The sequence below is a fragment of the Dendrobates tinctorius genome, unplaced genomic scaffold, assembly GCF_039654945.1.
Source record: "Dendrobates tinctorius isolate UK_male_01 unplaced genomic scaffold, ASM3965494v1 ptg000119l, whole genome shotgun sequence".
Lineage (NCBI taxonomy): Eukaryota > Metazoa > Chordata > Amphibia > Anura > Dendrobatidae > Dendrobates > Dendrobates tinctorius.
Window position 1 is genome coordinate 825064 of NW_027361787.1, and position 62470 is coordinate 887533.

A 62470-nucleotide genomic window follows, 5' to 3' on the forward strand; every position below is an offset into this window, starting at 1 on the left:
AGTGATCTTCTAACTTGTCATCACATTCTACGTACGCCGTCATTTGGCTTTATAGTTACAGATCTGGACAGGTAACATCAGCATTTTAAAGTAGATGGATCCTCCAGGTTGTAAGTTCTATAGAAAAGGGCTTTCAATGCCCAAAGTCATTTGAACAGTTTTGGGTGGAGGAGAATGTTGTGGTCTAGAGGCAAAATGGTGATCATGGTAATACGGCCGGACTACACCACCGATAAAGCAGCCACAGCCGGTGACTGAGAGGAATCTGTGACTTCTCTGCATTCAGTGGTTACTACTCACCTGGGTAGTCATATGTGGGAATCTCCTCTTTACACCACTCATCACCCCTCACATATGTCTCTGTAGTATTAATATGGGTCAGATTTTCACCCTGAAACAAATATTGTAAAAGTCACAGACAGATGGAGAAGTCCCATCTATGATCAGCTCTAATCCTGCCATCTCCATCGTTCTCATTAAACAAGTTGTTGAAATATGTTTGGTACAAAAACTCATTCCTGTCTATGAGTGTTTAGTTGCTAAATTTGTAAACTATTTATAAAGCTTAAAAAAAAACTCCCAGAGGCTCAAACAGGAAGAGCGTGTGACTGTATTTCCTGTTTTCCTGCTGTGTCTGTGTATGAGAGAAGTAGCCTGCTGTAGATGCTGCACAGATAGAGACACACAAATGATTTATTCCTGATCTATTAAGCTTACAAGAGACAAAAAAACTGACTGGCACATCCAAACTAATGTGAATAGGTGCATACCTAGAGGAGCTACCCCCAAATACAATATACAAAGAATGGTTGCACTCTATCATGCTAAGGCATGTCAATGTGGAATATATGTAATTAGAATTGCAATACAGCTTTAGAATTATAGAAAAAATATATGAGACTCTTAGCATAAAATTTGGCCAAATATCTGCCCACCAGCCATCAGATTTGAGGCCGCCTTGACGTTGGCTGGTGGGCAGATAATATTTGACCAAATTTTATGCTAAGAGTCTCATATATTTTTTCTATAATCCTAAAGCTGTATTGCAATTCTAATTACATATATTCCACATTGACATGCCTTAGCATGATAGAGTGCAACCATTCTTTGTATAATATATATGATCTATTAAGCTTATCATACAGTTAGGTCCATACATATTTGGACAGAGGCAACATTTTTCTAATTTTGGTTTTAGACATTACCACAATGAATTTTAAACAAAACAATTCAGATGCAGTTGAAGTTCAGACATTCAGCTTTCATTTGAGGGTATCCACATTAACATTGGATGAAGGGTTTAGGAGTTTCAGCTTCCAAATGCAAGCACCACACCTCAAATCAACTCTTTATCTGCTTAATTGAGAATGACATAATGAAGGGATTGCCCACACCTGTCCATGAAATAGCCTTGGAGTCAATTGTCCAATTAAAAACAGGGTGGCACATGTTAAGGAGCTGAAACTCCTAAACCCTTCATCCAATGTTAATGTGGATACCCTCAAATGAAAGCTGAAAGTCTGAACTTCAACTGCCTCTGAATTGTTTTGTTTAAAATTCATTGTGGTAATGTCTAGAACCAAAATTAGAAAAGTGTTGGCTCTGTCCAAATATATATGGACCTAACTGTATATTGCTCTTGATTGTTCCTGAAAAAACAAGTTCTGTTGTCACATGCTTGGAGAGAATCGTGAGTTATCCGCCAACAGGTTATGGGCCCAGAGTAACACAGCAACTATAGCCCAAAGCAAAAGCAGCACAGAGCAATAGAGATGTCCACTAGCAGCAATCCTGTCAAGTTCTCAGTGCCAAGCCTCAATAACCAGATATACCAGTCCTGGAAATTCAAGGGAAAGATGCTGTTAATAAGAGAAGATACGTAGAAATACACTAAGGATCAAGTGCCTCATCCATTATCAGATGATTGGCTAGAGAAGGATCAGAAAGCACAAAGCACAATCTCCCTCAGTGTATATGATAATCAGATTGTGCATATATGCAAGTGTGCAACTGCAAAAGAGATGTGGGATGAGTTACAGAAAGTGCATGAAAGATTTAATCTCAGCAATAAGCTTTATCTCATGAGAAAGCTATATCAGTTGTCATGGTTAGGACATGGTTAATGTCCTGTTCTGACAGGGTTAGCTTTTGCCGGCCTCTCTTTGGATCTGGGAGGGGTATTTATACTCACTCCATACTAGCATTCTCTGTCAGTTATACTGCTGTTCTGGTGTGTCTGACCCCTGGTGTGCGTGTACTCTGCATTGTTTGTGTGCTTCCCGTGTATGACCCGGCTTGTTCCTTCACTCTGTACTCCATCTCTCGTTTTTGTACTATTGTCTTTTCTGGTTCTGACCTCCTGGCTTGGCTATTGTTGCTCCGTTACAGTTTACCCCTATTGTACCGTCTAATGCCCGTTCTGGTTTTCTGATCTATTGCTACGTCCTGACTATTCTTTCTGTCTAACTGGTACTGTATTGCTATCTCGTGCTTTGACCTCGGCTTGATCTGGTTTCTGTCTCTGTCTATGCCCCTTGGTAACATTGTCCTGTAGTTACCTTTCTAGGAGTTTCCCTGCAGCTCCTAGCTCCTTGGAGCTTAGGCCACGCCCCCAGCAGTCACGTGCTTCAGGTCCTGGAGCATGCATTGTCACCACTGCTGCCCGCTCCGCAGGTGAGCAAGTGCAGTACGGTGTTCCTGACATTATAACTGACCGTTTCAGTTTTTTTTCCTCTGAAAAAAAAAAAAAAAAAGTGTGTGTTATCCTCATGGATCCCATACAAGCCTTGGCTGATCAGGTCAAGCACCTGACCCAAATGTTCCATAAACTCAATGTGGAACAGCGCACGATGGCCCAGACCCAGCAACAGTTGGTGGTTACTGTGCAGGGGGCTGTCGATGCAGGGGCTTCTAGTTCTGGGGGTAGGGATGTGTCATTAGCGTCCCCCGAATCTCCGGTCAAATTGCCCGACCCCTTCTCAGGGGATAAAAAGGAGTTCTGGTCTTTCAGAGAAGGATGCAAGCTTTTTTTTTCTCTAAGGCCCCGCTCCTCCGGGGATGAGTTCCAGAGGGTCGGGGTCATTATTTCCCTACTTCGGGGGGCTCCACAAGCATGGGCTTTCTCTCTGTCTTTCTCTGCTCCTGAACGTATGTCAGTGAACTTGTTCTTTGAGGCTCTGGGGCACATCTATGACGAGCCTGATAGAGTGCGTCTGGCAGAGGATATGGTTGTTAGTGTGACACAGGGGAGGCACTCTGCTGAATGGTTCTGCTCAGAGTTTAGACGTTGGACTGCCGAAGTATCCTGGAATGACGCCGCCCTGAGGGGGTTGTTTCGCAGGGGCCTTTCTGACCGTCTGCAGGACGCTCTGGCACTACATCCGCCTCCTGGGAGGACGCCATGATGCAGGCGGTCCGTATGGACCGAAGACTCCGTGCTAGAGGAATGATGCAACAAGAGTCTCCCTTGTACCCCAAATTGTGTGACACTTCACCTGTATCTGAGCCCATGAAGGTTGGGTCAGTCTCGGTTAAGGAGAAAGAGAGAAGGCACCGCAGAGACAACCTACTATGTTTTTACTGTGGAGCCTCTGGACATTGGAAAAGGAATTGCCCCTCCTGCCCTTCTTCAGAGAAACCATCAGAGAAACGACTGAGTCTGGGCAACAATCGAGGAGGTTGTCCAGACTCCCAGGTACATTTTTTCTCACGTACAAAAATGGTCCTCCAGGTTGAATTGGAAATTGCTGGCGGTCCTGTTATGACCACCGCCTTTGTTGACTGTGGTTCCTCCATTAATCTGATTGATGCCCAAGTTATGACTCTTAATAAGATAGGGACAGTCAGGTTAAAAGACCCTGTTAAAATTGTGGCTGTGGATTCATCCCCTCTTACCCTGGATGGAATTTGTTTTATGTCTGAAGTTTTTTCTATGAAAGTGGGTTCCACTCATGTGGAAAATTTAAGTTGTTTTGTTATGAATAATTTGCCTGCAGGACTGGTATTGGGAATGCCCTGGTTGCAACGCCACAATCCTCTTATTGATTGGGTGAAGGGGGAGATCACCCGTTGGGGATGTAATGATAATGGTCTGTGTTGTAACCCGGTTCCTTTTGTCAATCCGATAAAATCTGTATCTGTGTCATCTGTCGGTGTGGAGGGTATTCCGGAGTACCTGAGAGACGATAAAGATGTGTTTTCTGAAAGCGAGGCCGAGGCGCTCCCACCACATAGACCATATGATTGTGCTATCGATTTAGTACCTGGAGCCAAATTACCCAAGGCTCGTTTGTTTAATTTGTCCAGGCCTGAGCGCCAAGCAATGAAAGAGTACATTAAAGAAAGCCTTCGCAAGGGGCACATTCGGCCCTCGGTCTCACCCATGGCAGCGGGGTTTTTCTTTGTAAAGAAAAAAGATGGTGGGTTGCGACCGTGCCTCGACTTTCGAGAACTGAACAAAATTACTGTTAAGAATACGTACCCTCTCCCGCTGATTCCTGATCTATTTAATCAACTCACGGGGGCCAAATGGTTTTCTAAGCTCGATCTACGAGGGGCTTATAACCTTATAAGGATCCGGGAGGGGGACGAATGGAAAACAGCGTTCCTGACAACTGAGGGACTGTTTGAAAACCTGGTTATGCCCTTTGGCCTCACTAATGCTCCTGCGGTTTTTCAGAACTTTATTAATGTTGTTTTTTCTGACTTGATTGGACGTTACGTAGTCATTTACCTGGATGACATCTTGATTTACTCTGAGGACAGTCAGTCACACTTGCATCATCTGCGTACGGTGCTTATGAGACTCCGGGAGAACCATTTATATGCTAAGCTGGAGAAGTGCTCATTTTTTATGCAAGAACTGTCTTTTCTGGGTGTAATTGTATCCGGGGAGGGATTCCGCATGGATCCAGGGAAGGTTCAGGCCATTACAGATTGGGTGCAGCCTCATGACCTGAAGGGGTTGCAGCGATTTCTGGGCTTCGCTAATTATTATAGGAAGTTCATTAAAGGGTTCTCGCAGGTAGTGAAACCCTTGACGGACCTCACTCTTAAAGGGGCAGATGTAAAAAATTGGTCCGTGGCCGCAAAAAATTCCTTCCTGGCATTAAAGAAGTGTTTTACTACAGCCCCTGTGTTGGTACAACCCGATTCGTCAAGACATTTTATCGTCGAGGTCGACGCTTTGGAGGTGGGGGTGGGGGCAGTATTGTCACAGGGCCCCTCTACCCTGACTAACCTCAAACCCTGTGCCTTTTTCTCTAAGAAGTTCTCTTCGGCCGAGAGAAACTATGATGTCGGTAACAGGGAATTGTTAGCAGTTAAATTGGCCTTCGAAGAATGGAGGCATTTTTTGGAGGGCGCCGCTCATCCCATTATGGTCATCACTGATCATAAAAACCTGGCCTATATCGAGTCTGCTAAGAGGTTGACCCCCAGACAGGCTCGGTGGGCACTTTTTTTTTCTCGATTTCAATTTACCATCACGTTCCGACCAGGGTCTAAAAATGTAAAGGCAGATGCCTTATCCCGAAGTTTTGATTCTGTGTCCCCTCCAGAACCTCCTTCCTCCATTCTTCAACCGGGAGTGGTTATAGCTGAAATCTCCTCTGAGTTACAGAGAGAGATTCTGGAAGCACAAGCACAAGCTCCCAGGAATAAACCCCCAGGTAAATTGTTTGTACCCGAACAATTCCGTCCCACACTCCTGCAAGAATTTCATGACTCTGTGTTAAGTGCACACCCTGGTATTGCAGCTACCCGGGGGGCAGTAGCTAGGGGTTTTTGGTGGCCCTCTATGGGTACTGATATAAAAAGGTTTGTGAATACTTGTGGGGTGTGCGCGCGCTCTAAAAGCTCTCAGGTCCGGCCAGCCGGGGAATTGGTGCCTTTGCCAATTCCGCATAAACCATGGACACACCTGTCCATGGACTTTATCACTAACCTTCCACATTCCAAGGGCAACTCCGTGGTATGGGTAGTGGTTGATAGATTTTCTAAGCAAGCCCACTTTGTGCCATTACCTGCGTTACCATCTGCTGAAACCTTGGCTCGCTTGTTTATACAGCACATTGTTCGACTGCATGGAGTGCCTGTGAACGTGGTGTCGGACAGGGGTGTGCAATTTGTGGCCAGGTTTTGCAGAGCGTTTTGTATGAAGTTGGGGGTCACGTTGTCATTCTCCTCTGCCTATCACCCGGAATCTAACGGACAAATGGAACGCACCAACCAGTCATTGGAGCAGATTCTGAGATGCCTGGCCTCCTCCAGACAGGAAGACTGGTGTGAGGTATTACCCATGGCAGAATTTGCATTCAACTGTCGGATTAATCAGTCTACCGGAAAGTCTCCCTTTCTGGTCAATTATGGGTTTGTTCCACAGTTTGGGGAATTTTCCCGTATGGATTCGGATTGCCCTGGTGCCGAGGGGATGGTACAACAATTAAAAACCCTCTGGAAGGAGGTACAGGGGAACATCTCCAAAGCCCAGAAGAAGTTCAAACATTTTGCAGACAGGAGGAGGGGGGTGGTTCCTGCGTTGACAGTGGGGGAAAAAGTCTGGTTGTCCACTCGTAACATTAAACTTAAAATACCCTCTATGAAGTTGGGCCCCAAATTTATTGGCCCATACAAGATTGTAGAGGTGATCAACCCGGTGGCATACAGATTACAGTTGCCCACCTCCTTCAAAATCTCTAACATCTTCCACAGGTCCCTATTAAAACCGGTGGGGACAGTTAGAGAAGATCCCTCATCTGTGGCTCCACCAGTGTTGGTAGAGGGTCAACTGTAGTACGAGGTAGGACGCATCATTGATTCGCGGTGGGTGCGCCGGAGACTTCAGTACCTTATCCATTGGAAGGGATATTCCGTTGAGGATCGATCGTGGGTTCCGGTCAGTTCGGTGCACGCTGATCGACTGGTGCGGGCTTTTCATGCCAGGTACCCTGAGAAACCTGGGGGTCCAGTGGCCCCCCATTAAGAGGGGGGTACTGTCATGGTTAGGACATGGTTAATGTCCTGTTCTGACAGGGTTAGCTTTTGCCGGCCTCTCTTTGGATCTGGGAGGGGTATTTATATTCACTCCATACTAGCATTCTCTGTCAGTTATACTGCTGTTCTGGTGTGTCTGACCCCTGGTGTGCGTGTACTCTGCATTGTTTATGTGCTTCCCGTGTATGACCCGGCTTGTTCCTTCACTCTGTACTCCGTCTCTCGTTTTTGTACTATTGTCTTTTCTGGTTCTGACCTCCTGGCTTGACTATCGTTGCTCCGTTACAGTTTACCCCTATTGTACCGTCTAATGCCCGTTCTGGTTTTCTGATCTATTGCTACGTCCTGACTATTCTTTCTGTCTAACTGGTACTGTATTGCTATCTCGTGCTTTGACCTCGGCTTGATCTGGTTTCTGTCTCTGTCTATGCCCCTTGGTAACATTGTCCTGTAGTTACCTTTCTAGGAGTTTCCCTGCAGCTCCTAGCTCCGTGGAGCTTAGGCCACGCCCCCAGCAGTCACGTGCTTCAGGTCCTGGAGCATGCATTGTCACCACTGCTGCCCGCTCCTCAGGTATCTTTGTGCACAGTCTTTGTACTCAGGACACGTGCCCTGGCTCAGTGAGCAAGTGCAGTGCGGTGTTCCTGACATCAGTTTAAGCTAAGTGATGGACGTAATATGCAGGACTATATAAGAAAAACCCTATAGATTGTGGAGCGTCTCAGGGGTTTTGGAGAAGAAATTAAAGATTTTCATGCTGCTGCATTTCTATTAAGTGGTCTTCCAGAGAGTTATGACAGACTTGTGACTGCACTAGATGCACGGCCAGATGATGAGCTGACACTAGAGTATGTTAAAGGCAAACTTTTGGATGAATTCAAGATAAAAACGCAGCATGTAAGCAGCAGTAATGAATCCAGAGCAGAAACAGCATTAAAGACACAGGATTTACCTAAATATAAGAGCAATCTAAGAGAAACTCATGAATGTTTTGTCTGTAAAAAGCCCGACCACCTTAAAGTAGACTGCAGAATTTGAAAAGTAAGAATGAGCCAGCTTAAAAAGCAGAACAGTCAACAAAGGGTTAAAACAGCTGTAAAGGAAGATTCTGCATGTCCTGAAGCTGCATTTAATGCCAGAACAAGCCCATCTGCAAAGTCTATATGGTGCATAGATTCTGGTGCAAGCAGCAATATGACAAATAATAAGGATTTCTTCACTGACCTTAATGAAAGCTAATCAGAAAAGGTCATCTTAGCGAATGGTCACTATATGACTTCAGAAGGAATAGGATTCTGCTACCTCCACTGTCCAGTTTCCTCAGCACAAAGCAGAAAGATCCCAATAAAGGTGTAATGCTGCTGCAGAGCAGTAGCGCGCAACCTCCACCAGGGGGTGCAGGTGAGGGAAAAAAGGATGCACTCACAGCAGCCAGGTCGGTAATGGACAGGGAATGCAATACCAGAGGAAACAGCAATTCATGTGGTCTGATCCAAGCCAGAGAAGTCAGAGCTGGTCGGGAGCAGAGATGCCAGAGACATGAGACTGTCAAACAGGTCAGAGATCAAGCCGGGTCAAATACCAAAGGGTCACAGCACGGGGAGCAAACACTAGAACTATAACTGACACTTCCTGCAGGCAGCAGCAGACTGAAATAGCCAAACAGATCCCAAAACGAGGCAGAGAAAGTTAATCCTCGCATGACCAGGCCGGGGAGAGAATAACAAGAAACAAACCCTGACCTGGATCATGACAAAAGGATGTTCTCTATGTTCCCAGCCTTGAAAGCAATCTTCTGTCAGTAAAGAAGCTCATGCAAAACAGGAATGTAGTTACTTTTAGAGATAACAGCTGCATCATCTAAAAGAAGGGTCACACTCTTGCAGTAGGAAAACTCCAACATGAATTGTATCAGCTAAAATGCAAAGAATGAGTGTACAGTGCTAGACAAGATCTGCATAAGAACTGTATCCATGTACGGCACAGACGTCTTAGGCACAGATACCCAGAAGCAGTAAGGAAGCTAGCTTATCTTGCAAATGGCATTGAAATCAACCAGTGCAGTGAAATGCTGACATGCACTAGTTGTCTTAAAGGGAAAATGTCCAGAAAATCCTTTCCTAAAATAAGCACCACTAGATCTGCACAGCCTCTGGATCTGATACAGATATATGTGGTCCAATGAGTGTTCAAACTCCAAGCAAGATGAGATATTTTCTCACATTTATTGATGACTACTCCAGATATACAGTCGCCTACCTGCTTCACTGTAAGTTTTAAGTTCCACAGAAACTTGAAGAATATCTTGCTGTAGTGTAACAAATTTGGAAGAATGCCAAAAGCCCTGTGTGCAGATAATGGAACAGAATATACAAGTGGTAAGGTGCAAACCATTTTGAAAAAGGATGGAATTGTGTTCCAGACTACCATTCCATACAACCCAGAACAAAATGGCATATCCCTGGTATGCACTGAATGTCCCCAACTTTTCCCAGCTCTTGATTGTGTTTGTGAATTGCATTTATTATCCCTGGTATGCACTGCTTACCCTACTTTTTATATCCATAATGTACTTCATTCCTCTTGTGGCTTCCATGCATATCTCTGAGTGGGCAGTCTGTTATGAATGGGTCACCGAGGATAACAGGACCAGGCTAAGCCACCAGAAAACCAGAGAGGTTGGTAACTAAGCGGATTGCAGACCCCTGATCCTATCCACACAACTAGCAGTAGCCGTGGGGCATACCTACGAAGCCCTAGATGCCTCGGCACAGCCGGAGAGCTAACTAAGCCTAAAGCAAGAAAGGTAAAATCTAAACTGCCCCGGAGCAGACACAAAAGGAATAGACTGCCCCCAAACATATATTGTCGGTGAGACAAGATGAAAACACAAACACAGGCAGGAAAATAGACTGAGCAAATGATGGGGCCCAAACTGACTAGACAGGACAGGAAAGGAAAGTCACTGTTTGCAATCACGCAAAAACCCTGAAAAATCCAACACATCTGATGCACAAAAACACTGAAGTAACACGACTTCGCCCCACTATAGCAGCACTCTGGTATATACTGAAAGCAAAGCAAAAAGAGACCAATACAACAGGGGACAGAACAAACTGACACAAGCAGTAACATATGGGCGGTGATCCAGCACAGCCCCAGCAGGAGCAAGCTGACCCGCACAAAGCAGAGATAGACAAAACCAGATCAAATGCAAAAAGATTAGCAAATAAACCACTTAGCTGAACCATGCAGAAACAGAGCAAGAGACATCAGACATCAGACCTTAGAAGGGACAGGAAGAAAATCACCAGCAGGGATTGAAGGAAGTCAGCTGTATTAAATACACCAGTCAGAAATCCCAGATCTCCAATCGTCATCATTATCAGGTGGCAAGCCTCTGTCAATCTGACCGCTCCACTACCTCCATTAACCACCAGAGGGAGCCCAGAAAGAGAACTTACAACACCTTTGCCAATCTGACAAGCTCCACTACCTTCAGTAACCACCAGAGGGAGCCCAGGAAGAGAATTCACAACAGCAGTCCCACCCCCCTTTTTATCACCTTTGGTTAACTCTGAACATGTGGTCTGCCCACACACGCCCACATCCCCTCTCACAACTGATCCCTCTCAGCCACAGATATATTCAGGGCCATGCGTCTGACATAGTCCGAGCAGGCTTGTTTCAAATTCCATATTTCACATTACAGATTTCTAATTATACTATTCTGAATTAGACTAGAATTGGACTGGAATTTGACTTTAAGGTAATGTAATAGATAACCACTACAATGTTTTGGTTTCTTTCCACTTTCACCCCCATACTACTCTATTTTTTTCTAACTCCTGTAATCCCCCCACCTAGTAAGGAACTAGTCATTTCCCCCTCCATCCTCCCAAGCCATCTCACCTCGTCCTCAGAACTGTTCCTCCACATACAATCCTTTTTTCTACAGACATACACGGCAACATCATGTCCTATCCTGCTCCCATATTCTAACGCTCTGTCTGTTACTCCTCACTGCTGGTGACGTATCCCCAAATCCTGGCCCTCCTAAACATTTCCCCACACTCACTTCTAACACCCTGCCATGATCTTCTACACGTTTTCGAAATAATGATAACCTCATATCCATTCATCCAGCTCCCACTCCCCCGGTCCCTCTACCTGGAGCACTATGGAGCGCACGCTCTGTCTGCAATAAACTGTCGTTTATCCATGACCTCTTCTTCACCAACAAACTCTCCTTCCTTGGCATCACCAAAACCTGGCTCACCCCCTCTGACTCAGCCTCTCCAGCTGCACTTTTTTATGGTGGACTCGATCTCTCTCACACCCCTCGCCCCAGCAACAAATGTGGTGGAGGAGTTGGCTTGCTCCTCTCCGATACCTGCTCCTTTACCCCAATTCCGCTACCACTCTCCGCTACTCTTCCTTCGTTTGAGGTGCACTCCATCCGCATCTACTCCCCCTCCAACTGGCTGTCATCTACCACCCCCAGAACTAGCCATCTCCACCACTTCACCACCTGGCTACTTCATTTCCTCTCTGCTGACATCCCCACTATCATCATGGGTGACTTCAACATCCGCATTGACGCTTCCACCCTAGCTGCCTCTAAACTTTTATCACTCACTGCCTCCTTGGCTTCACAGGCTTGGCTCTAACCTGTATCTCATCATATCTAACAGACCGAACATTCGGTGTCTCCCTCTCCCACACCACCTCCTCACCTTGCCCCCTGTCGGTGTTCCTCAAGGCTCAGTTCTAGGACCCCTACTCTTCTCCATCTACACCTTCCGCATGGGACAGCTCATAGAATCTCACGGTTTGCAGTATCATCTCTATGCCGATGACACGCAGATCTACCTATCTGGACCTGACCTCACCTCCTTACTGACCAAAATCCCACAATGTCTTTCTGCTATTTCAGCTTTCTACTCCGCTCGCTTTCTAAAACTGAACATGGACAAAACAGAATTCATAATCTTTCCCCCATCTCACTCTACCCCTCCACCAGACCTATCCATCAATGTCATTGGCTGCTCACTTTCGACAGTCCCGCATGCTCGGTGCCTCTGGGTGATTCTTGACTCTGCCCTCTCTTTCAAGCCACATATCCTTGCCTCCTCCTGCCGTCTCAAACGCAAAAATATTTCCCGAATCCATGCATTCCTTGACCAAGAAACCACAAAAACACTTGTGCATGCCCTTAACATCTCCCGCCTCGACTACTGCAACCTCCAACTCTCTGACCTCCCCTCTGGCTCCACTCCAATCCATCCTATACTCTGCTTCCCGACTAATCCACCTGTCTCCACGTTATTCCCCAGCCTCTCCTCTCTGCCAAGTCCTTCATTGGCTTCCTATCATCCACAGGCTCCAGTTCAAAACCCTAACTATGACATAAAAAGCCATCCACAACCTGTCTCCTCCATACATCTGTGACATGGTCTCCCGGTACTTACCCACATGCAACCTTCGATCCTCTCAAGATCTCCTTCTCCACTCCCCTCTTATCTCTTCTTCTCACAACCACGTACAAGACTTCTCCCGTACTTCCCCCATACTCTGGAACTCTACTCCATCACATCAGACTCTCGCCTACCATGGAAACCTTCAAAAAGAACCTGAAGACTCACCACTTCCGACAAGCCTACAACCTGCAATGATCTTCAGTCTACTGAACCGCCGCACGACCAGCTCTACCCTCTCCTAGTGTATCCTCACCCATCCCCTGTAAACTGTGAGCCCTTGCGGGCAGGATCCTCTCTCCTTCTGTACTTGTGTGCACCTTGTTTTGCTCATGTTTATTGTACTTGTCTATATTTGCCCCTTTTCACATGTAAAGTGCCATGGAATAAATGGTGCTATAAAAATGTATAATAATAATAATTGCAGAGAGAACTCTCTGTGAAAGTGGAAGAAGTATGTTGTTTGATGCGAATCTACCTACAATGTATTGGGTAAAAGCCATCATGACAGCTTACCATCTTTAAAACAGAGTGCCAGGCAAAGCCACAAATAAAACTCCATATGAGCTGTGGAACTGCGAGAAGCCTAACCTGAAGCACCTCAGGATATTTGGAAGCAAAACATTTGTGTATGTTTCCAAAGAAAAACTTCCAAGTGGGAAGCACACGCAAAGCAAGGAGTCCTGGTGGGCTATAGGGAAACTCAAAAGGGATACAGAATCCTACACCCAGAGACCAACACAGCAACAATCAGCAGAGATGTAGTGACTGATGAAAACTCTGAATTGCTCAAATTCCATGAAGTTACACCAGTTGTTGAACCTAAGAAGCAAGAACAAGAATCTTAATCACCAAACCCAGATGACGTAATGGAAAACACTGAAGTGTAGATAAGCTCTGAAGCCACCAAGGAAGACACAGAAAAACCAAGTCAACCTCCAGTCAGGAGATCAGAAAGGCCATACAAAGGTATCCCAGCTAGACACTTTTCTTATATGGTCAGAACACTTCCTGAACCAGAGCCACAGTCATGGCAAGTGATGCAAAAACTGCCAATCCACAAGAAGCAGAAGTGGATAAATGCTGCTAATGAAGAGATGGCGTCCCTTCACCAACTCCAGACATGGGAGCTTACTGAGCTACCACAAGGAAAAAGAGCTATCGGATGTGATGTAAGTGGGTCTTCAAAAACAAATATGACTCAGAAGGTAACGTTCACCGGTTTAAGGCAAGATTGGTCGCAAAAGGGTACTCGCAAAAGTATGGTGAAGATTATGATGCTACATTTTCTCCAGTTGTGAAGCAAACCACATTCAGAACTTTAATGTCCGTAGCTGCAGTTCAACAGATGACAGTGAGACATTTTGACATCAAAACAGCCTTCCTACATGGTGACATTGACAAATCCACCTGAGGAAGGCAGCGATCCGCTGCTGAAACGCGTAGAGGTCTAATAAAAGGCTGTTCACTATCTACTTATTGCAGTGTGCTCTATTGCCATAGCGCTCCTCAAACTGACCACATACCATTTTTTCCCCAAAAAATACATGGTGACATTGAAGAAGAGTTGTACATGAGCCAACCCAAGGAGTATATTAAAAAGGGTGAAGAATTCCTTGCCTAATGAGGTGGTGATGGCGATCTCAGTCCAGGGGTTCAAGAGAGGCCTGGAAGTCTTCCTGGAGTGTAACAATATTGTATCTTACAGTTAATAGGTGCTTTAGAAGGACGTAGATCTGGAGATTTATTCTGATGGAATATAGGCTGAACTGGATGGACACATGGCTTTTTTTGGCCTTACTAACTATGTTATTATGTTTAAGAGCACCTTGTTTGTAAAATGCAAAAATCTCTCTATGGACTTAAGCAGTCGGCAAGAGCTTGGAACTCGAAAATGAACAAAGTCTTGATGGATGAAAGATTTAAAAGATCTCAAGCTGATCCATGTTTGTTTAAGAAAAATGTAGCGAAGGAGTGGATGTATCTTCTCCTATATGTAGACGATGTAATCATGTCTCATCAAGATGAAAAAGAATTTGCAAAGCTAGGAGAAATTCCCAACCAGCACTTTGAGACTAAGGACCTTGGAAATGTGACATATTATTTGGGAATCCAAATCCACAGAGAGGAAGATGGGAGTTTTCTTCTTAACCAAAGCTCTAAAATTTCCACAATCGTAAACTAGTTTGGAATATCAGAAGCCAAAGGCTGAGAGTTACAGACAAGCAGTGGGGGCGCTTCTGTACATAACAACCACAACTTGTCCGGATATCACAGCCACAGTCGGAATTCTCTGTCGACGTGTAAGCAAGCCACGCCAGAGAGACTGGAATGCAATTAAGAGAATTCTTCAATATCTTAAAGAAACTCAAAGGTTAATGTTAAGATTTCTGCATCAGGAGATCTCACTCTCAGAGGTTATGTCGATGCAGATTGGGCTGGAGATTCAAGTGATCAGAAATCAACAAGTGGTTACATGTTCAAGTTAGGAGAAAATTCAATTTCTTAGTCCAGCAGAAAACAAGTGCCAGCCGCATTATCTTCTACAGAAGCAGAATATATGTCTGCTGCCTATGCTTATGTAATTTGGTTGAAACAACTTTTGGAAGATTTTGGCAAGCCATTAGCTCAACCAACAGTTACCTTGCCAGCAGTAAGAAGATTAGTGCAAGGACTAAGCACATTGATGTAAAACATCACCACTTACGTGACTTAGTAGAACGTGGTGTACTCCAGTTTGTTTACTGCGAGTCTGACAAGATGATAGCTGATGGTATGACAAAGCCATTATCAAGAGCCAAGTTTGTGGACTTCAGAACCGCAATGGGAAAAACAGGATAAGTAGTTGTTGAGTGGGGGTGTATGAGTGTTTAGTTGCTAGTTTTGTATGCTGTTTATAAAGTTTAAAAAAACCTCTCAGAGGCTCACACAGGGAGAGCATGTGACTGTATTTCCTGTTGAGTCTGTGTATGAGAGAAGCAGCCTGCTGTAGATGATGTACAGATAGAGACACGCAAATGATTTATTCCTGATCTATTAAGCTTATCATATATTGTTCCTGATTGTTCCTGAATAAGCAAGTTCTGTTGTCACACGCTTGGAGAGAATCGTGAGTAATCCGCTGCCAACACTAGTTCTGTGATGTATTAAGAGAAGTATAGTCTACATCACGTCAAATAATTATTCTCATCTTCTCCTTGTGGGTCAGATCTCTTCTGGAACACTGTGTCCAGTTCTGGGCACTAAAGTTAAAAAAAAACATCGACAAGCGAGAGCAAGTTCAGAGAAGAGCTACGAGGATGGTGAGGTAAAACAAGACTGAGCACAAGACTTTCACAGCCGTCCACACATCATAGGGGAGATCTCCTGACACCTTCTCTCCATCTACCTGATGATCCTGAGGAGCACTGGGATATTCTTGGTTACAGTCCTGTGGAAGAAGAGGACGGGGACATCTCTCTGGTGTTGTCCTCTTACTGGATAGATCTGGAGGAAACACATACAGGGACTGAATTCATTCTCTACATACAGATAATTATAGGCCGTGTGTATTTAGTCCTGTCTATTACCTGGAGATGTTAGGGGCTGGGGAACCTCCATTATGACGTCCTTGTACTGATCTTTGTGTCCTTCAAAATACTCCCACTCCTCCATGGAGAAATAGACAGCGACATCCTGACACCTTATAGGAACCTGACACATACAGTGATACCGTCATCCCCCGATCCCTTCATAGTGTTACTGTATAATGTCCCAGCATTCCCAGCAGTGTCACCTCTCCAGTCAGCAGCTCAATCATCTTGTAGATGAGTTCTGGGATCTTCTGGTCATTGATGTCCTCATGGATCAGGGGGTGAGGTGGAGGCCCTGTGATTGGGCTCAGGGTTCTTCCAAATCCTTCAGACACAGGGTCCTGACAGCAATCACTTGAGGTCTTCTTCACCACTGTGTAATCCTGGTTATGGAGAGACACATTAATAAATCTCACTACAGACATTTCCAGAGTCCTCACCTCTCCAGTACTGTCTGTTATTCCCATAGATAAGAATGATGTAATGTGACGTCATCAGAATCTCTCACCTCTCCAGTGAGACGGAAGAGGATCTCTAGGGTGAGGTGTAATATCCTCTCCGCCATCTTGTCTCTGTCCATATCCATCCTTGATGGGTAAATCAGGAAAATTCTCTTATACAGAAGATCTTCACTGAGAGGATCCGATATTGTAGAGACCTGAATGAGAAGAAGATGATCCGATGTAACATCATAAGAATCCTGTGTAATAATACAATTACTGGAGATAATAAGGGAAACATATGAGGAGATTTATTATTTTACAGGGTTTAGTTTTCTTCCCTGATATCTACCACTGCCTCTTGCTTCATATGGAAGGACATGCTGCCCAAGTTTTCTCCTGATAGGTGCCATTCCCCTGATGAATTATACCTTTGAAGAAACGCATCGTAAGGCACCCAGGGTCAGTCCAGGGCTGGCTAGACATTAAGGGTCAGCTGTGGACTGCCCTTGTAAGGGCAGGAGTCTTTGGGGACCAGGGTCAGCCAAGATAACAGGGACTGACAGGGATAAATTCCCCACTTAAGTTATTGCATTTTGGAAATTGCCCCCCACTGGGAATTTATCTACAGGTAAAGGCACAATTGTGTCTCCATGGGGGTTGTGCTCACAGCCAAACATCGTGTGGCCCTCCAAAGAAATGCCACCCCACACCATTACTGACCCACTGCCAAACCGGTCATGCTGAAGGGTGTTGCCGGCAGCAAATCGCTCTCCACGGCGTCTCCAGACTCTGTCACGTCTGTCACGTGCTCAGTGTGAACCTGCTTCCATCTGTGAAGAGCACAGGGCGCCAGTGGTGAATTTGCCAATCCTGGTGTTCTGTGGCAAATGCCAAGCATCCTGTACGGTGTTGGGCTGCGAGCACAACCCCCATCTGTGGACGTCGGGCCCTCAGACCATCCTCATGGAGTCAGTTTCTAACCGTTTGTGCAGACACATGAACATTTGTGGCCTGCTGAAGATCATTTTGCAGGGCTCTGGCAGTGCTCCTCCTGTTCCTCCTTGCACAAAGGCGGAGGTAGCGGTCCTGCTGCTGGGTTGTTGCTCTCATACGGCCCCCTCCACATCTCCTGGATGTTACGCTGCCAATTTTGGGGCTAAAGTCACATTTTTGTGAGGAAAAAAAGTAAGATTGTAATTTTTTCCTTCCACATTGCTTAAATCCCTGTTACACTATCTGAATTCAGATATTGTCCTGGTCAAAAAGGAGAATACAGGGAGCGAAAGGGTTAATAGGACTCACAGGAGGAACCGGCCCATAAAGCAGAAGATCCAGGAGTGTCCGCCAAATATATGACTGCTCTGTGCGCACAGGACCTGTGATGAGGTCACAGGAGGGGAGGAGTCAGGGGGTCACATGATCAGGGGCCGCAGTGTGTGCAGGACTCAGTGTGCTGGAACGCTCCCGATAATCAGCTGCGTGTGTCGCGCTGTGTGATAGTCACAGCACCTGCATGGAGGGCGACACATGCAGCTGATTATCGGGAGCGCTCCAGGGATCCGGGGTCCCGATGCAGCTATTCGGTAAGCGATATTAGCCAATAACAACTTCTCCGACGATATTCGCTCATCTCTAGTAATAACAGCTCAAAGAAATTCACCAAACTTTTCATTAAGTTTAATAGTAAGACCCTATTAAATATTGAGCACGAGCGGGATGAACCTCTAAGATGACACATGTCCATTGTATTTTAGGCAAAAATAATAATAAAAAAATATATATAGAGACTTTTTTATAATTTTATAATTGCAAGAAGAAAAAAGGGGCGATGCGAATGTGGCGCCCCTGAGGCTCAGTCGCCACAGAGGTACTGCACCTCCTCCTGAAGTGTGGTAACCCAACATCCAGGTAAGGTGGAGACACCTGACCACACTCCAACACCTGCACCCCACACCACAAAGTAGTGTAGCAAAGCACCTTCGGCGGCTCCCTGCTTGGAGTATAGCAAAGCACCAATTGGTGGCTCCCTGCTTGAAACACGAAACGTGCTGGGAGGTGGGTGGAGTTAGTTTATATTACAGAGAGCAGGAAGAGTTGAGAATTGAGATGTCAGTTGGTTAGAGAGTCGGAGAGAAGATCCCCGGAGAGAGGGATAGATGGATGGAAGTGCTGCAGCAGATCCCAGTGACCTGGGTCTGCAGGCACAGGAAAGGAAGAGAGAGCAACATAGACTGAAAGCCTGATACTCCATAGAAAGGAAGATCAGTACGGAACGTGAGGATTAAAAGAGAACAGAGGACGTGGGTTAGAAGAGAACCCTTCCTAGAAGTTCTAAGCGCAAGGCCGGGGCCCGGTCCCCGAGGTTGTATGGATACTAATGGTCCTGCAGCAGACACCGGAGGAATAGAAGTAGTGACCACTTTATTCCCACACAAGACTTGGGGGCAGAACAGCAACTGGATAGTGAGCCGGGACTTAATAGCAAGGAGTCCCCGAAGCAGGCTACAGCTGTCTGCCGTACAAGTAGAGTTCATAAGAACATCGGACAGGAGGAACTCCAGTGTAACTCTGTACTAGGAGTACTTCATTTAAAGGCGCCATAAGAAGAGACGTTCAGAAAGGCACATGTTGGCGGAGTGTTGGAAAGGAGTATTCCATCTGGCCTGGAGGTTGACTGAGTCTCTGACCCGGAGGACAAGGCACGGAGGCGGGCACCTGTGTGTACTACAGACTGTGAGTAAAACTTTGGAACTACATGCCCTGGTGTCCTCCACTCATTCCTGCACCAACCTGCCCAGCACTGTCACATCCCTTGTGCCAGACACTACACCATCTACGTGTCACTTCACCTACTCTGCCCTGGGACTACAGCCCTGCCTGTGGAGGGCTATAACCTCATTGCTGCACCACACCATCAGTCCCAGAGGATCTGCATGCAGCGTCGGCTTACATCTCTATTGCCGAACACCACAGGTGGCGTCACAAACTATTCATCTAATCAACTACATTCCACCATTCAATCCCGTTTTTACATTGGGCGCCCAGGGCCACGGACCGGGTCACCGCTGCTGTGACATCTTCCCCACTGAGTTACCGGCCCGGTACCGAGTACCCCACAGCCCTGGGAGGGCGACCCACGAAACTTTGGGCACCCTTGGAGATTTGTGTACTGAGATCATTTTGACCAAGATTTCACACCTTAATTGGCTTGTTAGAGTTATGGTGAGATCACATATGACAAGGAGCTACAGTCTGAGGAAAGGGCTAAAAAGCCTTCACTAGACTCCTGTACAGCTGTATAATGAGGCCCAGGCTTTATAATGAAGGGACAGGAGTGAGGGACTGTTCCCAGGAGCTACAGTCTGAGGAAAGGGCTAAAAAGCCTTCACTAGAGCCCTGTACAGCTGTATAATGAGGCCCAGGCTTTATAGTGAAGGGACAGGAGTGAGGACCTGTTCCCAGGAGCTACAGTCTGAGGAAAGGGCTAAAAAGCCTTCACTAGACCCCTGTACAGCTGTATAATGAGGCCCAGGCTTTATAGTGAAGGGACAGGAGTGAGGGCTTGTTCCCAGGAGCTACAGACTGAGGAAAGGGCTAAAAAGCCTTTACTAGACCCATGTACAGCTGTATAATGAGGCCCAGGCTTTATAGTGAAGGGACAGGAGTGAGGGACTGTTCCCAGGAGCTACAGTCTGAGGAAAGGGCTAAAAAGCCTTCACTTGACACCTGTACAGCTGTATAATGAGGCCCAGGCTTTATAGTGAAGGGACAGGAGTGAGGGCCTGATCCCAGGAGCTACAGTCTGAGGAAAGGGCTAGAAAGCCTTCACTAGACCCCTGTAGAGCTGTATGAGGCCCAGGCTTTATAGTGAAGGGACAAGAGTGAGGTCTTTTTCTCAGGAGCTACAGTCTGAGGAAAGGGCTAAAAAGCCTTCACTAGACCCCTGTACAGCTGTATAATGAGGCCCACGCTTTATAGTAAAGGGACAGGAGTGAGGACCTCTTCCCAGGAGCTACAGTCTGAGGAAAGGACTAAAAAGCCTTCACTAGACCCCTGTACAGCTGTATAATGAGGCCCAGGCTTTATAGTGAAGGGACAGGAGTGAGGGCCTGATCTCAGGAGCTACAGTATGAGGAAAGGGCTAAAAAGCCTTCACTAGACCCCTGTACAGCTGTATAATGAGGCCCAGGCTTTATAGTGAAGGGACAGGAGTGAGGGCCTGATCCCAGGAGCTACAGTATGAGGAAAGGGCTAAAAAGCCTTCACTAGACCCCTGTACAGCTGTATAATGAGGCCCAGGCTTTGTAGTGAAGGGACAGGAGTGAGGGCCTGTTCCCAGGAGCTACAGTCTGAGGAAAGGGCTAAAAAGCCTTCACTAGAATCCTGTACAGCTGTATAATGAGGCCCAGGCTTTATAGTGAAGGGACAGGAGTGAGGGCCCGATTCCAGGAGCTACAGTGTAAGGAAAGGGCTAAAAAGCATTCACTAGACCCCTGTACAGCTGTATAATGAGGTCCAGGCTTTATAGTGAAGGGACAGGAGTGAGGGCTTGTTCCCAGGAGCTACAGTGTGAAGAAAGGGCTAAAAAGCCTTCACTAGACCCCTGTATAGCAGTATAATGAGGCCCAGGCTTTATAGTGAAGGGACAGGAGTGAGGGCCTTTTCTCAGGAGCTACTGTCTGAGGAAAGGGCTAAAAAGCCTTCCCTAGATCCCTGTACAGCTGTATAATGAGGCCCAGGCTTTATAGTGAAGGGACAGGAGAGGGTCTGTTCCCAGGAGCTACTGTCTGAGGAAAGGGCTAAAAAGCCTTCACTAGACCCCTGTACAGCTGTATAATGAGGCCCAGGCTTTATAGTGAAGGGACAGGAGTGAGGACCTGTTCCCAGGAGCTACAGTCTGAGGAAAGGGCTAAAAAGCCTTCACTAGACCCCTGTACAGCTGTATAATGAGGCCCAGGCTTTATAGTGAAGGGACAGGAGTGAGGACCTGTTCCCAGGAGCTACTGTCTGAGGAAAGGGCTAAAAAGCCTTCATTAGACCCCTGTACAGCTGTATAATGAGGCCCAGGCTTTATAGTGAAGGGACAGGAGTGAGGACCTGTTCCCAGGAGCTACAGTCTGAGGAAAGGGCTAAAAAGCCTTCACTAGACCACTGTACAGCTGTATAATGAGGCCCAGGCTTTATAGTGAAGGGACGGGAGTGATGACCTGTTCCCATGAGGTACAGTCTGAGGAAAGGGCTAAAAAGCCTTCACTAGACCCCTGTACAGCTGTATAATGAGGCCCAGGCTTTATAGTGAAGGGACATGAATGAGGACCTGTTCCCAGGAGCTACAGTCTGAGGAAAGGGCTAAAAAGCCTTCACTAGACCCCTGTACAGCTGTATAATGAGGCCCAGGCTTTATAGTGAAGGGACAGGAGTGAGGGCTTGTTCCCAGGAGCTACAGTCTGAGGAAAGGGCTAAAAAGCCTTCACTTGACACCTGTACAGCTGTATAATGAGGCCCAGGCTTTATAGTGAAGGGACAGGAGTGAGGGCCTGATCCCAGTAGCTACAGTCTGAGGAAAGGGCTAAAAAGCCTTCACTAGACCCCTGTAGAGCTGTATAATGAGGCCCAGGCTTTATAGTGAAGGGAGAGGAGTGAGGGCCTGTTCCCAGGAGCTACAGTCTGAGGAAAGGGCTAAAAAGCCTTCACTAGACCCCTGTACAGCTGTATAATGAGGCCCAGGCTTTATAGTGAAGGGAGAGGAGTGAGGGCTTGTTCCCAGGAGCTACAGTCTGAGGAAAGGGCTAAAAAGCCTTCACTAGACCCCTGTACAGCTGTATAATGAGGCCCAGGCTTTATAGTGAAGGGACAGGAGTGAGGGCCTGATCCCAGGAGCTACAGTATGAGGAAAGGGCTAAAAAGCCTTCACTAGACCCCTGTACAGCTGTATAATGAGGCCCAGGCTTTATAGTGAAGGGACAGGAGAGGGCCTGTTCCCAGGAGCTACAGTCTGAGGAAAGGGCTAAAAAGCCTTCACTAGACCCCTGTACAGCTGTATAATGAGGCCCAGGCTTTATAGTGAAGGGACGGGAGTGAGGGCCTGTTCCCAGGAGCTACAGACTGAGGAAAGGGCTAAAAAGCCTTCACTAGACCCCTGTACAGCTGTATAATGAGGCCCAGGCTTTATAGTGAAGGGACATGAATGAGGACCTGTTCCCAGGAGCTACAGTCTGAGGAAAGGGCTAAAAAGCCTTCACTAGACCCCTGTACAGCTGTATAATGAGGCCCAGGCTTTATAGCGAAGGGACAGGAGTGAGGGCTTGTTCCCAGGAGCTACAGTCTGAGGAAAGGGCTAAAAAGCCTTCACTTGACACCTGTACAGCTGTATAATGAGGCCCAGGCTTTATAGTGAAGGGACAGGAGTGAGGGCCTGATCCCAGTAGCTACAGTCTGAGGAAAGGGCTAAAAAGCCTTCACTAGACCCCTGTAGAGCTGTATAATGAGGCCCAGGCTTTATAGTGAAGGGAGAGGAGTGAGGGCCTGTTCCCAGGAGCTACAGTCTGAGGAAAGGGCTAAAAAGCCTTCACTAGACCCCTGTACAGCTGTATAATGAGGCCCAGGCTTTATAGTGAAGGGAGAGGAGTGAGGGCTTGTTCCCAGGAGCTACAGTCTGAGGAAAGGGCTAAAAAGCCTTCACTAGACCCCTGTACAGCTGTACAATGAGGCCCAGGCTTTATAGTGAAGGGACAGGAGTGAGGGCCTGATCCCAGGAGCTACAGTATGAGGAAAGGGCTAAAAAGCCTTCACTAGACCCCTGTACAGCTGTATAATGAGGCCCAGGCTTTATAGTGAAGGGACATGAATGAGGACCTGTTCCCAGGAGCTACAGTCTGAGGAAAGGGCTAAAAAGCCTTCACTAGACCCCTGTACAGCTGTATAATGAGGCCCAGGCTTTATATTGAAGGGACAGGAGTGAGGGCTTGTTCCCAGGAGCTACAGTCTGAGGAAAGGGCTAAAAAGCCTTCACTTGACACTTGTACAGCTGTATAATGAGGCCCAGGCTTTATAGTGAAGGGACAGGAGTGAGGGCCTGATCCCAGGAGCTACAGTCTGAGGAAAGGGCTAAAAAGCCTTCACTAGACCCCTGTAGAGCTGTATAATGAGGCCCAGGCTTTATAGTGAAGGGAGAGGAGTGAGGGCCTGTTCCCAGGAGCTACAGTCTGAGGAAAGGGCTAAAAAGCCTTCACTAGACCCCTGTACAGCTGTATAATGAGGCCCAGGCTTTATAGTGAAGGGAGGAGTGAGGGCTTGTTCCCAGGAGCTACAGTCTGAGGAAAGGGCTAAAAAGCCTTCACTAGACCCCTGTACAGCTGTATAATGAGGCCCAGGCTTTATAGTGAAGGGACAGGAGTGAGGGCCTGATCCCAGGAGCTACAGTATGAGGAAAGGGCTAAAAAGCCTTCACTAGACCCCTGTGCAGCTGTATAATGAGGCCCAGGCTTTATAGTGAAGGGACAGGAGTGAGGGCCTGTTCCCAGGAGCTACAGTCTGAGGAAAGGGCTAAAAAGCCTTCACTAGACCCCTGTACAGCTGTATAATGAGGCCCAGGCTTTATAGTGAAGGGACAGGAGTGAGGGCCCGATTCCAGGTGTTACAGTGTGCGGAAAGGGCTAAAAAGCCTTCACTAGACCCCTGTACAGCTGTATAATGAGGCCCAGGCTTTATAGTGAAGGGACAGGAGTGAGGGCTTGTTCCCAGGAGCTACAGTCTGAGGAAAGGGCTAAAAAGCCTTCACTTGACACCTGTACAGCTGTATAATGAGGCCCAGGCTTTATAGTGAAGGGACAGGAGTGAGGGCCTGATCCCAGGAGCTACAGTCTGAGGAAAGGGCTAAAAAGCCTTCACTAGACCCCTGTAGAGCTGTATAATGAGGCCCAGGCTTTATAGTGAAGGGACAGGAGTGAGGGCCTGTTCCCAGGAGCTACAGTCTGAGGAAAGGGCTAAAAAGCCTTCACTAGACCCCTGTACAGCTGTATAATGAGGCCCAGGCTTTATAGTGAAGGGACAAGAGTGATGACCTGTTCCCAGGAGGTACAGTCTGAGGAAAGGGCTAAAAAGCCTTCACTAGACCCCTGTACAGCTGTATAATGAGGCCCAGGCTTTATAGTGAAGGGACAGGAGTGAGGGCCTGTTCCCAGGAGCTACAGTCTGAGGAAAGGGCTAAAAAGCCTTCACTTGACACCTGTACAGCTGTATAATGAGGCCCAGGCTTTATAGTGAAGGGACAGGAGTGAGGGCCTGATCCCAGTAGCTACAGTCTGAGGAAAGGGCTAAAAAGCCTTCACTAGACCCCTGTAGAGCTGTATAATGAGGCTCAGGCTTTATAGTGAAGGGAGAGGAGTGAGGGCCTGTTCCCAGGAGCTACAGTCTGAGGAAAGGGCTAAAAAGCCTTCACTAGACCCCTGTACAGCTGTATAATGAGGCCCAGGCTTTATAGTGAAGGGAGAGGAGTGAGGGCTTGTTCCCAGGAGCTACAGTCTGAGGAAAGGGCTAAAAAGCCTTCACTAGACCCCTGTACAGCTGTATAATGAGGCCCAGGCTTTATAGTGAAGGGACAGGAGTGAGGGCCTGATCCCAGGAGCTACAGTATGAGGAAAGGGCTAAAAAGCCTTCACTAGACCCCTGTACAGCTGTATAATGAGGCCCAGGCTTTATAGTGAAGGGACAGGAGTGAGGGCCTGTTCCCAGGAGCTACAGTCTGAGGAAAGGGCTAAAAAGCCTTCACTAGACCCCTGTACAGCTGTATAATGAGGCCCAGGCTTTATAGTGAAGGGACAGGAGTGAGGGCCCGATTCCAGGTGTTACAGTGTGCGGAAAGGGCTAAAAAGCCTTCACTAGACCCCTGTACAGCTGTATAATGAGGCCCAGGCTTTATAGTGAAGGGACAGGAGTGAGGGCTTGTTCCCAGGAGCTACAGTCTGAGGAAAGGGCTAAAAAGCCTTCACTTGACACCTGTACAGCTGTATAATGAGGCCCAGGCTTTATAGTGAAGGGACAGGAGTGAGGGCCTGATCCCAGGAGCTACAGTCTGAGGAAAGGGCTAAAAAGCCTTCACTAGACCCCTGTAGAGCTGTATAATGAGGCCCAGGCTTTATAGTGAAGGGACAGGAGTGAGGGCCTGTGCCCAGGAGCTACAGACTGAGGAAAGGGCTAAAAAGCCTTCACTAGACCCCTGTACAGCTGTATAATGAGGCCCAGGCTTTATAGTGAAGGGACAGGAGTGAGGGCTTGTTCCCAGGAGCTACAGTCTGAGGAAAGGGCTAAAAAGCCTTCACTTGACACCTGTACAGCTGTATAATGAGGCCCAGGCTTTATAGTGAAGGGACAGGAGTGAGGGCCTGATCCCAGGAGCTACAGTCTGAGGAAAGGGCTAAAAAGCCTTCACTAGACCCCTGTACAGCTGTATAATGAGGCCCAGGCTTTATAGTGAAGGGACAGGAGTGAGGGCCTGTGCCCAGGAGCTACAGACTGAGGAAAGGGCTAAAAAGCCTTCACTAGACCCCTGTACAGCTGTATAATGAGGCCCAGGCTTTATAGTGAAGGGACAGGAGTGAGGGCCTGTTCCCAGGAGCTACAGTCTGAGGAAAGGGCTAAAAAGCCTTCACTAGACCCCTGTACAGCTGTATAATGAGGCCCAGGCTTTATAGTGAAGGGACAGGAGTGAGGGCCTGATCCCAGGAGCTACAGTATGAGGAAAGGGCTAAAAAGCCTTCACTAGACCCCTGTACAGCTGTATAATGAGGCCCAGGCTTTATAGTGAAGGGACAGGAGTGAGGGCCCGATTCCAGGTGTTACAGTGTGCGGAAAGGGCTAAAAAGCCTTCACTAGACCCCTGTACAGCTGTATAATGAGGCCCAGGCTTTATAGTGAAGGGACAGGAGTGAGGGCTTGTTCCCAGGAGCTACAGTCTGAGGAAAGGGCTAAAAAGCCTTCACTTGACACCTGTACAGCTGTATAATGAGGCCCAGGCTTTATAGTGAAGGGACAGGAGTGAGGGCCTGATCCCAGGAGCTACAGTCTGAGGAAAGGGCTAAAAAGCCTTCACTAGACCCCTGTACAGCTGTATAATGAGGCCCAGGCTTTATAGTGAAGGGACAGGAGTGAGGGCCTGTTCCCAGGAGCTACAGTCTGAGGAAAGGGCTAAAAAGCCTTCACTAGACCCCTGTACAGCTGTATAATGAGGCCCAGGCTTTATAGTGAAGGGACAGGAGTGAGGGCCTGTTCCCAGGAGCTACAGTCTGAGGTAAGGGTTAAAAAGCCTTCACTAGACCCCTGTACAGGTGTATAATGAGGCCCAGGCTTTATAGTGAGGGGACAGGAGAGAGAAAAGTGGGGAAAGGCGCAAGAAGAGCCGGACTGCCCATCACTAACCTGCAGAGCCGCACTCCACATACATGGCTGCTCTGTGCACAGGACCTGTGATGAGGTCACAGGAGGGGAGGAGTCAGGGGTCACATGATCAGGGGCCTCAGTGTGTGCAGCACTCAGCTGTGCTGGTTGTCATGGTGCTGGATGAGGGGAAGTTTCTGTGTGGGGTCAGGAGGGGTTTACAGGGTGGATGTAGCAGAGCCCTGTGTGTATGAGGTGTACGGAGCTGAGCCGTGTGTGTACGAGGTGTACGGAGTGGAGCCGTGTGTACGGGGTGTACGGAGCGGAGCCGTGTGTACGAGGTGTACGGAGCGGAGCCGCGTGTGTACGAGGTGTACGGAGCAGAGCCCTGTGTGTACGAGGTGTACGGAGCAGAGCCGTGTGTACGAGGTGTACGGAGCGGAGATGTGTGTGTACAAGGTGTACGGAGCAGAGCCCTGTGTGTACGAGGTGTACGGAGCGGAGCCGTGTGTGTACGAGGTGTACGGAGTGGAGCCGTGTGTACGGGGTGTACGGAGCGGAGCCGTGTGTACGAGGTGTACGGAGCGGAGCCGCGTGTGTACGAGGTGTACGGAGCAGAGCCCTGTGTGTACGAGGTGTACGGAGCAGAGCCGTGTGTACGAGGTGTACGGAGCGGAGATGTGTGTGTACAAGGTGTACGGAGCAGAGCCCTGTGTGTACGAGGTGTACGGAGCGGAGCCGTGTGTACGAGGTGTACGGAGCAGAGCCGCGTGTGTACGAGGTGTACGGAGCGGAGCCGCGTGTGTACGAGGTGTACGGAGCAGAGCCCTGTGTGTACGAGGTGTACAGAGCGGAGCTGTGTGTGTACGAGGTGTACGAAGCGGAGCCGTGTGTACGAGGTGTACGGAGCAGAGCCCTGTGTGTTCGAGGTGTATGGAGCGGTGCCGCGTGTGTACGAGGTGTACGGAGCGGAGCTGTGTGTGTACGAGGTGTACGGAGCAGAGCCCTGTGTGTACGAGGTGTACGGAGCGGAGCTGTGTGTGTACGAGGTGTACGAAGTGGAGCCGCGTGTGTACGAGGTGTACGGAGCAGAGCCGCGTGTGTACGAGGTGTACGGAGCGGAGCCGTGTGTGTACGAGGTGTACGGAGCGGAGCCGCATGTGTCCGAGGTGTACGGAGCAGAGCCCTGTGTGTACGAGGTGTACGGAGCGGAGCTGTGTGTGTACGAGGTGTACGGAGCGGAGCCGTGTGTTTACGAGGTGTACGGAGCAGAGCCCTGTGTGTACAAGGTGTACGGACCGGAGTCGTGTGTGTACGAGGTGTACGGAGCAGAGCTCTGTGTGTACGAGGTGTACGGAGCGGAGCTGTGTGTGTACGAGGTGTACGGAGCGGAGCCGTGTGTGTACGAGGTGTACGGAGCAGAGCCCTGTGTGTACAAGGTGTACGGACCGGAGCCGTGTGTGTACGAGGTGTACGGAGCAGAGCCCTGTGTGTACAAGGTGTACGGACCGGAGCCGTGTGTGTACGAGGTGTACGGAGCAGAGCCGTGTGTGTACGAGGTGTACGGAGCGGAGCCGTGTGTGTACTGGGTGTACGGAGCAGAGCCCTGTGTGTACGATGTGTACGGAGCGGAGCCGTGTGTGTACGAGGTGTAAAGAGCAGAGCCATGTGTGTACGTGGTGTACGGAGCGGAGCCGTGTGTGTAGGTAAGCCTGGCTGATGTTGCAGTGGGTGCACATCCACCAGTGTTACACCAAGTAACTGTACACACCTCACAACTTTTGAAGCACAGATAGAGGCACAGAGCATGCGGTGCATAGCAGCAACTTTTGGCCTCAGGCCGGGGTCACATTAACCGACACAAAATATGGTCCGTAGTTTACAGACGTAATACGGATGAATGACCCCTAAATAGTGCTCCGTATGTGATCCGTAAGCAAAGTGTGGTCGCGTATTTTGCGCATGTTAGCATCTGTATGTAATCCGTATAGTGAGATTTTCTCGCTGGCTTGCAAAATGGACATATAATGGAGCCCTATGACAGGGTTTCTAACAGAAACCAAAGAATAGATATAGACACATAGAATACATATATATATATACATACATGTCATTGAGACACATATATATATATTTATATTTCACAGAGTTCTTCATAGCAGAATAGCCGCTAATTCAATTGCCGGCTTTTGTCATATCATTCCCCAACCCGACATGAAATGACACATGGTTTGTAAAATAATGCTTATCCTGTAAAATACTCAGGACTAGTTACCAGATAAAAATATAGTGGTTTATTTGGATTCTTCCATCAAAGAAAGGTTATTACAGAAAAACAGGTGAATAAAAATAGGTGAAAGAGAGATTGTCCATTGTTCATAGCAAAGCAACATGTATTCTTCTTCTCTCCGAGATCCTGAATAGCAAATGGCTGCTGTCTCTCAGTTCGGCTTCTCACATCGCCGTCAAGTAATATACCAGCTGTTATGTCATGTCATGGCCCAACACAGGCGACATCTTCGTGTCTGTCTCTCATGATGGTGAGGGAAGAAGACAGCGACCTCTACAGTTAGCCATGAATTATATACGTCTCTTGAAGCACGTGATCTCGGTATATATGGAGTTTGACATTTACCTCAAGGCTAAACTTAAATATGTAGTGAGCTGACATTTCTACCATGAGCCAAGCTTAAAAATAGCCTATGTCATATAAGCTAAAGCAATCTACAGAACTGGGTGTAATAAGAAATATTTAACGAATTATTAATATTTAACAATTCCCCCTTTTGAGGGAGACCGACATTAATTGGAACCCTCAAAATATAATAAGATCTTTTTTCTTCTTTTCTGAAAAAATAATTTAATATCAATAATAATAATGATAATATCAGATTACCGTTATAAGTACTCAATGACATAATTGATGTGAATTCATGTTATGGTAAGCCGTGAACAATATTCATATACAATATGTATAATTATACTTCCCTAAGTCTAAATTGAAGCATCTCAGGTTCAGTCATCATCTGGTGTCATCTGGTCTTCATTTTGATGTCTTCTGTCTTCTTCTTGGTTCTTTTAAAAATACAGTTTTTCTCTAGCATATAGATGTTGTAGAAATCGTGTTGTATATAAAATCAAAGTCTATAGATGAAATGCAGCTTTAATATCTGTGCAGTGTCATCTTTAAAAACCTGGGCTTACATTGGCTTGCCTTGGATATTCTGGAATCCTCCATCGGCACTGGTCTTTGAACAGGTGTGACGTCTTTGGTCAGCAAAGCAAGGGTTAAAATGACTCTTCCTTGCTAAGCATAGCACCATAACCAATCCCTGTCCTAATGCACAGGACATATGTCAGGGTTAATTACCTTCATTGTTCACCAGCTTTACATTGAAGCTTTACAGGTGATTGAAAACCTCTGGAACTTGGTAAGAACGTGATAACACAGTTCATCTCAGCATCATAGGATCATCGTCCTCTGGTTGTCAGGTTAGACACTTTAATTGTGACTGTCAGTGGTGGATACTGCACTTGTGACTGTCGGTGGTGGATTCTGCACTTGTGACTGTCAGTGGTGGATACTGCACTTGTGACTGTCAGTGGTGGATACTGCACTTGTGACTGTCAGTGGTGGATACTGCACTTGTGACTGTCAGTGGTGGATACTGCACTTGTGACTGTCAGTGGTGGATTCTGCACTTGTAGCTGTCAGTGGTGGATACTGCACTTGTAATTAACACAGTTCATTTCTCAGAAGTCATAGCTTTGTTACCTTCTGGGACTTCTGGATAGCGACATTCTTCTTCTTGCAACTGATAAGAATCAATTTTAATATGAAAAGTCTTTATTAACGTAATTTCAGTATCTTGCTTGAAGTCTTCATTCCCTATTCTATACCAAATCTGGTAATTTCCCTATCCCATAATATCACAGCGTACCATAGCAATCAGTAATATCCATATAATTATTATCAGAATTTGTACTGTATATGGATTTCAATGTTTGAAATAATAAACCAATAATAAGTGATAATACATTATTATCCATATTTTTTTCATGTGATAGAACATTTTTTTTATGTCTTAGGTGTAATTACCTTTTTCAACCCATAGGTGTCACTGTGTTTTATGTAACCAGTGTTTTCATCTTTATTAATAAGGAATATATTTATTATACTAATAATATGTAGGAATGTAAAGCCATGAACCAAAATAAGAATATATGAGTGAGCGAATGAATGAATAAAAGAATTGTTGCATATAACTCAGAAGTGAAACATTTCCTTAGTAATAGAACCATATAATTGCTATATTTAATGAAGCAATATTCTCAGTAGACATTACCCCACCAAATATTGGTGAAAGAATTAAAAATAATGAAAAATAAGAATAAAAATAAAAATAAGAATAAGGCCTTTATGTTGATGCAGAGTAGTTATGTCTTCAGTAACATACACCCTTAATATTTCCATGATCTGGATTATTTCATAATTGTCATAAACTTGTGTTACCAAAATATTCAAATTATGCAACTTTGCATGTAATTCCTCTTAGTGTAAAGAAATGACTCTTTATAATACTTGTTATTATACCCAATACTTATACCATTGTACCTTATTAATATTTTTTCCTATTAAAATGTGTGAAGAAGAGGTATTAATCAAATGTGATGATGTAGTCAGGATCAAAAACATATTTTCCCCCTTAATACCAAAAAATATTGTTCTATGAAATAATTCATTTATCAAAACCAAAATTAAAAATAATTAATGTATAAATTATGTGAATTTATACTTGCTTATACCATTATTTGTCTGAAGATGTGTAACCATCAAAATTAATTTGAATATCATAAAATTATCCTTTGGAAAAATTAATTTGCATAAACCATTTTGATGTGCGATTGCACTTTGCACTTATCCACAATTAACTAAATCAAGAAATAATAATTACTATAGAAATATAGAAATATATGTTGTATAGATAATATTTCATTATGTATCTTAATATTCTAATAATTTAACTGATCTGCATATTTCTCCTAAAGATAAAAGCTTTTGGGTTTTTTTTCTTTCTCTCATGCATTCAGGATCCTGAGGCCTCACAAACGTATCACATTACTCGCTCAGCAGCTGCTCATACACTCAGTCACTGTCACTCAGACTGTGTCACATATTAAGTTTAAACCAAATACCTCACATACGAAGGTGTGATGAATACACGTATTTTAACCCAAATTATCCTAATTATCAATGCATTGTAAACTATTTCAATTTAGTCTCTTAATATTTCTTTGAATATTCCCCAAATACACATGACATAAATATATGTATAGCTATACTTGACATTTAGGCCTGGAAAAAAAATTCCATTGCTTTGCAAAAGCTGAGACCCCTTTAAAAATTCTTTCCCTAAGGAACAGGGACATAGTATACTGGTCTGGTATACTTATTATTAGAACAAGGTACAAATTCCACATGCTGTGGTAGTCATTCGAACCATGCAGTGAAGGCACACACACAGAACATATTTTAAAATGCAGTTAGTTATATTCTTTTAAGTGTTAAATATATGAAATCATGCAATTATTGCAACTTCCTGTGTAAATAAAGGCATAAATCCTTGGAAGAGAATTTTTCCCGATTAAGTCCTGCTTTGAAATGAAAATTCTAAGGAAACATAAAAAAAAGGTTAATATCATATTCATAATTCTAAATATTATTACTGATGTAGATTTTAATTTTCATTAAAAAATACAGTTCTACTATTTCTACTTCTACAAACACTCTATATATACTGTATGACTATGTATATATCCACAAACCATTGAACTACAGGATTATACTCTATATAATAATTACATATAACTAATACATCGTATAACACTTTTACACAATATATATAATTAATTTTTCTAGCCAATTCCTACACCCATACTTATTTCTCTGCAAAAAATATCCTGAAAGGTTCTTGCCATTTTGAAGCTGATAGATTCTTGGAGCAGAGTATTCAGTTAACAGGCCATGATGTCACTCACCACCTGCTTCTGTCTGTCAAATTCGGCCATCTTGGTTACAGAAAGAAGATCAAAACTCATCATTTTTCTTAATTCAATTTGTGTCTTTTCGGTGTTCCTTTGCATCATTCCATATGGCTTATAACAAACATGTGATTTTCTTTGTTCTTCATATATTTGATTTTGGGGAAAACTCATTTTAGAAGGTTTTGCTAATACAGGCTTCTGATAAGATTTTACTCTGCCTGTCTTCACAAAATTAGCACAATTTACTTTCCTTTCACGATTCTCGTGTTTTCTGGTAAAATCAAGGGATTGCGCACATTCAAACAAAGAATCTTTTTGTGACGCAATAACACGAGATGCAGGATTTAGAAACCAAAATTTGCTTACAAAACTCCTTATGAGGGACGGTGTTTTGACATTTTCACTCAGCATTCTATACAAACGTTCATATATGGACATGAACGTAAAAATACATTCCTTCCGACCAATCCTTAATTTTTGAAGAATATCAATATCTGGATGAATTTCATTTGATGAACAAAAAATGAGAATTTTTAATCTGTCCTTATCAGTTAAATTCTCATGTATTTCACCAGATAACTTTAAAGACAATCTCCTAGCAAAATTTACAGGGATCCACATTTTGAACAACTGATTCTTCTCCTCGTTAGATAAATCAAATTTATCAACACAACTTTCAAAAACCTCAGAGTTTCTACAAACATGGATTGTATTGTCATACGCAGGTATTATTTTGCATATCTCTAGCAAAGTTTTTCTTACTTTCCTTCGGATTTCGGCCTGTGAGTCGTCTATTTTTAGTGGTCCGTCTTTCCCTTGTACGTCCTCTACGTCAGTTCTGAAGTCTCCTCCTACTTCTCCATCTTGTTCCACGTCTGCAAGGTCACCTTCAATGGCCGCTACAGACACTTGATTACAGTCAATCTCCCTAACTTTACAGCCAATCTCGAGAACATCACAACAATCATTTTTGGATTTCTCTGACACAGATCTATGAAATATATCTACCATCTGTAGAATATTTTTTAATCTCTCTCTTTCTCTATTGAAAAACTTAGAATCTAACCTTTGATTCTCGAGTTCACACTCGGCATATAAACTTAACCATAAAACTTCTGAATTAGAATTGTCTACAGACTTAAATTTCAATTTACTCTGCTTAGCAAGACAATTAATGACATCCATTTTATCTTACCTTGAAATGTCTCAGCTTGTTCCTTTGATGGACAACGCTGGGTTCCTGTCTTCACACGTCTGGCTTACGTCTGGTACTTTTGGCCCTTGTAGTACTTCTCAATCTATCTGGCACTTCTTAGTCCTCACGTCTAGGTTCCGTCTGATTCTTGTGAATAGTGGAATTCCTGACAACTTGCACATATGAGCAAAGTTCAATCCCCCTTGTGGGCAAGTTGAGGGAAATCCGCAAAAAAGTACAAAAATTCAGATCTGGCTGGCTCTCCAATGTAAAATAATGCTTATCCTGTAAAATACTCAGGACTAGTTACCAGATAAAAATATAGTGGTTTATTTGGATTCTTCCATCAAAGAAAGGTTATTACAGAAAAACAGGTGAATAAAAATAGGTGAAAGAGAGATTGTCCATTGTTCATAGCAAAGCAACATGTATTCTTCTTCTCTCCGAGATCCTGAATAGCAAATGGCTGCTGTCTCTCAGTTCGGCTTCTCACATCGCCGTCAAGTAATATACCAGCTGTTATGTCATGTCATGGCCCAACACAGGCGACATCTTCGTGTCTGTCTCTCATAATGGTGAGGGAAGAAGGCAGCGACCTCTACAGTTAGCCATGAATTATATACGTCTCTTGAAGCACGTGATCTCGGTATATATGGAGTTTGACATTTACCTCAAGGCTAAACTTAAATATGTAGTGAGTAGTGTTGAGCATTCCGATACCGCAAGTATCGGGTATCGGCCGATACTTGCTGTATCGGAATTCCGATACCGACTTCCGATATTTTTTCAATATCGGAATTCGGCATCGGAATCGGAAGTTCAGTTGATTGACAGCCTGACGTCATCATGATGCGCGGTGTGTGCGCATCATGATGCGCCGTCATTTCGGGCCTTCCGGGGGTCTCTGCCGGCCTGCCGGGGGGCTGTGCCGGCCTGCCGGGGGGCTGTGTGGACTGCCCGGGGTCTGTACCGGCCTGCCGGGGGGCTGTGCCGGCCTGCCGGTGGTCTGTGCACCCTGTGGGGGTCTGTACCGGCCTGCCGGGGGGCTGTGCCGGCCTGCCGGTGGTCTGTGCACCCTGTGGGGGTCTGTACCGGCCTGCCGGGGGGCTGTGCCGGCCTGCCGGGGGGCTGTGCTGATGTCCGGGGGTCTGTGCAAGCATCGTCCGATGGGACTACAAGTCCCATCTGGCGATGCCTGCTACCATGACAGTGATTGACACATTAGCCAATGATGGGACAGTAGTAGTCCCATCATCCGGCTAATGTGTTAAATGTTAAAAAAAAAAATACTACATACATACTACATGCTACATACATACTACATGCTACATACATACTACATATATACTACATACATGCTACATACATGCTACATACATGCTGCATGCTACATACATACTACATACATACTACATGCATGCTACATGCATGCTACATACATACATGCATGCTACATACATACTACATGCATGCTACATACATACTACATGCATGCTACATACATACTACATGCTACATACATACCACATACATACTACATACATACTACATACTACATATATACTACATGCATGCTACATACATACTACATGCTACATACATACCACATACATGCTACATACATACTACATATATACTACATACATACTACATACATACTACATGCATACTACATGCATACTACATACATACTACATGCATGCTACATACATACTACATGCATGCTACATACATACTACATGCTACATACATACCACATACATACTACATACATACTACATATATACTACATGCATGCTACATACATACTACATGCTACATACATACTACATGCTACATACATACCACATACATGCTACATACATACTACATATATACTACATACATACTACATACATACTACATGCATGCTACATACATACTACATGCTACATACATACCACATACATACTACATACATACTACATACATACTACATGCTACATACATACTACATATATACTACATGCATGCTACATACATACTGCATGCTACATGCATGCTACATACTACATACATACTACATGCTACATACATACCACATATATACTACATACATACAATACATTCATACAATACATACATAGACATACAGTACATATAACATAGAGTAACATACTTACCAATACTTGTCACATTGTTCCCCGAAGCCATTGTCTTTTCCGGAATAAATATTAACATAACAAACCACAAAAATACTCACCCACGATCCGAAGCAGTCCACGAGTGTGTCCCACGACGATCTTGGGTAGAGAACTGCAGCATCAGATGATGCTGCCGTTCTCTACGGGCTGCAGGAATCCAATGACGGAAGGTAGGTATCCTTCCGCACTGTATTCCTCCGCCACTTAAAAAAAAAAAAGTCCCTAGTCTCACTTTATGCCATTGCTGTGTGGGAATTACCCACACAGCAATGGCATAAAGTGAGACTAGGGACTTTTTTTTTTTAAGTGGCGGAGGAATACAGTGCGGAAGGATACCTACCTTCCGTCATTGGATTCCTGCAGCCCGTAGAGAACGGCAGCATCATCTGATGCTGCAGTTCTCTACCCAAGATCGTCGTGGGACACACTCGTGGACTGCTTCGGATCGTGGGTGAGTATTTTTGTGGTTTGTTATGTTAATATTTATTCCGGAAAAGACAATGGCTTCGGGGAACAATGTGACAAGTATTGGTAAGTATGTTACTCTATGTTATATGTACTGTATGTCTATGTATGTATTGTATGAATGTATTGTATGTATGTAGTATATATGTGGTATGTATGTAGCATGTAGTATGTATGTAGTATGTATGTAGCATGCATGTAGCATGCAGTATGTATGTAGCATGCATGTAGTATATATGTAGTATGTATGTAGCATGCATGTAGTATATATGTATGAATGTATGTAGCATGTAGTATGTATGTAGTATGTATGTGGTATGTATGTAGCATGTAGTATGTATGTAGTATGTATGTAGCATGCATGTAGTATGTATGTAGCATGCATGTAGTATATATGTAGTATGTATGTAGCATGTAGTATGTATGTAGCATGCATGTAGTATATATGTAGTATATATGTAGCATGTAGCATGTATGTAGTATGTATGTGGTATGTATGTAGCATGTAGTATGTATGTAGCATGCAGTATGTATGTAGCATGCATGTAGTATATATGTAGTATGTATGTAGTATATATGTAGTATGTATGTTGCATGTAGTATTTATGTAGTATGAATGTAGCATGTATGTAGCATGTATGTAGTATGTAGTATGAATGTAGCATGTATGTAGTATGCATGTTGTATGTATGTAGCATGTAATTTTTTTTTTTTTTTTTTACATTCAACACATTAGCCGGATGATAGGACTATTACTGTCCCATCATTGGCTAATGTGTCAATCACTGTCATGGTAGCAGGCATCGCCCGATGGGACTTGTAGTCCCATCGGACGATGCCTGCACAGACCCCCGAAGCCTGCACAGACCACCGGCAGGCCGGCACAGCCCCCCGGCAGGCCGGCACAGCCCCCCGGAGCCTGCACAGCCCCCCGGCAGGCCGGCACAGCCCCCCGGCAGGCCGGCACAGCCCACCGGAGCCTGCACAGACCACCGGCAGGCCGGCACAGCCCCCCGGCAGGCCGGCACCGACCACCGGAGCCTGCACAGACCCCCTGGCAGGCCGGCACAGCCCCCCGAAAGGCCCGTACAGACCCCAGAGAGGCTGTACAAGGGCAGGAAAGGGTTTTTCTTATTCCGATACCGGAAGTCCCATAGACTTGAATGGGACTTCCGGTATCGGAATCGGCGATACCGATACTTTTTTTAAAGATCGGCCGATACCATCCGATACGATACTTTGAAGTATCGGACGGTATCGCTCAACTCTAGTAGTGAGCTGACATTTCTGCCATGAGCCAAGCTTAAAAATAGCCTATGTCATATAAGCTAAAGCAATCTACAGAACTGGGTGTAATAAGAAATATTTAACGAATTATTAATATTTAACATGGTTACATACAGTAAACCATTTAATTTCATGTTTTTTTATATGTCTTTCATTAGTAATTAGATGAGGGATGATGTGTAAAATTTGGGAGGTGTAGGTCTTAATTTAAGGGGTTAATTTGTTGTAAAAAAAAATGTGTGGGCTCCCACATTGACAAATTACTGTGGGAGCCCACACATTTTTTTACAACGTATTATAAATACCCAGTAATACAGACAAGAACCAAACAACAAAAAAGAGAAATGTAAAGTCATGAAAGAGAGAGGCAGAATAAAGGGGAGAAAGGGTTAAGGCGGAGAATGGGGAAGGAAAATAGGGGTTTTAACCCCTTAGAGACCTTGCCCTCTTTCGTTTTTGCGTTTCTGTTTTTCGCTCCCCTTCTTCCCACAGCCATAACTTTTTATGTTTCTGTCAGTATGGCCATGTTAGGGCTTGTTTTTTGCGGGACAAGTTGTGCTTTGGAACGACATCATTGGTTTTACCATATCATGTACTCAAAAATGGGAAAAAATTCCAAGTGCGGTGAAATTGCAAAAAAAGTGTAACGCCAAAAAATTTTTTTGGATTTACTTTCTACCATATTCACCATATGCTAAGACTGCCCTGCCATTATGATTCTCCAGGTCATTCCAGGTTCATAGACACCAAACAGGTCTCAGTTCTTCTTTTTTTAAGTGGTGAAAAAAAATCCAAAATTTGTTGGAAAAAAAATGCGCCATTTTCTGAGGTCCGTAGCGTCTCCATTTTTCATGATCTTGGGTTGGGTGAGGGCTTATTGTTTGTGCGCTGAGCTGATGTTTTTATTGATCCCATTTTGGTGCAGATACGATCTTTTGATCATCCGTTATTACATTTTAATTCAATGTCGCAGCGACCAAAAAACCTTAATTCTGGCATTTTGCCTTTTTTTCTCACTACACCGTCTAGTGATCGGGTTGTTCCTTTTTTTTATTGATAGATTGGGCGATTATGAACGCGGCGATACCAAATTTGTGTATGTTTGATTTTTCTATTGTTTTATTTTGAGTGAGGTGAGAGGGGGGGGATTTAAACTTTTATATTTTTTTATATTTTTAAAAACTTTTTTTTCACTTTTGGCCTGCTTCAATAGTTTCCATGAGAGACTAGAAGCTGCCATAACTCGATCGGCTCTGCTACATACAGGCGATGATCAGATCTCCTGTATGTAGCAGAATACCTCACTTGAGCTGACGTGTGCTGGGAAAGATGCGGGCTCACCACCGGAGCCGACATCAAAGGGAGAGAAGCTACCTGCACCGTACTAGTACGGTCATGGAGGGGTTAAGGAAAATGGGGAAAAGGGAAAAATGGAAGGGATAGAAAGAAAATGAAAAAGATTGGTCTGCACAGGATAGGTCGGGAAAGGGGTTACGGGACACATGTAATACCTTATATATAAAACATTTAAGAGGCAGGAGGGGAAGAGAAGGAATGGGAAAGGCGAGGAAAGAAAAGGGGAGAAAGGAAGAACAGCTGTAACCAGGAGGAGAGACGAGAATCTAGAGGAATCCTGACTGTTACACCATGGAGGATACTGATTGCTGGAGTCTGATAGCGCCGCAGTTCTCATGAAATCTGTGCTCTCTGTGGTCTGAAGACCCTGCGGACCTCTGGGGCTTTGATGCATTTTCCCTTTATAGGCTTCATCTGAAAAAAACATATTAAGAAAAAAAATGTATGAAGAGAAAACCGCCTTCACATTTATAAGCGCAGAATCAAAGCTTTTCTGTACGATTATACAAGTGTTAAACGCGGCTTCATATCTGCCAAATAACATCAAATATGGGGGAAAATGCAAAAAAGAAGAAACGCAGCAAACGCGCAATAATCAGGGAAGATTGTCACTACGTCATCTGGGTCAGACATTTACAGAAGAAAGAACACAGCATTTACGCTACGTGTGAACACGTCCTCCGCATTACACATTTTGTTTCTCCCGTAATTTACCGATTCCTGTAAATAATCTGATCGCTGTGTTCTGCGGGTCATTACAGTTATATTGGCACAACTATGTCCGGGTTATTCACTGATCTGTGATGCTTATTATTTAAAAAACGCATTAAAATGACATTTTTTTTCATTATCAAGTGTTTTTCATTATTATTTATTAGTAATTTTATAGGATGAAAAAAATCTCTTATTCTCCTCTAGAATACAGAAACATCCATTGTACACAGCAGTGTATTTCTATCAGAATAATCTGCCTGTAGTCAGAGCCTGGAATATGGATCAAGTGCACACAATCCTGCAGTCACTTCACTGGAGCTTGTGGCTCAGCAGCTTACAGTGCCTGTCAGTAATGTTGAGGCTGTGGTTTCAGGATCTGGGAGTATAACATAGAAAAATACATTTTTGTAATTGCTTATTATTTTAAATACTTTTATAAGAATAAAAATATATATTTTTCTTCCCCTCAGTATACAGGCACCATAAAAAGCATTCTTATACACAATGTATTGCTATGGATATGTATACTCTGCTTCTGAGTTCATTGCCGGCAATATAGCGGTCAATATGACCAAATTCTCCCATCTCCAGCATTGTGAGCTGTGGCTCACTGGTAAAGCAGCAGCCTGTGGAGACTGAGATGGAAGCTGATACTCCTGGGGAGACCAATCACTGAAGGGAGAGGAAGTGAATATATAATCTAATTTATGCACTTAGCAGAGAAGCAGCCAATCCCTCCGAGCAGGAGGAGCTACAGGAGCAATGAAAATGTCGAAGAGAGGAATATAGAGGTTGGGAGAACAGCTGAGATGGGACATGACAGTCCAGCTGAATCTGGGATGGTTGGGAGCTATGCAATTGAGATGCTGTTGTGTCATTACCTTAAAAAGGCGGTCCATGCTCAGAAATTCTACTAAGATGAGTAGTCAAAATTCCTCCAGAAACTCACTGCCAGTTATTGCAAGCAGTTGTTGCTGCTAAGAGTGGCCCAACCAGTTATAAGATTTAGGGGCAATCACTTTTTCACACAGGGCCCTGGAGGTTTGGATTTCTTTTTCCCTATATAATAAAGATCTTCATTAAAAAACTGCATTTTGTGTTAACTTTGGCTAATATTTACATTTGTTTGGTGATCTGATACATGTAAGTGTGACAAACATGACAAAGAATAGGAAATGTGTATGCATATGTCTATGTATACATATATACAGTATGTGTGTATATACATATGGTGATGGTGAGGAGGCAGGGAGGAGTTTGTGTGGAAAATGGAGAAGGCGTGCTAAGTGCTGGCTCACAGGCCACTGCAACGCATAACGGAGCTTGTAGTATTAGAGCGCAGTACGCCGGGGGACAAGAAGTGATTGATAAACATCAGAGTTACATCGAGCAGACACCAAGTGAGGCTATCTGCCTTATAAAGGTATATATTACTATAATAAGAGTATGGATCCATTACTGGCACATAATAGTAAGATTAATGAATACAAAATTAAACGAATTAGGGTAGTGGATAACTGTTTTAATATTTGGTACAGAAACCTTTGTTTGTAATTACAGAGGTCAGATGTTTCGTGTAGTTCTTGACCAAGTTTGCACACACTGCAGCAGGGATTTTGGCCCATACTTCCATACAGATCTTCTCCTAATCCTTCAGGTTTCAGGGCTGTCGCTGGGCAACATTGATTTTAAGCTCCCTCCAAAGATTTTCTGTTGGGTTCAGGATTTGAGACTGGCTAGGCCACTCCAGGACCTTGAAATGCTTCTTAGTTCCTCTTGTGTGTTTTGGGTGATTGCCATGCTGGAAGACCCAGCCACGACCCATTTTCAATGTTCCAACTGAGGGAAGGAGGTGTTTGGCTAAAATCTCTCGATCCTTGACCCATCCATCCTCCCTTAAATACGGTGAAGTCATCTTGTCTGTTTTGCAGAAAGACACCCCTAAAGTATGATGTTTCCCCCCCACCGTGCTTCATGGTTGGAACGGTGTTCTTGGATTTGCACTCATCCTTCTTCTTCCTCCAAACATGGCGGGTGGTGATGATAGCAAAAATTTCTATTTTGGTCTTATCTGACCAAGTGACATTCTCCCTTGCCTCCTCTGGATCATCCAGATGGCCATTGGCAAACTTCTAATGGGCCTTGACATATGCTGGTGTGAGTAGCAGGACCTTGCGTGCCCGGAAAGATTTTAATCCATGATGGCATAGTGTGCCTGTAGCTCTATTACTGGCATCCCTGCATGGTGGGATGCCAGCTTACTCACTGCCTCAGACCCTCGGCACAATCCTCAGCGTTCTCCTGCTTCCTGGCTGTGTGAGCGCCGCAGCTCCAAGCGATGCACCTAGTACACACATGCGCGCACTCCCCCATTCTTAAAGGGGCAGAGCAAGTATATACTAAATACTCTTAGCTTGTTGCTCAGAGATGTTTAGTATAATTACTACACCTGGAAGATGGCTTCCAGCTAATTGCTGGGAGTCATCCTATATAAAAGACTCCCTCTCCCTTAGGGATTCACCATGCAACATGTAGAATCATTAGTCAGTAAGGTGTACTACTAGTGAGTTATGAGGTTCCCTGGTCCTGGTTTGGCCAGTGTCCTAAACCTGTATTCCTTGCCTCAGTGTGGCCAGTCCTGAATCCGTCATCCCCTGGTCCCAGAGCAGCCAGTGTCTGAAACTCATTCCGGTGTAGCAAGTCCTGTATCCATAGTCCCCTGGATCCAGAAAGGCCATGGCCTGAATCTCATTCCCGGAGCGGCCAGTGCTTGAAGCTTGTCCATGAGGGGCCAGTGCCTGAACATTGTCATCTGGTCTGTGTTCGGCCAAACCCTGTTCCAGTATCATAGACCAGAGTGTCTTAACCTTGCCCTAATCAGTGTCAGTAACCATTCTGTAGAGGTACCAGAACTTACTAGTCTGAAAAGAGACCTATCCCTATTCAGTGTCAGCGAACCTGACCCCTGGGGTCTGCAGCTGCAATATTGGGTTCTGCCCAGGAGTGGTACCTGGTGGCTACCTGCAGGTCAGTCTGTATCCACCAGTGAACACTAGGTAGCTGATTAGCTATGCACACTTCCTGAGCAGGCCCGGTCCTGTGATCCCAGCTTTCTTCAGGTCATTGACCCAGTCTTACCATGTTGTTCTGGGCTTTCTGACCTTTCTCAGAATCTTCCTTACCCCACGAGACGAGATTCTGCATGTAGCCCCAGAGCGAAGAAGACTGACAGTCAACTTGTGTTTCTTCCATTTTCCAATAATTTTGTCAACAATTGTTGCCTTTTCACCAAGCTGCTTGCCTATTGTGCTGCAGCCCACCCCAGCCTTGTGCAGGTCTGCAATTTTGTCCCTGGTGTCCTTAGACAGCTCTTTGGTCTTGGCCATGGTGGACAGATTGGCGTGTGACTGATTATCTGGAAAGGTGTCTTTTATACAGATAACAAGTTCAAACTGGTTGCAATTAATACAGGTGAGAGCAGAGTAGCAGGGCTTTTTAAAGAAAAACTAACAGGGCTGTGAGAGTCTGAATTCTTGGTGGTTGGTCGGTGATCATATACTTATTTCATGCAATAAAATGCAATTTCATTATTTTAAAATCATACAATGTGATTTTCTGCTTTTTTTATTTTTGGATTTTCTGTCACCGTTGAATTGTACCTGTGATAAATATTACAGACTTCTCCATTCTTTGTAGGAGGGAAAACTTGCAAAATCGGCAGAGTATCAAATACTTATTTTCCGCACTGTGTCAGGATCTTGGCTGTACATGTCCTTAAAGATTCATTTCTTACATTCGCATCAAGACATTTTTCAACCAAACTGTGAAGTCGTGAGCGATGAGCACGGTGAGAGATTTCACCAAGATATTGCACCTATGGAAAAAAGAGATCAAGGACAATGGAATCCATCAATGCTTGTAGATAACGTTGGGCCATTGTAGGAGATGACCCGGTGCAGGAGTACAAGAGACAAGAAAAAAGAGCTGTCACTGAATGAGGGCCACAGTTTATAATGCAATTTCTGTGACTGTGTGTAATCCGTAATAGTGTTTAGATATGTCTTAGATATTGGAATTGCTGCTAAGCTTCCTCTAAGTATCAGACAATTGGCCTAACAAAATATCACGCATCTTTATATTTGCAAAAATAATGTTTCCGAGTCCTGAAACTTTTATGTATCAGTAACATGTAGCGGTAAAAGGAAAACTTGTAGATATCGTAGAAACAAGGGACAAGTAAAATTGTCATTGTCAGATCTGAATTCAGAAGGGGAGAATCAGGAGGACACGGCTCATTTCATAACCCAACCGGACAGCTTCTTTATAACCAATGAATTTTTATTAAATGTTAAACAGCTACAAGTCCTACAGTCAGCGCAGAGACCATAGAGTCAGTGATAGGGGCGTCACATATGACTTGGCTCCTAGAGAAAAGGAAAAACAAGGAAAACTGAAGCACAAAAAATAGGGATCATACGACCTAAGGGGGGGTAAGAGGGAAAGGTAGACATTGCTCCATGAAACTTTAAGCTGATTTTCATCATGCCGTAATTATTTAGTTTCTAATGCAGCGTAATACAATAAATAAGAGGGGTGGTGTTGTGTTTAACCCCTTTCTGACATCAGACGTACTATTCCGTCCATGTGCCCTGAGCCAATTTGACCATTGACAGAATAGTACGTCTCGGCGATCGGCCGCGCACACAGGTGGTGTGCGGCCGATCGCGGCCGGGTGTCAGCTGATTCTCACAGCTGACACCCAGCACTAAGTGCCAGGAGCAGTCACAGACCACTCCCGGCATTTTAACCCCCAAAATACTGCAATCGAACACGATCACAGCATTCCTGGCGCAGTCAGAGGTCTGACAGTCCCTCTGCCTTTGGATCGGAGACTCCACAACGTGACGCGAGGTCGCGATCACTGCCATGGTAACCTGATGTTGTCACGACCAGAGCTAAGAAACTTCCTGGTCATGCGCAATGCAAGTCAGGCGGTCTCTCAGTGTCAGGGCACTGAGTGCAGCGCTGACAGCTTCTATAGCAGGGGTGGGGAACCTCAGGCCCCAGGGCCATTTACGGCCCTCGATGACCTTTTATCAGGCCCCCGAGCAGATTCTCAGGGACTGCATTCTTGGGCAGGGAGCTGTATTTTGATTGCTAGAAGCTCATTAATTTCTTCTTGCTCTGTTAGCACACACACACAGTGTTCACTACTGAACATTGAAGGGCATGCAATGAAAGATTAAGTCATGAAACCAGTGCCAGAGTCAGGATGTACTTTGTGGGCGGAGCTTGTACAGCCCCCGAAGGATGGTATAAATATCCAAATGGCCCTTGGAAGAAAGAAGATTCCCACCCCTGTTCTATAGCATGGGGATGTTGCTTCATCTGCCTGCCATAGAAGCGATCAGCCTGCAAAAAATGACTGTCCCATGGTGGGACAAAGTGTAAAAGATAGAATGAAATGAAAAAAACATGTAACTAATTGTAGAAATAAAAAAAATAAATAGAAAATAAAAAAGTCAATATTTATTCTAACATTAAATAAATATTTGAATTAAAAAAAATCTAAACAGTAAAAGTACACATATTAGGTATTGCCACGTTCATAACGACCCAACCTATAAAACTGTTCGACTAGGTAACCCCTTCAGTGAACACCATAAAAGCAAAGGCAAAAAAACAACGCTTTGTCATCATACCGCCAAGCAAAAAGTGGAAAAACACGTGATCAATAAATAAACATGGTACCGCTGAAAACGCCATCTTGTCCCGCAAAAAAAAGCCCCCATACAGTGTCATCAGCGGAAAAATAAAAAAAGTTATAGCTCTCAGAAAAAAGCGATGAAAAAATAATTTTTTTTTATATAAAATAGTTTTTATTGTATAAACATAAAAAATGATATAAATGAGGTATTGCTGTAATCATAGTGATCCGAAGAATTAAACTGCTTTATCAATTTTACCACACCTGGAACGGTATAAACGCCCCCCAAAAGAAACTCATGAATTGATGGTTTTTCTTCATTCTGCATCCAAAAATCAGATTAAAAAGCGATCAAAAAAATCAAAAAATTATAGCTCTCAAAATGTGGTGATGCAAAAACTATTTTTACAATGAAAAGCATCTTTTAGTGTGTGACAGCTGCCAAGCATAAAAACCCGCTATAGCACCTCATTCACATGTCCTGATATTTCTGGTACTGGTACTGTGGCGGAGATCGACACAAGCAGGGGAGAATGGTGAGTCGTGTTCAGCACCTGGCACTGGGGAACAGCGCTTACTGTAACGCTTCTTCCCCGGTGTCAATGCGTGTCACATGAATGATATCCATGTGATTTATGTGTGCACGTATGCTGTTTTGTGGCCCATGCTGACATTAAAAATGGACGTCAGCGTGGTTTGCTCATGGACACACGGTCCGTGGAAACACTCTGACATGTGCACAGACCCATTCACTTGAATAGGCAAATAGTGCTCCGGTCCTCCCGAGTCTCTCCGCATGGCTGCCCAATGGTATAAAATTCTGTGACACACCCATGGTGTCTATATGATCACTGCAAACCCTTGATGAATTCATTGAGGTGTAATTCATAAAATGGGGTCACTTATAGGGGGTTCTGCTGTTCTGGCACCTCATGGGCTCTCCCAGTGTGTCATGGCACCTGCAAACCTTAACAGTAAAATGTGGCGCTCCTTCCATTCTGAGCTCTGCCATGCACCTAAACTGTGGTTTACCCCAACATATGGGGTATCAGCGTACTCAGGACAATTTGCACAATAACTCTTGGAGTCCAATTTCTTTTGCTACCCTTGAGAAAATAAAAAATTGGCTTAGAAAATATCATTTTTGTGGAAAAAAATATTTTTTACTTTTATGGCTCTACGTTATAAACTTCTGTGAAGCACTTGAGGTTCAAAGTGCTCACTACACATTTAGATAAGTTCCCAGGGGGGTCTTATCTAAATAAGATAAGTTCCCTGGGGGGGTCTAGTTTCCAAAATGGGGTCACTTGTGGGGGATTTCCACTGTTTAGGCACATCAGGGGCTCTCCAAACGTGACATGACACCGCAGACCATTCCATCAAAGTCTGCATTCTAAAACGTCACTACTTCCCTTCCGAGCCCCAATGTGCACCCATACAGTAGTTTTCTGCCACATATGGTGCATCAGTGTACTCAGGACAAATTGGACAACAACTTTTGGGGTCCAATTTCTACTGTTACCCTGGGGAAAATAAAATATTGGGGACTAAAAATCATGTTTGTGGAAAAAATGATTTTCATATTTTCACGCCCAGACGCTATAAACTTTAGTGAAACACCTGGGGGTTCAAAGTTCATATCACACATCTAGATAAGTTCCTTGGGGGGTGTATTTTCCAAAAAGGGGTCACTTGTGGGGGTTTCCACTGTTTAGGCACATCAGGGGCTATCCAAACGCAACATGGCGTCCAATCTCAATTCCAGACAATTTTGTGTTGAAAAAGTAAAACGGCGCTCCTTCCCTTCCAAGCTCTACCATGCGCCCAAACAGTGGCTTACCCCCACATATCAGGTATCAGCGTACTCAGGACAAATTGCACAATAACTTTTGCAGTCCAAATTCTCCTGTTACCATTAGGGAAAAAAAATAATTGGATCTGAAGTAAAGTTTTTATAAAAAAAGTTAAATGTTCATTTCTTTTTTAAAACATTCCAAAAATTCCTGTGAAGCACCAGAAGGGTTAATAAACTTCTGACATGTGGTTTTGAGCACCTTGAGGGGTGCAGTTTTCAAAATGGTATCACTTTTGGGTATTTTCTATCATATACACCCCTCAAAGTGACTTCAAATGTGATGTGGTCCCTAAAAAAAAAATGGTGTTGTAGAAATGAGAAATCACTGGTCAACTTTTAACTCTTATAACTTCCTAACGAAAAAAATTTGGTTCCAAAATTGTGTTGATGTTAAGTAGACATGTGGGAAATGTTATTAAGTCTTTTGTGTGACATAACTCTGTGATTAATGGGCATGAAAATTCAAAATTGGAAAATTGCAACATTTTCCACCAAATTTCCATTTTTTTCACAAATAAACGCAAGTCATGTCAAAGAAATTTTACCACTAACATGAAGTACAATATGTCATGAGAAAAGCCGGATTACTTACCGGTAATGCTCTTTTAATGAGTCCACGACAGCACCCACTGGAGGTATCGGATCCGCCCATTTGGAACAGGAAACCCTACAGGAAAGATAAAAGGGGCGGTCCGCCTTTCCTCCTCAGTTTTACGTTTCAGAGTACCAGAAGGACCGCCAAGGATTAGGCAATGTTCTCTTATTTTAACATCTTTCTTATCCATTATTTGGTAATACTTTAACTATTGATATCTTTAGGGGGGGAAGTGAACGGGTGCTGTCGTGGACTCATTAAAAGAGCATTACCGGTAAGTAATCCGGCTTTTTACTCTTCGCCACGACAGCACCCACTGGAGAGATTCCAGAGACCATCACCTGGGTGGGACCACCGTGCCAAGGATAGTCCTGCCAAAGCTTAAGTCAGAGGTTGATGACAGATCAAGTCTGTAGTGCTTATAGAAGGTAGAAGGGGATGACCAAACTGCCGCCTTACATATAGTTTCAATCGGAACATCTCCCTTTTCCGCCCAAGAGGTTGCCATTGCTCTGGTGGAATGCGCCCTGATGTTCCCTGGAGGATCTTCGTTTTTTGCGGAGTAGGCTAAACGAATGGCCTCTCTGATCCACCGGGAAATGGTGCTCTTCGTGACTCCATACCCCTTCTTACAGCCCTGAAATGAAACAAATAGGGCCCTGCTCTGCCTCCAACTGTTGGACCTCTCAATATATTTTAGGACAGCTCTTTTGACGTCCAGAGTATGGAACTTCTGCTCTTCCGGAGTAGAGGGATTTTTATAGAAGGTTGGGAGGAGTATCTCCTGAGATCTATGATATTTTGTTGCCACTTTTGGCAGGTAGGCAGGGTCAGGTTTTAATACTAATCTGTCTTGGTATTCTTGGAAAAAAGGTGGATCTATTGACAAGGCCTGAATATCACCCACTCTTCTAGCTGAGGTCAGTGATACTAAGAGGGCCATTTTAAGTGCTAAGTATTTAAAGGGTATTGTGTCGATCGGCTCAAAGGGGTCTACCGTTAGGGCGTCTAAGACCAGATTTAGATCCCATGTAGGGACGGAGGGTATGTGGATTGGGGCTATTCGTTCACATGCTGTAATGAAACGAGTTATCCACTTGTTGCCCGCTATATTATGGCCATATAGTGCTCCTAATGCCGATATTTGTACTCTCAGTGTATTTACTGCTAAGCCTAAGTGTTTCCCCTTCTGCAGAAATTCCAAGATTGGGATTATCGGAACTTCTGTTGTATGAGGTACTGTATGGAATTGAAGAAATTTTTTCCATATTCTAGTATAAATCTGGGTCGTGGACTGTTTTCTACTTTGTAGTAGTGTAGCAATTAAGGACTCCGAGAATCCTCTTGTCCTCAATAACTGCCTCTCAAATTCCACGCCGTCAAGTGCAAGCTGAGCACTTGAGGGTGGAAAAAGGGGCCCTGGGAGAGTAGATTGGCAGTCGGAAGGATCCAAGGATCTGTTATCGACATAATCTGCAGCCACGAAAACCACGGTCTTTTTGGCCAGAACGGTGCTATTAAGATTATTCTGGCTTTGTCATCTCTGATCTTCCGAATTACTTGAGGTAGGAGGATCAATGGAGGGAACGCATACGCTAGGTTGAAATTCCATGGAGCTAGAAAGGCGTCCAGTATGTTTGGGTGATCTGACGGAGATAGGGAGGCAAAGGTTTTTATCTGCCTGTTCTCCCTTGTGGTGAAAAGATCCACCTCGGGTTGTCCCCATGCGGCTACTATGTCCCTGAAGACCTTCCGATTGAGGCACCACTCTCCTTGTCGTAGAGTGTGACGGCTTAGGAAGTCTGCCTTTTGATTGCTCTCGCCTCTTATATGAAGGGCCGAGAGGGACAAAAATTAGTTTTCTGCTAAGTTTAAAATTTTTGCCGCTGAAGACATCAGAGTCTCTGATCGAGTTCCTCCTTGTCTGTTTATATATGCCACTGTGGTGGTATTGTCCGACAGGATCCTTACATGCTTCTGTTGGAGCTGCGGAAGGAAGTTGTATAGAGCATAGAACACTGCAGTCAGTTCTTTTAAATTAGATGAGTAATCACATTCCTCTTTACTCCACCTTCCCTGATAAAACCCATTCTCCATGTGGGCTCCCCAGCCCTGGGGACTGGCATCGGTGGTTACAATACAGGATGGAACTATAACCCATGGGACTCCTGAACATAAATGGTCATCGTCTAACCACCACTCTAGGGAAGTCAAGACTTCTTGTGACAGGGTTATTTTGCTCTGTAAATGACCACTATGTCGTTTATCCTCCTGGAGGATTTGGTGTTGTAGTGTACGGACATGGTACTGGGCCCACCGGACTGCCGGGGTGCAAGAATTTAGTGATCCTAATAGTGACATTGCTCCTCTTAAGGATACACGTGGTTTAACTATAGCTGCTTGTATTTTTTGTTTTATGAGGATGATTTTTACCTGGGGTAGTAGACATCTCTGGGTCAAGGAATCTAGTTGAAATCCTAGAAAAGTCTGGAGAGATTGCGGATCGAGTCTGGACTTTTGGATATTGATGATCCAGCCAAGGCTCTGAAAAGAGGAGACTGCGTCAGTCACGCGTTCAGTACATTGTTTGACTGAATTCCCAATTACTAGGAAGTCGTCTAGATATGGTACAATTAGTGTGTCCTTTTGGCGAAGGTAGGCCATCACTTCTGCCATCACCTTGGTAAATATTCTTGGTGCCGTGGAAAGCCCGAAGGGCATGGCCGCGTATTGGAAATGACGAATCCTGCCCTCGACTTCCACTGCGACTCTTAGGTATTTCTGGAATCTGTTGTGTATAGGGAGATGATAATAAGCATCTTTTAAATCAATCCCTGCCATTACGCAATTTGGAAAAAGAAGCTTTATAGTGGATCTAATCGATTCCATTTTGAACTTATAATTTTTTATAAATGAATTTAGCTTCTTTAACCCCTTCACCCCCAAGGGTGGTTTGCACGTTCATGACCGGGCCAATTTTTACAATTCTGACCACTGTACCTTTATGAGGTCATAACTCTCGAACGCTTCCATGGATCCCGGTGATTCTGACATTGTTTTCTCGTGACATATTGTACTTCATGTTAGTGGTAAAATTTCATTCAAATAACTTGCGTTTATTTGTGAGAAAAACGGAAATTTGGCAAAAATTTTGAAAATTTCGCAATTTTCCAACTTTGAATTTTTATGCCCTTAAATCACAGAGATAAGGCACACAAAAAACTTGATAACTAACATTTCCCACATGTTTACTTTACATCAGCACAATTTTGGAACCAAAATTTTTTTTTGTTAGGAAGTTATAAGGGTTAAAAGTTGACCAGCGATTTCTCATTTTTACAACACCATTTTATTTTTAGGACCACATCACATTTGAAGCCACTTTGAGGGGTCTATATGATAGAAAATACACAAAAGTGACACCATTCTAAAAACTGCACCCCTTAAGGTGCTCAAAACCACATTCAAGAAGTTTATTAACCCTTTAGGTGCGTCACAGGAATTTTTTTGAATATTTAAAAAAAAATGAACATCTAACTTTTTTTCATAAAAAAAATACTTCAGGTTCAATTTTTTTTATTTTACCAAGGGTAACAGGAGAAATTGAACTGCAAAAGTTATTGTGCAATTTGTCCTGAGTACGCAGATACCTGATATGTGGGGGGGAACGACTGTTTCGGCGCATGGCAGAGCTCAGAATGGAAGGAGCGCCGTTTGACTTTTTCAATGCAAAATTGGCTGGAATTCAGATTGGACGCCATGTCACGTTTGGAGAGTCCCTGATGTACCTAAACAGTGGAAACCCCCTACAAGTGACCCCATTTTGGAAACTAGACCCCCCAAGGAACTTATCTAGATATGTGGTGAGAACTTTGAACCCACAAGGGCTTTACAGAAGTTTATAACGTACAGCGGTACAATTAAAAAATCATATTTTTTCCACAAAAATGATCTTTTCACCCCAATTTTTATTTTCCCAAGGGTAACAGGACCCTAAAAGTTATTGTGCAATTTGTCCTGAGTACGCTGATACCCCACATGTGGGGGTAAACCACTATTTGGGCGCATGGCAGAGCTCGGAAGGGAAGCAGCGCCATTTGACGTTTTTGGCTGGAATTGAGATCGGACACCATGTCGCGTTTGGAAAACCCCTGATGTACCAAAACAGTGGAAACCCCCCACAAATGACACCATTTTGGAAACTAGACCCCCTAAGGAACTTATCTAGATGTGTGGTGAGAACTTTGAACCCCCATGGGCTTCACAGAAGTTTATAACATAAAGCCATACTATTAAAAAATCATATTTTTTAAACAAAAATGATCTTTTCACCCTCAATTCTTATTTTTCCAAGGGTAACAGGACCCTAAAAGTTATTGTGCAATTTGTCCTGAGTACGCTGATACCCCACATGTGGGGGTAAACCACTATTTGGGCGCATGGCAGAGCTCGGAAGGGAAGCAGCGCCATTTGACGTTTTTGGCTGGAATTGAGATCGGACACCATGTCTCGTTTGGAAAACCCCTGATGTACCAAAACAGTGGAAACCCCCCACAAATGACACCATTTTGGAAACTAGACACCCTAAGGAACTTATCTAGATGTGTGGTGAGAACTTTGAACCCCCATGGGCTTCACAGAAGTTTATAACATAAAGCCATACAATTAAAAAATAATATTTTTTCCACAAAAATGATCTTTTCACCCTCAATTCTTATTTTTCCAAGGGTAACAGGACCCTAAAAGTTATTGTGCAATTTGTCCTGAGTACGCTGATACCCCACATGTGGGGGTAAACCACTATTTGGGGGCATGGCAGAGCTCGGAAGGGAAGCAGCGCCATTTGACGTTTTTGGCTGGAATTGAGATCGGACACCATGTCGCGTTTGGAAAACTCCTGATGTACCAAAACAGTGGAACCCCCCACAAATGACACCATTTTGGAAACTAGACCCCCTAAGGAACTTATCTAGATGTGTGGTGAGCACTTTGACCCCCCCAGTGCTTCACAGAAGTTTACAACGCCCGGGCGTGAAAATAAAAAATTCGTATTTTTTCCACAAACATGATCTTTTAGTCACCATTTTTTTATTTTCCCAAGGGTACCAGGAGAAATTGGACCCCAAAAGTTGTTGTCCAATTTGTCCTGAGTATGCTGATACCCCATATGTGGGAGAAAACTACTGTATGGGCACACGTCGGGGCTCGGAAGGGAAGTAGTGACGTTTTGGAATGCAGACTTTGATGGAATGGTCTGCGGGTGTGATATTGCCTTTGGAGAGCCCCTAATGTACCTAAACAGTGGAAACCCCCCACAAATGACACCATTTTGTAAACTAGACCCCCCAAGGAACTTATCTAGATGTGTGGTGAGCACTTTGACCCCCCCAGTGCTTCACAGAAGTTTACAACGCCCGGGCGTGAAAATAAAAAATTCGTATTTTTTCCACAAACATGATCTTTTAGTCACCATTTTTTTATTTTCCCAAGGGTACCAGGAGAAATTGGACCCCAAAAGTTGTTTTCCAATTTGTCCTGAGTACGCTGCTACCCCATATGTGGGAGAAAACTACTGTATGGGCACACGTCAGGGCTCGGAAGGGAAGTAGTGACGTTTTGGAATGCAGACTTTGATGGAATGGTCTGCGGGTGTCATGTTGCCTTTGGAGAGCCCCTAATGTACCTAAACAGTGGTAACCCCCCACAAATGACACCATTTTGTAAACTAGACCCCCCAAGGAACTTATCTAGATGTGTGGTGAGCACTTTGACCCCCCCAGTGCTTCACAGAAGTTTACAACGCCCGGGCGTGAAAATAAAAAATTTGTATTTTTCCCACAAACATGATCTTTTAGTCACCATTTTTTTTATTTTCCCAAGGGTACCAGGAGAAATTGGACCCCAAAAGTTGTTTTCCAATTTGTCCTGAGTACGCTGCTACCCCATATGTGGGAGAAAACTACTGTATGGGCACACGTCAGGGCTCGGAAGGGAAGTAGTGACGTTTTGGAATGCAGACTTTGATGGAATGGTCTGCGGGTGTCATGTTGCCTTTGGAGAGCCCCTAATGTACCTAAACAGTGGAAACCCCCCACAAATGACACCATTTTGTAAACTAGACCCCCCAAGGAACTTATCTAGATGTGTGGTGAGCACTTTGACCCCCCCAGTGCTTCACAGAAGTTTACAACGCCCGGGCGTGAAAATAAAAAATTCGTATTTTTTCCACAAACATGATCTTTTAGTCACCATTTTTTTTATTTTCCCAAGGGTACCAGGAGAAATTGGACCCCAAAAGTTGTTGTCCAATTTGTCCTGAGTACGCTGACACCCCATATGTGGGAGAAAACTACTGTATGGACACACGTCGGGGCTCGGAAGGGAAGCAGTGACGTTTTGGAACGCAGACTTTGATGGAATGGTCTGCGGTTGTCATGTGCGTTTGGAGAGCCCCTGATGTACCTAAACTATTGAAACTCCCCACAAGTGACCCCATTTTGGACAGTAGACCCCCCACGGAACTTATCTAGATGTGTGGTGAGCACTTTGAACCCCCAAATGCTTCACAGAAGTTTATAACACTCGGACGTGAAAATAAAAAAATCATTTTTTTTCCACAAAAATGATATTTTTGCCCCCAATTTTTTATTTTCCTAAGGGTAACAGGAGAAATTGGACCCCAAAAATTGTTTTGCAATTTGTCCTGAGTAGGCTGATACCCTACATGTGGGGGTAAAACACTGTTTGGGCGCATAGCAGAGCTTGGAAGGGAAGGAGCACCATTTGACTTTTTCAACTCAGAATTGGCTGGAATTGAGATCAGACGCCATGTTGCATTTGGAGAGCCCCTGATGTGCCCAAACAGTGGAAACCCCCAATTCTAACTCCAACCCGAACCCCAACACGCCCCTAACCCTAGCCCTAACCCTAGCCCTAACCCTAGCCCTAACCCTAGCCCTAACCCTAGCCCTAACCCTAACCCAACACACCCCTAGCCCTAACCCTAGCCCTAACCCTAATGGAAAAATGGAAATAAATACATTTTTTTTATTTTATTATTTTTCCCTAACTAAAGGGGTGATAACGGGGGGTTTGATTTACTATTTATGGCGGTTTTTATGTTTGGCGGCTGTCGCACGCTAAAAGACGCTTTTTATTGTAAAAATAGTTTTTGCATCACCACATATTGAGAGCTATAATTTTTCCGTATTTTGACCCACCGAGTCATGTGAGGTCTTATTTTTTGCGGGACGAGTTGACGTTTTTATTGGTACCATTTTCGGGCACGTGAAATTTTTTGATCGCTTTTTATTCCGATTTTTGGGACGCAGAATGAACAAAAACCAGCGTTTCATGAATTTCTTTTGGGGGGGGTGCGTTTACACCGTTCCGCGTGCGGTAAAATTGATAAAGCGCTTTTATTCTTCGGGTCAGTACGGTTACAGCGATACCTCATTTAGGTCTTTTTTTATGTTTTTGTCGGTTTTATGCAATGAAAACTATTTTATATAAAAAATAATTATTTTTGCATCGCTTTATTCTGCGAGTTATAACTTTTTTATTTTTTTGCTGATGATGCTGTGTGGCGGCTTGTTTTTTGCGGGACAAGATGACGTTTTCAGCGGTACCATGGATATTTATATGCGTCTTTTTGATCTCGCGTTATTGCACTTTTTGTTTGGCGGTATGATAATAAATCATTATTTTTTGCTTCGTTTTTTATTTTTATTTTTTAAGGGGTTCGCTAAAGGGGTTAACTAATGGGACAGTTTTATAGGGCAGGTCGTTACGGACGCGGCGATACCTAATATGTGTACATTTATTGTTTTTTTTTTTTATTATTTTAAAAAAATGAATTTATTGGGGAATATTTTTTTTTTTTTTTACTAATTTATTTGGCGATTTTTTTAAATTTATTTTTACCCTTTTTTTTAAATTTTTTTTTACTTTATTACATAGTCACAGGTGGGACATCACTGTCCTGTGACAGATCGCTGATCTGTCACATCACAGATCACTGTGACAGATCAGCAATCTGTCACAGGCAGTGCACAAGGCTTCCTCATGCCTGCGCTTTGCAGGCACTGAGGAAGCCAGCTTCCCCAGGCCCCCGAAGGCCCCCGTCGCCATCTTGGATTCGGGGGCCTGGGGGATAGGAGTCCCCCGCAGCAGCGCTGCACATTGCGCTGCCGTGGGGGGCTCAGGGAAGCACGGAGGGAGCCCCCTCCCTGCCGATGCTTCCCTTTAACTCCCGGTACACCGCGATCGCGTTTGATCGCGGTGTGCAAGGGGTTAATGTGTCGGGGGCGGTCCGTGACCGCCCCTGACACATTGTGCCGGGTGTCAGCTGTGATAATCAGCTGACACCCGGCCGCGATCAGCGGCGCTCACCACGTGGGCGCCGCTGATCGCGGTAGACGTACTATCCCGTCCCCGGTCATACGGGCCCGGGTACCGTGGACGGGATAGTACGTCTCATGTCAGGAAGGGGTTAAATTAATAATGGTTCTAAATGTACCGTCTGGTTTAGACACCAAAAACAAGGGAGAGTAAAAGCCTCTACCCTGTTGTTCCTCAGGGACGTCAACTAAAACTTTTTTAGCTAGCAGGACTCGAATCTCGTCTTCGAGAGCCTTTTGCTGAAGTGAGGAATTAAGGCGAGTTATAACAAAGAACTCATAGGGGATTCGAAGGAATTCAATCTTTATTCCTTCCTTGATTATATTCAAAATCCATGGGTTTGACGTAATTTGTTCCCATTTGGTAAAAAAAAATTTTAATCTGCCCCCAACCGGTGGGTCTAAACTTTTAATTTTTCTCTCTCCTATATGTTGGCCCTCTGAAGATGGTACCCTTCTGCTTTTCGTCTTTCGTGGCCCATCTCGTTCTGTCCGATTGTCTTCTTCTCCCGAATGGCCGTCTTTTAAAGGTTTTCCTATAAAACGGAATGGGAGAATCACTGAAGGCCTTTTTTCTTTCTTTTGCCTTGGCGAGAATTTCGTCTAAGGCTTTTCCGAAGAGGAACTCACCCTCGCATGGGGTTGCACTAATTTTGGATTTTGACTGTGCATCCCCTTTCCAGCTTTTTATCCAAAGCGCGCGTCTGGCGTTATTCACCAGGGCTGCCGACCTTGCTGCCAGTCTTAGGGTGTCCGCTGAAGCGTCTGCCATAAAGGCAGCTGCCCCTCTTATCAACGGGATGGCTGCACGCAGTTTCTCTCTTGACACTCTTTGCTCAATCTGCTGGTCTAATTGATCTAGCCATACCAGCATTGACCTAGCAGTACATGTGCTGGCTATTGCGGGTTTGAATACCCCGGTGGTGGACTCCCAGGACCTTTTGAGCGAAGATTCAGCCTTTCGGTCCAATGGGTCTGCTAACAATCCTGCGTCCTCGACCGGGATCGAGGTTTGTTTGGAAGTGGAGGATATGACAGCGTCCACTTTTGGTATTTTAGACCATTTTAATAGATCTTCATCAGTGAACGGGTACTTCCGTTTTGAAGCGGATGGGAGAAAACCCCTCTGGTCGTGTTTTTCCCATTCCCTTTTGATGAGATCTTTAATTGCCGGTATTACTGGAAATGGTCTCCTCTTTTTTTCTGCCAATCCCGCAAACATAATGTCCTGCGCGGTCTGGGCTCCCCTTTCCTCTTCACACCCCATAGTGTTTCTAACCGCTTTTACCAGGTTATCTACGCTGTCCAGAGGAAAACATGCGCGTCCTTCCGCCTCCGAGGATGATGATGAGGACGTGGATGCGGAGTCTGAGTTTAAATCCTGTTCTTCCTCTGACTCTGAACTAACAATAACCTGTTTTCTATGACTGGACTCTGCGGGAGTGCTGGCGCGGTTGATGGCTTGTATTTCCTCCCTAATTATGGCTCGGATATCCTGAGAAGATATCGTCGACCCCTGCCTGGTCTCTTTAATGCATTGTTTGCAGAGCTTTTTGGGGTAGGAGTCAGGGAGAGGCTCTGAACATAATGCGCATTCTTTATGTTTTGTTTTTCCTTTTTTCTTTGACTAAAACGGGAGGTCAAAGGTAAAGAGGGGGGGGGAGGGGGGGGGGAGGAGAGGAGGTTAGCTTAATAGGTAGAGCATATGCTTTGCACACTCACCCAGTGAAGCTTAATACCGGTTCAGATGGCTGAGACGGTTTGGATCGGGTTTCTGCTGCCTCGCTCCTGCGGGCAGTCTCCGTCCTGGCGCTGCGGTCCCTGGTGGAGTTGCCCCCAGCTGAATCCCCTGCTGGGGTCTGCGACTCTGCGGGGGACGACATGTTCCAACGTTGCAGCGCTGCAGCGCTGTTTTATCTGTATCCATATCGTAGCCCCGGAAGTCGCCAGTCACAGGGCGCATGCGCCGCGTCATCGCCATCTTACCCCGGAAGTTCAACCATTACTTCCGGGGTATAGGAGCGTCGGGCGCCGGCCTGCTCCCGCGCCACCGCAATAAACACACGCGGCTCGCGCGCACATGGCCTCACCATCCACGCTATACCCCCACCGATGGGGATGGGGGGGGAGGATCTCCCGGATGCCAGACCGGCGCGCTCCCTGGTAAGACCGGGCGGCCCTCCCCGGACCCGGCCATTACCATTATGCCACCAGACGAGGGGGGAGCCGTCAAACGGAGTCTCCCCCGACGCTGCCTCCGGACCGCAGCCCCTGCCGTTCCCGAAGAGACCGCACAGGCGGATGCATGGCCCAGGTAAGATCCTGCAGGATCCTGCTCCATTTGGAACAGGAAACCAAAAACTGAGGAGGAAAGGCGGACCGCCCCTTTTATCTTTCCTGTAGGGTTTCCTGTTCCAAATGGGCGGATCCGATACCTCCAGTGGGTGCTGTCGTGGCGAAGAGTAAAAACAATGTCAGAATCACCAGGATCCATGGAAGCGTTCCAGAGTTATGACCTCATAAAGGGACAGTGGTCAGAATTGTAAAAATTGGCCCGGGCATTAACGTGCAAACCACCCTTGGGAGTAAAGGGGTTAATGGCTAACTGAAAAGATGGTAACACATTGCAAGCTTTCCAGACTACTCAGGTCTCTTCAGGCATAGAATAATACAAAATCTGAAGAATCACATAGCACAGACATAATGCAATAGGTAAGACAAATGACGTGAAGTAGAACTATCATTATGGGGGAGGGATAAACAGTGGTGGCCATAAATATTGGAACAGTTCATAGATTAGGAGTGTGAAAGTTTTATTGTCCCCTGATAGGGGTCTGGTTCTGTGTTGTGATGCCCCACAATGTCTGAGGAGAAAATTCCTTAATTGATATTAGACATGAATCCATGCGACACATTCATTCCTGCATTGAGAGTGTCAAAGACTGTCATGAGTTTATACTCCCAGATCCTTCTGTTTCTCTGAGATTTGAAGTTACCTTTTTCATACAAGTAATTTCATGTCCATGGTGCTGTGATCAGGGCTACAAAAATGTTTTGCCACAGGTAGATCTATTCTTTTTTCTCTTATTGTGTAGTTGTGAGAATTCATCCTTGTTCTAAGCTTTTGCCCTGTCTCTCCCACATACAGACCCCCCAGTTGGACAGTTGGTACAAATAATTAAGTACACCACTCTTAATTCTTTGACGCCCCCGGAAGAAGCAGGCGGCGAAACGCGCGTCGGGGTGAGGGGACGCTGGATCACACTTGTAATTAGAGGTAATATTACTTTTTCATTCCTTGTGCTCTGTGCATATCGGCATATTTATGATCAGGATTCTTGACGTTCTCATTGTGTCCATGTTATTTTACACGGTTATAGTATATATGCCTTTAGCCTCTGAGTGGTTTCCCTTATACCCTTAGGGGAGGGATATTTTGGATATCATTGATCTTGTTCAGACATTGTATATGGGTTCTGACTGTATGGAATAAATATTATAATTATTGATATAAGAATTGATATGTACTGTCATGTGATTGGTTCATACATGTCAGTCTTACATTGTCTCCTCATGATTACTTAAGTGTGTACGGTGTCCCCTATTACGGCATTATGCTTTTGTCACTTTTAGAATTTTTGAATAAAATGAATTTTTAATATTATTGGGATTTCTTCCTTGTTCCATGTTTATATTGATGGGATTTGTGATACGGATTTGCGTGATTTGCCCTTTTGGATTAGGTTTTGGGACATTGTAGTTATTCTATTTGTACACTTAACAAGTGTCCCTCATTTAGTATTTACATAAAGGGTAAGAATGGAGATGAGAACAAGTAGCATTACTTGATTAAACTATTTGCATAGTTTTTCCCTCTCTGCTTTAGAAGTCAACAAACTGGCTCCATAACACAATGCATAATTAGCATATCAGCAAACATCACTAGTGATCAAGGATAAGCGCACAATAAAAGTCAATATTACCGACTTACAAACAAAAGTCTGTTTTCTTGACCAACTAGAAATTAAACACTTAAAATTAAGGCCAACATACAGATAACATTCTATTATTCTTTATTTGCTATAAATAGTTGTCTGGTTAATTAAGGAACACTGCTGGATGTCTTCACAATGGCAAAAGTAAAAAAAAAAAAAAAAGTTTATAAAAATATTAAAAAAGTAAAAAAAAATATGAAAGTTCAAATTCCCCTTTTGCCCCATTTAAAATAAAACAATAAAAAATACATATTTGGTATTGCTGCATTCAGAATCACCCGATCTATCAACATAAAAAAAGAATTAACCCGATCACTAAATGGCGTAATGAGATAAAACGTAAAAAATGCCAGAATTAAGTTTTTTTGGTCGCCACACTATTACATTAAAATACAATAACAGGCGATCAGAAGATTGTATCTGCACCAAAATGGTATCATTAAAAACGTCCGCTCGGGCCACAAAAAATAAGTCTTCACCCAACCCAAGATCATGAAAAATGAAGATGCGACGGGTATCGGAAAATGGCGCAATTCTTTCATACTTTACCTAATTAAGATGAGTTAATTTTACTGATAAATGTTTGTTTTTGGTCGTTTATTTTCTGTTGGTATTTGGTTTATTCTATAAAACTCCCATATAATATATCATTCTTGAACACACGCCACGCGCATCATGTTTTTGTACAATTTGTGAATAATATATATAGGTTCTCCTCGTCTGAGTTATTTTTGATGGCCCACAAAATACGATTTTCCTGTAACTCATTTCTCACACTCTAGGTATAATAATGACTTTTCCCCGTGTGGGATTTTTGATGTTTGAAAACGTTGTCGGTACCTGCTTTCTGGGGTCTCTTGAGGTTTTTATGTCATGTGAGCCCTGTGCCCAATCAGCGCTGACATCACTGTCCCCACCTTCGGACAAATCAAGCATCATGAGGCCGTCAGAGAGCAGTCGCAGCCCTGGCTTCCTGCTGATGTTCAGACCAAAGGAAGGAGCAGTGAAGCTGCCGCTGATTGGGTGCAGGGCTCGTGTGATGTGAGAACCTCACATTAGCCCCGGGACCGTGAGTCTCAACACCACTGAAGTGGAGCCGGCCCGCCAGTGGAGTGTGTTTTTATTTTAATGAGGTCAAACGTGAGGAATGAGTTCACTGAGAAAAAAAAAAAAGATATATATACTGTATTTTTTGGACTATAAAACACACCTAGGTTTAGAGGAAATTAGGAAAAAAAATTGAAGCAAAAATTGTGGTTAATTCTGTACTTAATATCCCCTATCCTGGTATATATGGTCCCCTCATCCCTACCCTGGTATACATAGATCCCTCATCCCTATACTAGTATGCATGGCCCCATCCTTATCCTGGTTTGCAGGGCTCCCATCATGTCGTAGTATGCATGGCCCTCATCCTTATCCTGGTATGCAGCGTCCCCATTTTGTCCTAGTATGCAGGGTCCCATCCCTATTCTGGCATGATTGGCCCCATCCCGCTCCTGGTATGCATGGCCCCCATCCTTATCCTGGTATGCAGGGCACCATCACTATTCGGGTATGACTGGCCCCCCATTCCAGTCCTGGTATGCATAGCCCAATCCTTATAATTGGCCCCATCACAAAACATTAAAAAAAAGCATTACACTTACCTACCCGGCGCTCCCTTGCTGAATCCTGCTCTGATACCAGCAACTGCTTTATGCTTGTAAGCAGCACATGGCAGGGACATAATGCGTTGCTCACAAGCAGAGCACAGCTGCCAGAGTACTCGCCTTTAAAACTATATCAACATTATGAACATAAAAAAGGCTTCTC

General features: G+C 44.5%; 1 protein-coding gene across 1 annotated transcript; it reads right to left on the bottom strand.

Moving 5' to 3' along the window:
* Positions 1-15463: 15463 nt before the first annotated feature.
* LOC141101530 (uncharacterized) lies at positions 15464-43356 on the bottom strand. Its single transcript, XM_073590655.1, has 6 exons — positions 43243-43356; positions 16551-16700; positions 16246-16425; positions 16040-16163; positions 15859-15956; positions 15464-15712 (listed from the first exon to the last, which is right to left on the bottom strand). The coding sequence occupies exons 1-6, from the start codon at positions 43354-43356 to the stop codon at positions 15638-15640; spliced, it is 741 nt and encodes a 246-aa protein (XP_073446756.1). The 3' UTR covers positions 15464-15637.
* Between the last annotated feature and the right edge of the window lie 19114 nt (positions 43357-62470).

Bases quoted from the DNA above. Each gene is read 5' to 3' on its own strand.
- LOC141101530 (XM_073590655.1), bottom strand. From the start codon at position 43,356: ATGGAAGAAACACAAGTTGACTGTCAGTCTTCTTCGCTCTGGGGCTAC. The intron at 16,426-16,550 runs GTGAGAGATTCT...CTCCATAACCAG, and splicing joins TCTTCCGTCTCACTGGAGAG to GATTACACAGTGGTGAAGAA. The intron at 15,713-15,858 runs GTAGATGGAGAG...TTTTAACTTTAG, and splicing joins GTGCTCCTCAGGATCATCAG to TGCCCAGAACTGGACACAGT.